Below are 72,089 nucleotides of genomic sequence, written 5' to 3'. Positions count from 1 at the left end.
TGAAGGGGCGGGCGGCTGCGATGGGCGGACGGAGGGGTAATTGCGGATCAGTGGCGGAGAAGTGATGAGGTCGTCGGGGATGTCGAGGTACGGATGGAAGGTTCAGGTACGGACGTATCAGATAGAAACGGGCAGACAGTCCACACTGGGAGGGAAAGGAGTTTGTTCACTGCATTCAGTGATGTAAATATGTCACGTTACAAAACAAGGTGATTGCTTGCTATGCGTGTGCTTTCTACAGGCTAGTATTCACGTGGCTACGTGGTCAGGTTCATCGTCAGCTCAGCTCCTCCTGTCAACTGACTTGCCGCTAACCACAAAAGCTACATTGTATATTTTTCCATGTGTCTGGGCCTCCTACACGATCTACTACCCTCACTCCTATGACGATTCCTCCACGGCCGTTGTCGCGCCAGAGGAATAGCCTCGATAAATCACAGTAGCGGTTGATGGATTATTCTCACCTGCCGTGCGATGGGACGGTCTGGTGCACTGTCACTGTGTGAGCATCGAAGCCCAATCTACAGCGACACCCGTGTCCCCTGATGTGGAAAAGCCTCGTTGCTGGGCTCTCCATGCATGAGGGAGCCTTCAGCCAAGCCCCCGGCAGGGAGGCTGTGTCCCCTGCACCCACAAACACATCTGCCCAAACCAAGTGCACCGGGAACCACTCCCAGAGACAACTCTCTTCTCTCCTATCTCCATGTGGTCTCCTGGGCTCCCCCAATCCACAGTCAACACTTTTGGGGAGGAGGCGAGGGGAGAGAGAGCCAGCCAGCGAAGGGGAGTTAAGAAAGGTAGGTAGGGACGGTACAGACGGTAGGTAAGGACGGTAGGGATGGTATGTAGGGACGGTAGGTAGGTTGGTAGGTAGGTAGGTAGGGATGGTAGGTAGGGACGGTAGGTAGGGACGGTAGGTAGGTAGGGACGGTAGGTAGGTAGGGGACGGTAGGGACGGTAGGTAGGTAGGGATGGTAGGTAGGGACGGTAAGGTAGGGACGGTAGGGATGGTAGGTAGGGACGGTAGGGACGGTAGGGATGGTAGGTAGGGACGGTAGGTAGGGAGGGACGGTAGGGACGGTAGGGACGGTAGGGATGGTAGGGACGGTAGGGACGGTAGGTAGGGACGGTAGGGATGGTAGGGACGGTAGGGACGGTAGGTAGGGATGGTAGGGACGGTAGGTAGGGATGGTAGGGACGGTAGGTAGGGACGGTAGGTAGGGACGGTAGGGATGGTAGGGACGGTAGGTAGGGACGGTAGGTAGGGACGGTAGGGATGGTAGGGACGGTAGGGACGGTAGGTAGGGACGGTAGGTAGGGACGGTCGGGGGACAGAACCCTCCTTCTCTTGCTACTGTGGCTCTGTTTCAATTGTAAATTGCTGGAGAGTGACTAACATGCAGCCCCATGGAGAAGGTCAAGGACTGGCAGCCATTAAACTCACTTGTCTGAGATATCGAGTGCTCTGCTTTTTGACCGTGTAGTGTTTGATGAGCCGCACTACAATATAATCACTTGCTCTCGGCACCAGTGGGGCTCGGCGGATGGGGCCCAGAACATTAGAGGTGTTATAAAACTCCAGATTTAAAAAAGCCTGTCAAAGAGAGATGGATAGGGCTCCATTAGAGAGGGAGAGGGAGAGGGGGAGGGGAAGAGTGTGAGAATGAAAGGGAGTGATGGAGAGGATGAGAGAAAGGCAGACAGGGAGATTGAAATCTAATTTTAGGCCTGTTGTCACATAAAAGCACTCTGTGCATTGGCACTTTAGCCTCCTATGGATCCGAGCAGAATTGACTCAGACTGAAATTATGTGAAGTTAAAAAAAAGTTTGTATTATGGTCGCTTGGTAGTAGAATGACTGATTGTTTAGTTAGTATCCATACGAGGAGGCTGGTGGGAGGAGCTATAGGAGGACGGGCTCATTGTAATGGCTGGTATGGAAGAAATGGAACGATATCAGACATATCAAACATATGGAAACCACGTTTGACTCCGTTCCATTGGTTCCATTCCAGCCAATTAGAAGCAGCCCATCCTCCTATAGCTCCGCCCACAAAATATACAGACTGCACTTGTACAGTACACATGCCGTTAGGGCCTGTTGTCATGTACACACTATGGATCTTCTCTGGGAAATGTTGAACGTTTCCAAACCTATGAGATCATTGACATTGTATTGGATTTATTGATGCTGTGGTGAAATAGTGTTGAGGTTGTGTGACCTGATAGTGATCATAACACTTTAAATCCAGGCATCAGTCATAAAGTTTATGTTTGTGTCATTTAGCCATGAGGTTGGAAGACACTTGGTCTCAATGACCCTTGAACTCAACAGCGTTTCCGTATTCCTCAGCACGGATCGTTCGGCTCCTAGTCAGTCCAGCCAATAATCACATTACCTTTCAGCTGAACAGAAGACATTTCTATAAATAAGCAATCAGCACGGGAGAGAATTTAATTTGCTGCTTCATAATTAACCTTGGGGGGGGAAACTCATTTAAGTCTATTAAATCATTAAATGAGCTCAGGTAAAACCCAACTTGATTATGCTCAGAAGAAAAAAATCAGTTCCGAGTCTTCAAGGGGTGAGGGAAATACAGCGGCATTTATGGGAGCTGAAGCAGTTCTCTATTTGAGCTGCTAAATTGGGGTGTGCACATCAATGCAATTAAACTTGTCGGAGGAATACTGACTTTCTGCTTGATTTCACAATGTTAATTAGTCTGTCGGGATTTTTAGAAATAAATTATTGCTCTGCTTTATCTGCGCTTTGGGTGAGCAACTCGTAGTCCTTCTATCTCTGGCGACGGGGTGGGGTGGACTCGCAAAATAATTCCAAGTAAGAGTGTGGCTAATGAGTTCCACAGAGCAGCATTCCACAGAGCACATAATATCTTGCTGTTTAAAATGCAAATTTCTGCATGTTTATACACATTCAAATTCCAACTTGCACAAGCCACCATATTGTTCCTCAACCTATGATCGGTCGCATAAAATAACTTCTAATAGTCTCACTTCGTCTAGTGTTAAAACAGGTTCCTAACCTTTTAGTTGTTATTGGGTGTTAAAACAGGTTCATAACCTTTTAGTTGTTATTGGGTGTTAAAACAGGTTCATAACCTTTAGTTGTTATTGGGTGTTAAAACAGGTTCATAACCTTTAGTTGTTATTGGGTGTTAAAACAGGTTCATAACCTTTTAGTTGTTATTGGGTGAGAAAACAGGTTCATAACCTTTAGTTGTTATTGGGTGTTAAAACAGGTTCATAACCTTTTAGTTGTTATTGGGTGTTAAAACAGGTTCATAACCTTTAGTTGTTATTGGGTGAGAAAACAAGTTCATAACCTTTTAGTTGTTATTGGGTGTTAAAACAGGTTCATAACCTTTTAGTTGTTATTGGGTGTTAAAACAGGTTCATAACCTTTTAGTTGTTATTGGGTGTTAAAACAGGTTCATAACCTTTAGTTGTTATTGGGTGTTAAAACAGGTTCATAACCTTTAGTTGTTATTGGGTGAGAAAACAAGTTCATAACCTTTTAGTTGTTATTGGGTGTTAAAACAGGTTCATAACCTTTAGTTGTTATTGGGTGTTAAAACAGGTTCATAACCTTTTAGTTGTTATTGGGTGAGAAAACAGGTTCATAACCTTTTAGTTGTTATTGGGTGTTAAAACAGGTTCATAACCTTTAGTTGTTATTGGGTGTTAAAACAGGTTCATAACCTTTAGTTGTGTCTATGAAGGATGATGTTATGACTGACTCTTTATGGTGTATGTAGGTTTGCCAACCATCGCAGTTTGGCCTGGAGTCTCCCAAAATCACCCTTTATCTGAAGGTGAGTAAACTGAGATGTTATTAAGAGATGTTATTTGAATGAAATTAATTACTGATGCACTATCAAGGTAATTTTTATTATTCAAAAACCATGTTTAAAATGTTTATCTAGTTAATCGTTTTACCATGATGAACAACTACGACAACACTGTAGCTCTCAGTATCTCCTGCAGGGGGAGTGCTGTCTGTGAAGGAGTAGCATGTCCAGGGCTCTCTTGGCATTGGCAATGTTCAGAAATACTGAGTTCTCTACAATCCAGTGGACCTCTGGTCACCCAGCCACCGTTTATGATGTCGCAGACTCTGAAAAACACAGGGGATAGTGGTGGGGAAAAGCCACCGTGCCTCCTTTAAGAGTAGCCGAGGTCACAGCAGTTCACTCGCCGATGCTGTGACCTTTGGAGCAGCCACAAGCAGCCGGCTATCATCTATCAGCATCTAAACTTTCCCCTGCTCGGTCAAACGTATGCGGGAGAGCAGTCGCTGACATTAAAACTCAATTAGCGGGGCCACTTTCTAAATAATACATTAGCAAAGTGCATTAGCCACAGCGCCTGGTGCCCAGAGAACAGTTCTTGCACTACATCTCAATATGTCAGGGCTGTGACCGCCTCGGAGCTAATGTGTCGGAACAGAAAGACATTGAAATGCAGATGAGCTTTGGCAATTAGACCATTGTCATTCACGGAGGGGATGTCTCCCCGTCACCGCAATATTCTGCTGGTGTCGTGAGGAGCTGCCTCTCTCTGTGCCCTCTCTCACCTCTCACACTCTTATTCCTCCATGCGTATTAATGTGATGAGAAAACAGGAGCGTGACAGTAAATATGAATCCAACAATCTGCTGCCTCTACTGTCCTGTTTAGAGGGTTGATTCTGTGTGTGTGTGTGTGTGTGTGTGTGTGTGTGTGTGTGTGTGTGTGTGTGTGTGTGTGTGTGTGTGTGTGTGTGTGTGTGTGTGTGTGTGTGTGTGTGTGTGTGTGTGTGTGTGTGTGTGTGTGTGTGTGTGTGTGCGCCCTCTGTACCTCTGTCTGTCCTCTGTGTTGGAAGTCTGTTACCTCAGAGGAAGGACCATTGTGACAACAAACAAGCTCATTAGCCATTTTCCACAAGCATGAATCAGAACCCCTTCAGCTCTAGCCATAATCCTTCCATTATCCTGTGTAGTCTGCTCTACATACCACCGGCTTGGTAACAATGCCAAATAGAGCCTGCTCTGGAATGGTGTTGGCCCCTGTGTGGCACAGAGCCTAGGGTATCCATATCCTCCATAGAACTCCACAGTGAACAATGCCACTCTACCACACTATACCGCCGAGTGGGTTAACACGGTCTGTCACAGCACAAACATTGTAACTACTGTAAATAGATTACAGTACGCCTAGGCCTGATCCTCACAAAGACTAGCTCTGTGTGCACACAGTGAGGAAACGTTGTTAATCCGGGCTTTTGTTTTTCGCCAGCGGTCCCCTCGTCATCTCAGCACCGTGCCGAGGACGAGCGCTCCGCTGGGCCCGTGAAACGCCTCATTGTAACGGGGCAGGTTGCCTGGCGTGCCGCCCGCCTCCCCCCATATTAGTGAGTAAACAGCGCAGGAAAGATGGGAGTCATTGTCTTAGTAGTTATCATGGCAGAGTCGCTCCTAATGGCTTCACGGTCCCCGGGTATGACAAAAGGCGCCCAGGCGAAAAGCGCAGGGCGATCATGAGCTATAAAAGATAAATACATTTGCAAGCGATTGTCGTTAAGCCGGTTCCTCGTCAACACCAGCGGGGCTGTTTTCTGAAAGGCGCCCGTCCCTGCCAAGAACAATGAATGCTCTGGGTTTTGGTTCCACAGAAAATATTGGAAGGCATTGTGGAGGGATAACAGTTGCAGCCAAAGTGGGTTGGATGTTTTCCTCGTGTTCCTGGCAAGCGCCCGGACTATCTGCAGCTGTCAGTGGTGTGGTTTGCTAGGCCTCGTGAATCCCGCTTCTCATTTTTTAACTGTCCGTGGTGTCTTTGTGTTGACAGAGTACTGGGATTGATCTCAGCCCACAACAGGCTCATTAGGAGCCAGGCATGGTCCTCTAAAGTCTTAAAGCCCAGTCTCCCTCTTCTCTTCTGGTCTGGCTGTAACTAACCTTATAACCCAGTCTCCCTCTTCTCTTCTGGTTGTAACTAACCTTAAAACCCAGTCTCCCTCTTCTCTTCTGGTTGGCTGTAACTAACCTTATAACCCAGTCTCCCTCTTCTCTTCTGGCTGTAACTAACCTTATAACCCAGTCTCCCTCTTCTCTTCTGGCTGTAACTAACCTTAAAACCCAGTCTCCCTCTTCTCATCTGGTCTGGCTGTAACTAACCTTAAAGTCCAGTCTCCCTCTTCTCCTCTGGTATGGCTGTAACTAACCTTATAACCCAGTCTCCCTCTTCTCTTCTGGTTGTAACTAACCTTATAACCCAGTCTCCCTCTTCTCTTCTGGCTGTAACTAACCTTAAAACCCAGTCTCCCTCTTCTCTTCTGGTCTGGCTGTAACTAACCTTAAAACCCAGTCTCCCTCTTCTCCTCTGGTCTGGCTGTAACTAACCTTAAAACCCAGTCTCCCTCTTCTCCTCTGGTATGGCTGTAACTAACCTTATAACCCAGTCTCCCTCTTCTCCTCTGGTCTGGCTGTAACTAACCTTATAACCCAGTCTCCCTCTTCTCCTCTGGTCTGGCTGTAACTAACCTTATAACCCAGTCTCCCTCTTCTCCTCTGGTCTGGCTGTAACTAACCTTATAACACAGTCTCCCTCTTCTCCTCTGGTCTGGCTGTAACTAACCTTAAAACCCAGTCTCCCTCTTCTCCTCTGGTATGGCTGTAACTAACCTTAAAGTCCAGTCTCCCTCCTCTCCTCTGGTATGGTTGTAACTAACCTTATAACCCAGTCTCTCTCTTCTCCTCTGGTCTGGCTGTAACTAACCTTAAAACCCAGTCTCCCTCTTCTCCTCTGGTATGGCTGTAACTAACCTTAAAACCCAGTCTCCCTCTTCTCCTCTGGTATGGCTGTAACTAACCTTATAACACAGTCTCCCTCTTCTCCTCTGGTCTGGCTGTAACTAACCTTAAAACCCAGTCTCCCTCTTCTCCTCTGGTCTATGGATGGATGCAGATACATCTTCAATGGTGTAGATACATCTTCAATGGTGTATCTCCTACCATTATCACTACAAATATCACCCATACCCACTACTATTCCTACCACTACTGCTGCAGCCAATTCTGCAGCAAAACTACAACTGTCACTACCACAACAATGACTACTACAGCTGGTACTCTGACTGTCACTACCACAACAACGACTACTACAACTGGTACTCTGACTGTCACTACCACAACAACGACTACTACAGCTGGTACTGCTGACTGTCACTACCACAACAACGACTACTACAGCTGGTACTGCTGACTGTCACTACCACAACAACGACTACTACAGCTGGTACTCTGACTGTCACTACCACAACAACGACTACTACAGCTGGTACTCTGACTGTCACTACCACAACAACGACTACTACAGCTGGTACTCTGACTGTCAGTACCACAACAACGACTACTACAGCTGGTACTCTGACTGTCACTACCACAACAACGACTACTACAGCTGGTACTCTGACTGTCACTACCACAACAATGACTACTACAGCTGGTACTGCTGACTGTCACTACCACAACAACGACTACTACAGCTGGTACTGCTGACTGTCACTACCACAACAACGACTACTACAGCTGGTACTCTGACTGTCACTACCACAACAACGACTACTACAGCTGGTACTCTGACTGTCACTACCACAACAACGACTACTACAGCTGGTACTCTGACTGTCAGTACCACAACAACGACTACTACAGCTGGTACTCTGACTGTCACTACCACAACAACGACTACTACAGCTGGTACTCTGACTGTCAGTACCACAACAACGACTACTACAGCTGGTACTCTGACTGTCACTACCACAACAACGACTACTACAGCTGGTACTCTGACTGTCAGTACCACAACAACGACTACTACAGCTGGTACTCTGACTGTCAGTACCACAACAACGACTACTACAGCTGGTACTCTGACTGTCACTACCACAACAACGACTACTACAACTGGTACTCTGACTGTCACTACCACAACAATGACTACTACAACTGGTACTGCTGACTGTCACTACCACAACAACAACTACTACAACTGGTACTCTGACTGTCACTGCCAAAAGTTCTGCATGATTCTTCCCACAATTTCCAGGTCTAACAGTCACAGTAAAAGCAGTGAGTATAATGCAAAGAAAGGATGGGAAACCCTTCCAGTCTCCCATCCAGGGGATTGTGTCATTTTAAAATGGGATTGAGAGGCCCGGGCCAAAGCAGCACTCTAGAACCGAGCTGCGGTTAAGAAACTCAACAAGCTTACAGCGTTGCACTGGCCCTTTTTGATGTCCAGAAAAACACTTCATGCGATTCCAAAGCCCTGGGCGCTTTGAAGCCCCCTCCAGCTGCCTCCATTCTAATTGGTCCGACAAGGGGAGAATCTGCTTAGCCTAGCCAAGCCACTGAAGCCTAGCCTAGCCACTGAAGCCTAGCCTAGCCAAGCCACTGAAGCCTAGCCTAGCCAAGCCACTGAAGCCTAGCCTAGCCAATCGTTACAGTAACTGCAGTCGACTGTGGTATTTTGGACGTAGTAATTTCAGAATAACTGCACTGTACTGCAGTTATACTGCACTCTAACTGCAGTTACACTCCAAAATTACTGCAGTATAAAAACGGTGTTATTTTGGTCACAGTATTTGCTGCATACTGCGGATATACTGCACTCTAACTGCAGTTATACTGCAGTGTACTTTGGTTAGACTGCACTCCGACTGCAATCTTTTTTCTCAATGGAAGCCACTGAAGCCTAGCCAAGCCACTGATGCCTAGCCTAGCCAAGCCACTGAAGCCTAGCCTAGCCTAGCCACTGAAGCCTAGCCACTGAAGTCTAGCCTAGCCTAGCCACTGAAGCCTAGCCTAGCCTAGCCACTGAAGCCTAGCCTAGCCAAACCACTGAAGTCTAGCCTAGCCTAGCCACTGAAGCCTAGCCTAGCTAAGCCACTGAAGCCTAACTTAGCCAAGCCACATTGACCTTCTCTACAGGTTTAACCATTTTCATATCTGCTCCTCTTTAGCTTAGCTTAGATGGCTAATATGACACAAACCAAATGTTCCCGCCTACAGTTCTCGCTGCCTCCATTCTATTTTTTCCGACAAGGGGTGAAGCTAGCCTAGCCACACTGACCCTTACAGCCATTTTCTTACCTGCCTCTGTAGCATAACCTAGTTTAGCTGGCGTATATAACACAAACAGAAAATGTAGCCTGCTATACAATAAAGTCTTCCAGGGCTCGCCTCATGCTCCTTTGATGTGAATGCTTGACCATTCAAAATTCCCCTCATTAGAAAATGCCAGAGTGCCAACGTCTCTTTAATCATGGAATAAGTCACCTATTTATCTCTTCAAAAAGGGAAAATCATCACAGTTGGCAATAAAAGCCTCACTGATATGCATTGGTTCATAGGAAGACTGCTTTATGGTTGATTTACAGCTTGATTGGGCTTGAGAGAGAGAGAGAGAGAGAGTCAAAGAAAGAGAGAGCTAGAGGGAGGAAAGGGGGGAGAGAACCGCTAGATAATCCTACATTAAGAGAAAGAAACAGGATTTATCTAAGCAAGCTTTGGCCCCACATATTCTTGACAGTGGAAGAGAGCATGTCAATGCTGTTTGATTGCTCTGTTGTGCTGTTGTCAACAGTGCCTTGGTTTGTATGGCTGAATGAGTCAGGGATTCTGAGTAGGAGGATATGGGGGTGAGGGCATGGCGGCTTCCTTGTGACAATCTGTTGATTACCTTATTTAATTGATAAACTATCTAGTTCTCATTTGTCTGTAAGGAGGTATGAAGAAAGTGGCTTTGTTCTGCAGTAATTTAGATATAATAGTTAACCGTTCTATAAGATAAAACATTGTAGCTTAAGAAGATTAACACACACACACACACACACACACACACACACACACACACACACACACACACACACACACACACACACACACACACACACACACACACGTTTGTTAGTGTTATCACTACATAACAGCAGTCATCTGATACTTCTCTGATCTGGGATTTTATGTACTGTGGTTATTATGTTGCCTGAATATTGGTCAACGACGTCTCTGTTAAATCCCTCCATGTCTTTCCCCCCTATCTGTCTCTTACTAGAGGCCTCAGCTCATCCTCTCAGCATGGGGTGGAATCTTAAGTCAGTGGCCAAGGTCTTAACACTCGCACTGCCAACAGGACAGGGCCCGGTGACAACCAGGCTTACATGACTGATATTCATCTTTAACTCACTTCTGGGGAACTACCACTCTGAGAAGCACTCTGCGTCTCGTCACCTATAAGCTGTCTAACATTAATGAGTAGGGTGGGTGTGTGTGTGTGTGTGTGTACAGCGAACGTTTGTTTATGGATGTGTGTACAGCGAACGTTTGTTTATGGATAATGTGTGTGTGGGTGGGTGTGTGTGTGTACAGCGAACGTTTGTTTATGGATAATGTGTGTGTGGGTGGGTGTGTGTGTGTGGGTGGGTGTGTGTGTGTGTGTGTGTGTGTGTGTGTGTGTGTGTGTGTGTGTGTGTGTGTGTGTGTGTGTGTGTGTGTGTGTGTGTGTGTGTGTGTGTGTGTACAGCGAACGTTTGTTTATGGATAATGTGTGTGTGTGTGGGTGTGTGTGTGTACAGCGAACGTTTGTTTATGGATAATGTGTGTGTGGGTGGGTGTGTGTGTGTACAGCGAACGTTTGTTTATGGATAATGTGTGTGTGGGTGGGTGTGTGTGTGTACAGCGAACGTTTGTTTATGGATAATGTGTGTGTGGGTGTGTGTGTGTGTGTACAGCGAACGTTTGTTTATGGATAATGTGTGTGTGGGTGGGTGTGTGTGTGTGGGTGGGTGTGTGTGTGTGTGTGTGTGTGTGTGTGTTTGTTTATGGATAATGTGTGTGTGGGTGGGTGTGTGTGGGTGGGTGGGTGTGTGTGTGTACAGCGAACGTTTGTTTATGGATAATGTGTGTGTGGGTGTGTGTGTGTGTGTACAGCGAACGTTTGTTTATGGATAATGTGTGTGTGGGTGGGTGTGTGTGTGTGGGTGTGTGTGTGTGTGTGTGTGTGTGTACAGCGAACGTTTGTGTATGGATAATGTGTGTGTGGGTGTGTGTGTGGGTGGGTGGGTGTGTGTGTGTGTGTGTGTGTGTGTGTGTGTGTGTGTACAGCGAACGTTTGTTTATGGATAATGTGTGTGTGTGTGGGTGTGTGTGTGTACAGCGAACGTTTGTTTATGGATAATGTGTGTGTGGGTGTGTGTGTGTGTGTACAGCGAACGTTTGTTTATGGATAATGTGTGCGTGTCCTTGCTTGAGGAATGTATGTGTCGATCCATATGTTGCCGTTTACTCAGCTGTGTAATAAATTGGTGGAGCTACAATCTGCAACCCTCCATCCATGTCGCAGTTCCATAGCCAACGCTCCTATCCATGTTGTGCTCCTATTACTGAATATGTCAATGGGTTGTAATATTGATTACACTATGAAGCTCCTTGCCAATTGTCATATAGTCTATTTTTTTGAAGCATCTCTCTTTCCTTCCCTGGGAGGTTGAGTTGTCAAGGCCTGTATTCTAAACGTTGTTATTATCATCGGAGACAGGTCACGTGGTGTGTTCTCCGCCAGGTGGATATCTAATATAAAATACCTTCCTAGTCACGTGGTGTGTTCTCCGTCAGGTGGATATCTAATATAAATACCTTCCCAGGTCACGTCAGGTGTGTTCTCCGTCAGGTGGATATCTAATATAAAATACCTTCCCAGGTCACGTGGTGTGTTCTCCATCAGGTGGATATCTAATATAAAATACCTTCCCAGGTCACATGGTGTGTTCTCCGTCAGGTGGATATCTAATATAAAATACCTTCCCAGGTCACGTGGTGTGTTCTCCATCAGGTGGATATCTAATATAAAATACCTTCCCAGTCACGTGGTGTGTTCTCCGTCAGGTGGATATCTAATATAAAATACCTTCCCAGTCACGTGGTGTGTTCTCCGTCAGGTGGATATCTAATATAAAATACCTTCCCAGGTCACGTGGTGTGTTCTCCGTCAGGTGGATATCTAATATAAAATACCTTCCCAGTCACGTGGTGTGTTCTCCGTCAGGTGGATATCTAATATAAAATACCTTCCCAGTCACGTGGTGTGTTCTCCGTCAGGTGCATATCTAATATAAAATACCTTCCCAGGTCACGTGGTGTGTTCTCCGTCAGGTGGATATCTAATATAAAATACCTTCCCAGGTCACGTGGTGTGTTCTCCGTCAGGTGGATATCTAATATAAAATACCTTCCCAGTCACATGGTGTGTTCTCCGTCAGGTGGATATCTAATATAAAATACCTTCCCAGTCACGTGGTGTGTTCTCCGTCAGGTGGATATCTAATATAAAATACCTTCCCAGGTCACGTGGTGTGTTCTCCGTCAGGTGGATATCTAATATAAAATACCTTCCCAGGTCACGTGGTGTGTTCTCCGTCAGGTGGATATCTAATATAAAATACCTTCCCAGTCACGTGGTGTGTTCTCCGTCAGGTGGATATCTAATATAAAATACCTTCCCAGGTCACATGGTGTGTTCTCCATCAGGTGGATATCTAATATAAAATACCTTCCCAGTCACGTGGTGTGTTCTCCATCAGGTGGATATCTAATATAAAATACCTTCCCAGTCACGTGGTGTGTTCTCCGTCAGGTGGATATCTAATATAAAATACCTTCCCAGTCACGTGGTGTGTTCTCCGTCAGGTGGATATCTAATATAAAATACCTTCCCAGGTCACATGGTGTGTTCTCCATCAGGTGGATATCTAATATAAAATACCTTCCCAGTCACGTGGTGTGTTCTCCATCAGGTGGATATCTAATATAAAATACCTTCCCAGTCACGTGGTGTGTTCTCCGTCAGGTGGATATCTAATATAAAATACCTTCCCAGGTCACGAGGTGTGTTCTCCGTCAGGTGGATATCTAATATAAAATACCTTCCCAGGTCACGTGGTGTGTTCTCCGTCAGGTGGATATCTAATATAAAATACCTTCCCAGGTCACGTGGTGTGTTCTCCGTCAGGTGGATATCTAATATAAAATACCTTCCCAGGTCACGTGGTGTGTTCTCCATCAGGTGGATTCTAATATAAAATACCTTCCCAGGTCACGTGGTGTGTTCTCCGTCAGGTGGATATCTAATATAAAATACCTTCCCAGTCACGTGGTGTGTTCTCCGTCAGGTGGATATCTAATATAAAATACCTTCCCAGGTCACGTGGTGTGTTCTCCGTCAGGTGGATATCTAATATAAAATACCTTCCCAGGTCACGTGGTGTGTTCTCCGTCAGGTGGATATCTAATATAAAATACCTTCCCAGGTCACATGGTGTGTTCTCCGTCAGGTGGATATCTAATATAAAATACCTTCCCAGGTCACGTGGTGTGTTCTCCGTCAGGTGGATATCTAATATAAAATACCTTCCCAGGTCACGTGGTGTGTTCTCCGTCAGGTGGATATCTAATATAAAATACCTTCCCAGTCACATGGTGTGTTCTCCGTCAGGTGGATATCTAATATAAAATACCTTCCCAGGTCACGTGGTGTGTTCTCCGTCAGGTGGATATCTAATATAAAATACCTTCCCAGGTAACTTGGTGTGTTCTCCGTCAGGTGGATATCTAATATAAAATACCTTCCCAGTTCACGTGGTGTGTTCTCCGTCAGGTGGATATCTAATATAAAATACCTTCCCAGTCACGTGGTGTGTTCTCCATCAGGTGGATATCTAATATAAAATACCTTCCCAGGTCATGTGGTGTGTTCTCCGTCAGGTGGATATCTAATATAAAATACCTTCCCAGGTAACTTGGTGTGTTCTCCGTCAGGTGGATATCTAATATAAAATAACTTCCCAGGTCACGTGGTGTGTTCTCCGTCAGGTGGATATCTAATATAAAATACCTTCCCAGGTCACGTGGTGTGTTCTCCATCAGGTGGATATCTAATATAAAATACCTTCCCAGTCACGTGGTGTGTTCTCCGTCAGGTGGATATCTAATATAAAATACCTTCCCAGGTCACATGGTGTGTTCTCCGTCAGGTGGATATCTAATATAAAATACCTTCCCAGGTCACGTGGTGTGTTCTCCGTCAGGTGAATATCTAATATAAAATACCTTCCCAGGTCACATGGTGTGTTCTCCGTCAGGTGGATATCTAATATAAAATACCTTCCCAGGTCACGTGGTGTGTTCTCCGTCAGGTGGATATCTAATATAAAATACCTTCCCAGTCACGTGGTGTGTTCTCCATCAGGTGGATATCTAATATAAAATACCTTCCCAGGTCACATGGTGTGTTCTCCGTCAGGTGGATATCTAATATAAAATACCTTCCCAGGTCACGTGGTGTGTTCTCCGTCAGGTGGATATCTAATATAAAATACCTTCCCAGGTCACGTGGTGTGTTCTCCGTCAGGTGGATATCTAATATAAAATACCTTCCCAGGTCACGTGGTGTGTTCTCCGTCAGGTGGATATCTAATATAAAATACCTTCCCAGGTCACGTGGTGTGTTCTCCGTCAGGTGGATATCTAATATAAAATACCTTCCCAGGTCACATGGTGTGTTCTCCGTCAGGTGGATATCTAATATAAAATACCTTCCTAGTCACGTGGTGTGTTCTCCGTCAGGTGGATATCTAATATAAAATACCTTCCCAGTCACGTGGTGTGTTCTCCGTCAGGTGGATATCTAATATAAAATACCTTCCCAGGTCACATGGTGTGTTCTCCGTCAGGTGGATATCTAATATAAAATACCTTCCCAGGTCACGTGGTGTGTTCTCCGTCAGGTGAATATCTAATATAAAATACCTTCCCAGGTCACGTGGTGTGTTCTCCGTCAGGTGGATATCTAATATAAAATACCTTCCCAGGTCACATGGTGTGTTCTCCGTCAGGTGGATATCTAATATAAAATACCTTCCCAGGTCACGTGGTGTGTTCTCCGTCAGGTGGATATCTAATATAAAATACCTTCCCAGGTCACGTGGTGTGTTCTCCGTCAGGTGGATATCTAATATAAAATACCTTCCCAGGTCACGTGGTGTGTTCTCCGTCAGGTGGATATCTAATATAAAATACCTTCCCAGGTCACGTGGTGTGTTCTCCGTCAGGTGGATATCTAATATAAAATACCTTCCCAGGTCACGTGGTGTGTTCTCCGTCAGGTGGATATCTAATATAAAATACCTTCCCAGGTCACGTGGTGTGTTCTCCGTCAGGTGGATATCTAATATAAAATACCTTCCCAGGTCACGTGGTGTGTTCTCCGTCAGGTGGATATCTAATATAAAATACCTTCCCAGGTCACGTGGTGTGTTCTCCGTCAGGTGGATATCTAATATAAAATACCTTCCCAGGTCACGTGGTGTGTTCTCCGTCAGGTGGATATCTAATATAAAATACCTTCCCAGGTCACGTGGTGTGTTCTCCATCAGGTGGATATCTAATATAAAATACCTTCCCAGTCACGTGGTGTGTTCTCCGTCAGGTGCATATCTAATATAAAATACCTTCTCAGGTCACGTGGTGTGTTCTCCGTCAGGTGGATATCTAATATAAAATACCTTCCCAGTCACGTGGTGTGTTCTCCGTCAGGTGCATATCTAATATAAAATACCTTCTCAGGTCACGTGGTGTGTTCTCCGTCAGGTGGATATCTAATATAAAATACCTTCCCAGGTCACGTGGTGTGTTCTCCGTCAGGTGGATATCTAATATAAAATACCTTCCCAGGTCACGTGGTGTGTTCTCCGTCAGGTGGATATCTAATATAAAATACCTTCCCAGTCACGTGGTGTGTTCTCCGTCAGGTGGATATCTAATATAAAATACCTTCCCAGGTCACGTGGTGTGTTCTCCGTCAGGTGGATATCTAATATAAAATACCTTCCCAGTCACGTGGTGTGTTCTCCGTCAGGTGGATATCTAATATAAAATACCTTCCCAGGTAACTTGGTGTGTTCTCCGTCAGGTGGATATCTAATATAAAATACCTTCCCAGGTCACGTGGTGTGTTCTCCGTCAGGTGGATATCTAATATAAAATACCTTCCCAGGTCACGTGGTGTGTTCTCCGTCAGGTGGATATCTAATATAAAATACCTTCCCAGTCACGTGGTGTGTTCTCCATCAGGTGGATATCTAATATAAAATACCTTCCCAGGTCATGTGGTGTGTTCTCCGTCAGGTGGATATCTAATATAAAATACCTTCCCAGGTAACTTGGTGTGTTCTCCGTCAGGTGGATATCTAATATAAAATAACTTCCCAGGTCACGTGGTGTGTTCTCCGTCAGGTGGATATCTAATATAAAATACCTTCCCAGGTCACGTGGTGTGTTCTCCATCAGGTGGATATCTAATATAAAATACCTTCCCAGTCACGTGGTGTGTTCTCCGTCAGGTGGATATCTAATATAAAATACCTTCCCAGGTCACATGGTGTGTTCTCCGTCAGGTGGATATCTAATATAAAATACCTTCCCAGGTCACGTGGTGTGTTCTCCGTCAGGTGAATATCTAATATAAAATACCTTCCCAGGTCACATGGTGTGTTCTCCGTCAGGTGGATATCTAATATAAAATACCTTCCCAGGTCACGTGGTGTGTTCTCCGTCAGGTGGATATCTAATATAAAATACCTTCCCAGGTCACGTGGTGTGTTCTCCGTCCGGTGGATATCTAATATAAAATACCTTCCCAGGTCACGTGGTGTGTTCTCCGTCAGGTGGATATCTAATATAAAATACCTTCCCAGGTCACGTGGTGTGTTCTCCATCAGGTGGATATCTAATATAAAATACCTTCCCAGGTCACGTGGTGTGTTCTCCGTCAGGTGGATATCTAATATAAAATACCTTCCCAGGTCACGTGGTGTGTTCTCCGTCAGGTGGATATCTAATATAAAATACCTTCCCAGTCACATGGTGTGTTCTCCGTCAGGTGGATATCTAATATAAAATACCTTCCCAGGTCACGTGGTGTGTTCTCCGTCAGGTGGATATCTAATATAAAATACCTTCCCAGTCACGTGGTGTGTTCTCCGTCAGGTGGATATCTAATATAAAATACCTTCCCAGGTAACTTGGTGTGTTCTCCGTCAGGTGGATATCTAATATAAAATACCTTTCCAGGTCACGTGGTGTGTTCTCCGTCAGGTGGATATCTAATATAAAATACCTTCCCAGGTCACGTGGTGCGTTCTCCGTCAGGTGGATATCTAATATAAAATACCTTCCCAGTCACGTGGTGTGTTCTCCATCAGGTGGATATCTAATATAAAATACCTTCCCAGGTCATGTGGTGTGTTCTCCGTCAGGTGGATATCTAATATAAAATACCTTCCCAGGTAACTTGGTGTGTTCTCCATCAGGTGGATATCTAATATAAAATACCTTCCCAGGTCACGTGGTGTGTTCTCCGTCAGGTGGATATCTAATATAAAATACCTTCCTAGTCACGTGGTGTGTTCTCCGTCAGGTGGATATCTAATATAAAATACCTTCCCAGGTCACGTGGTGTGTTCTCCGTCAGGTGGATATCTAATATAAAATACCTTCCCAGGTCACGTGGTGTGTTCTCCGTCAGGTGGATATCTAATATAAAATACCTTCCCAGGTCACGTGGTGTGTTCTCCGTCAGGTGGATATCTAATATAAAATACCTTCCCAGGTCACGTGGTGTGTTCTCCGTCAGGTGGATATCTAATATAAAATACCTTCCTAGTCACGTGGTGTGTTCTCCGTCAGGTGGATATCTAATATAAAATACCTTCCCAGGTCACGTGGTGTGTTCTCCGTCAGGTGGATATCTAATATAAAATACCTTCCCAGGTCACATGGTGTGTTCTCCGTCAGGTGGATATCTAATATAAAATACCTTCCCAGGTCACGTGGTGTGTTCTCCGTCAGGTGAATATCTAATATAAAATACCTTCCCAGGTCACGTGGTGTGTTCTCCGTCAGGTGGATATCTAATATAAAATACCTTCCCAGGTCACATGGTGTGTTCTCCGTCAGGTGGATATCTAATATAAAATACCTTCCCAGGTCACGTGGTGTGTTCTCCGTCAGGTGGATATCTAATATAAAATACCTTCCCAGGTCACGTGGTGTGTTCTCCGTCAGGTGGATATCTAATATAAAATACCTTCCCAGGTCACGTGGTGTGTTCTCCGTCAGGTGGATATCTAATATAAAATACCTTCCCAGGTCACGTGGTGTGTTCTCCGTCAGGTGGATATCTAATATAAAATACCTTCCCAGGTCACGTGGTGTGTTCTCCGTCAGGTGGATATCTATTATAAAATACCTTCCCAGGTCACGTGGTGTGTTCTCCGTCAGGTGGATATCTAATATAAAATACCTTCCCAGGTCACGTGGTGTGTTCTCCGTCAGGTGGATATCTAATATAAAATACCTTCCCAGGTCACGTGGTGTGTTCTCCGTCAGGTGGATATCTAATATAAAATACCTTCCCAGGTCACGTGGTGTGTTCTCCGTCAGGTGGATATCTAATATAAAATACCTTCCCAGGTCACGTGGTGTGTTCTCCGTCAGGTGGATATCTAATATAAAATACCTTCCCAGTCACGTGGTGTGTTCTCCGTCAGGTGCATATCTAATATAAAATACCTTCTCAGGTCACGTGGTGTGTTCTCCGTCAGGTGCATATCTAATATAAAATACCTTCTCAGGTCACGTGGTGTGTTCTCCGTCAGGTGGATATCTAATATAAAATACCTTCCCAGTCACGTGGTGTGTTCTCCGTCAGGTGCATATCTAATATAAAATACCTTCTCAGGTCACGTGGTGTGTTCTCCGTCAGGTGGATATCTAATATAAAATACCTTCCCAGGTCACGTGGTGTGTTCTCCGTCAGGTGGATATCTAATATAAAATACCTTCCCAGGTCACGTGGTGTGTTCTCCGTCAGGTGGATATCTAATATAAAATACCTTCCCAGTCACGTGGTGTGTTCTCCGTCAGGTGGATATCTAATATAAAATACCTTCCCAGGTCACGTGGTGTGTTCTCCGTCAGGTGGATATCTAATATAAAATACCTTCCCAGTCACGTGGTGTGTTCTCCGTCAGGTGGATATCTAATATAAAATACCTTCCCAGGTAACTTGGTGTGTTCTCCGTCAGGTGGATATCTAATATAAAATACCTTCCCAGGTCACATGGTGTGTTCTCCGTCAGGTGGATATCTAATATAAAATACCTTCCCAGGTCACGTGGTGTGTTCTCCGTCAGGTGGATATCTAATATAAAATACCTTCCCAGGTCACGTGGTGTGTTCTCCGTCAGGTGGATATCTAATATAAAATACCTTCCCAGGTCACATGGTGTGTTCTCCGTCAGGTGGATATCTAATATAAAATACCTTCCCAGGTCACGTGGTGTGTTCTCCGTCAGGTGAATATCTAATATAAAATACCTTCCCAGGTCACGTGGTGTGTTCTCCGTCAGGTGGATATCTAATATAAAATACCTTCCCAGGTCACATGGTGTGTTCTCCGTCAGGTGGATATCTAATATAAAATACCTTCCCAGGTCACGTGGTGTGTTCTCCGTCAGGTGGATATCTAATATAAAATACCTTCCCAGGTCACGTGGTGTGTTCTCCGTCAGGTGGATATCTAATATAAAATACCTTCCCAGGTCACGTGGTGTGTTCTCCGTCAGGTGGATATCTAATATAAAATACCTTCCCAGGTCACGTGGTGTGTTCTCCGTCAGGTGGATATCTAATATAAAATACCTTCCCAGGTCACGTGGTGTGTTCTCCGTCAGGTGGATATCTATTATAAAATACCTTCCCAGGTCACGTGGTGTGTTCTCCGTCAGGTGGATATCTAATATAAAATACCTTCCCAGGTCACGTGGTGTGTTCTCCGTCAGGTGGATATCTAATATAAAATACCTTCCCAGGTCACGTGGTGTGTTCTCCGTCAGGTGGATATCTAATATAAAATACCTTCCCAGGTCACGTGGTGTGTTCTCCGTCAGGTGGATATCTAATATAAAATACCTTCCCAGGTCACGTGGTGTGTTCTCCGTCAGGTGGATATCTAATATAAAATACCTTCCCAGTCACGTGGTGTGTTCTCCGTCAGGTGCATATCTAATATAAAATACCTTCTCAGGTCACGTGGTGTGTTCTCCGTCAGGTGCATATCTAATATAAAATACCTTCTCAGGTCACGTGGTGTGTTCTCCGTCAGGTGGATATCTAATATAAAATACCTTCCCAGTCACGTGGTGTGTTCTCCGTCAGGTGCATATCTAATATAAAATACCTTCTCAGGTCACGTGGTGTGTTCTCCGTCAGGTGGATATCTAATATAAAATACCTTCCCAGGTCACGTGGTGTGTTCTCCGTCAGGTGGATATCTAATATAAAATACCTTCCCAGGTCACGTGGTGTGTTCTCCGTCAGGTGGATATCTAATATAAAATACCTTCCCAGTCACGTGGTGTGTTCTCCGTCAGGTGGATATCTAATATAAAATACCTTCCCAGGTCACGTGGTGTGTTCTCCGTCAGGTGGATATCTAATATAAAATACCTTCCCAGTCACGTGGTGTGTTCTCCGTCAGGTGGATATCTAATATAAAATACCTTCCCAGGTAACTTGGTGTGTTCTCCGTCAGGTGGATATCTAATATAAAATACCTTCCCAGGTCACGTGGTGTGTTCTCCGTCAGGTGGATATCTAATATAAAATACCTTCCCAGGTCACGTGGTGTGTTCTCCGTCAGGTGGATTTCTAATATAAAATACCTTCCCAGTCACGTGGTGTGTTCTCCGTCAGGTGGATATCTAATATAAAATACCTTCCCAGGTCACGTCAGGTGTGTTCTCCGTCAGGTGGATATCTAATATAAAATACCTTCCCAGGTAACTTGGTGTGTTCTCCGTCAGGTGGATATCTAATATAAAATACCTTCCCATGTCACGTGGTGTGTTCTCCGTCAGGTGGATATCTAATATAAAATACCTTCCCAGTCACATGGTGTGTTCTCCGTCAGGTGGATATCTAATATAAAATACCTTCCCAGGTAACTTGGTGTGTTCTCCGTCAGGTGGATATCTAATATAAAATACCTTCCCAGGTCACATGGTGTGTTCTCCGTCAGGTGGATATCTAATATAAAATACCTTCCCAGGTCACGTGGTGTGTTCTCCGTCAGGTGGATTTCTAATATAAAATACCTTCCCAGTCACGTGGTGTGTTCTCCGTCAGGTGGATATCTAATATAAAATACCTTCCCAGGTCACGTCAGGTGTGTTCTCCGTCAGGTGGATATCTAATATAAAATACCTTCCCAGGTAACTTGGTGTGTTCTCCGTCAGGTGGATATCTAATATAAAATACCTTCCCATGTCACGTGGTGTGTTCTCCGTCAGGTGGATATCTAATATAAAATACCTTCCCAGTCACATGGTGTGTTCTCCGTCAGGTGGATATCTAATATAAAATACCTTCCCAGGTCACGTGGTGTGTTCTCCGTCAGGTGGATATCTAATATAAAATACCTTCCCAGGTCACGTCAGGTGTGTTCTCCGTCAGGTGGATATCTAATATAAAATACCTTCCCAGTCACGTGGTGTGTTCTCCGTCAGGTGGATATCTAATATAAAATACCTTCCCAGGTCACATGGTGTGTTCTCCGTCAGGTGGATATCTAATATAAAATACCTTCCCAGGTAACTTGGTGTGTTCTCCGTCAGGTGGATATCTAATATAAAATACCTTCCCAGTCACGTGGTGTGTTCTCCGTCAGGTGGATATCTAATATAAAATACCTTCCCAGGTCACGTCAGGTGTGTTCTCCGTCAGGTGGATATCTAATATAAAATACCTTCCCAGGTAACTTGGTGTGTTCTCCGTCAGGTGGATATCTAATATAAAATACCTTCCCATGTCACGTGGTGTGTTCTCCGTCAGGTGGATATCTAATATAAAATACCTTCCCAGTCACATGGTGTGTTCTCCGTCAGGTGGATATCTAATATAAAATACCTTCCCAGGTCACGTGGTGTGTTCTCCGTCAGGTGGATATCTAATATAAAATACCTTCCCAGGTCACGTCAGGTGTGTTCTCCGTCAGGTGGATATCTAATATAAAATACCTTCCCAGTCACGTGGTGTGTTCTCCGTCAGGTGGATATCTAATATAAAATACCTTCCCAGGTCACATGGTGTGTTCTCCGTCAGGTGGATATCTAATATAAAATACCTTCCCAGGTAACTTGGTGTGTTCTCCGTCAGGTGGATTTCTAATATAAAATACCTTCCCAGTCACGTGGTGTGTTCTCCGTCAGGTGGATATCTAATATAAAATACCTTCCCAGGTCACGTGGTGTGTTCTCCGTCAGGTGGATATCTAATATAAAATACCTTCCCAGGTCACGTGGTGTGTTCTCCGTCAGGTGGATATCTAATATAAAATACCTTCCCAGGTCACGTGGTGTGTTCTCTGTCAGGTGGATATCTAATATAAAATACCTTCCCAGTCATGGCTTCTTCTCTCACAACACTTCACCCAGCTCCCTGTGCATGTCATCTATTCTATTCTGGGCCCGTTTTCAACCAGAACCAACGGACAATTTCAGGTCCCCAGCTGTTATCACATGAGGTTATTAAGAGCTGATCTGTGTTCAGATTGAGAAGGTAAGAGTGACTAGAGGAGCGGGCGGGAGACATAATTGACACTACAAGCAGGAATTAGAGGGATAGAGATCACAGTGCTACTCAGAGGCTATCATATGACTAGTGCCTTTCAAAAGACAGCGTGATTGGTTTCCTTCAAGCAACCTTACAGTTCTGTTATGACGGCAATGGCATTACATGTCACTATCTTGTCTTATGTATGTCTTCTTAGCTTTGAATCCTATAGCTTCAAACCCAACTGGCATAACTTGGGATTTTCGAGTACACTACCATTGATGCCTATGGAATATGCAGATGTATCGTTGGAAGTATGGCAGTCGTGTTAGATAAGTGTTGCCGAGAGAGATGAGGGGAAAAACTACAAAGGGGGTAAAGAAGAAGAGAAATGATTAGATACTTGGGTTAGCCAGGTTTCAAATATACTCCCCATGCCATTTTTGTGTTATTTATGCCCCCTAATAATACCATGCTTTGATGTAATACATAAACGTTGTTTGCCAGGCCTGAGGTCTGTCTTTAGGCGCCCAGACAGCTTGGAGAGCTCTTAGTGCTTGGGCCTTTCTTCTCCTCTAATACTGAATCCATTGAGATAGAGAGGGCCTTTGTCTCTGAGCTCTGATTATTCTCAAATGAAAGTAGCAACTTACCTCTGTCATGCCAGCGTTCTAAGAGAGTTGAAGCAGAGGAGGGTTTGTGTGTGTGTGTGTGTTCATGCCTACGACATTTGCATTTTCGATATGGATATTTGTCTTGGACAACCACGTCACAGAATGATTTTAGGAACTCCTATAGGTAGATTCCCTGGGAAGAGGCTTCCCATTTTCTCTGTGTGTGTGCAATATGTAAACAGACATTGAGTAAACATTGATATGGTGGGTTCCATTTAATACCAGGCTACGTCTAGTTATTATGCTTTGGGAATATAATGTAGTGTATAATTATAAACATTTATGATAATGTTCATATTTAAATATATCATGTTTCGTGTTGCTTAAATTGTGTTCTGTAATTATAATATTGTGTTTCTGATAGATTTCGTTCCTCAAACACACGATCAGTTGTGCTACACCACACTTTGGCAAAATGACAGCATGCCAACATTAGAGTGTGTGTGCAACATATGTGGTATGTGTGTATACACGTGTGTTTATGTTTATGTGTGCATGACATGTAGGGTGGGCAGGGGACAGTCTGACTTTGATCACAAGCTGAACCAGCTGCCAAGGGAGGTTGTGACACACACACATTGGCTCCCCAGCAGGCTACATCCTCGTCTCGACCCACCTCCTGTGCCCCTGTGAATCCCTCTGGAGCCCCCACTAACCCCCCCCCCCCCCACCCCACTGTGTCTCGCCACTCTCAGCCTCAATCGATACCCACATCAAAGGTTATGTGGAGGTAGCTAGTGAGTCAAATTCTTTGAAGCTGTTTGCGCAGAACCCACGTTTGCTAAGCTAACACTGCCGAGGAACCTCCTCCAATCGCCTTGTTTGCCAAGCATTACCTCTGTTTGCTGAAACACCTAGTGGATTGTAATAGAGAACAGACTTTGCTCCCTTCCCTTCTGTACCCTCCTCTTCCTTTTTTCCACACAGCAGTTGAATCCATAAACCAATCAATGCGGCCAATGACTTTCACTGATCTGATAGGCCGAGGCGTGTCCTGCCAAAGCTAATATTTATCTAACACTTTATTGGCTGGGGCTTGTTGGAAACCGTAAGGAGGAAGGTGGAGGCAACGTCGGGGGAAAAAACTACGTGGAAGAGGACAATAATAAAGGCTGTTGCACGGTGCCAAGTTCAAGAGAATGGGATAATTAAATGGGATAATTGCGGCAGGAGATGTAGGGGAGCGATAGCAAACAATGTCATTATTGTTGCTGGCTGGCGTTTCTATGGCGCTGTCATTCACACAGGTCCACTCGGTGGATTTGAATATGGCCCAGGGCCAACGCTTGATGTAGAAGGTCCGTTGATGAGATTTTGTCCCACAGAGATGACATTGGACCGGGTTGACATTTAGCCTCGCTACATCCAAGGCTATGCGATGCAGTGGGGGGGGGGGGTTTGGGGGTGGTCAGGGAGGAAGTGGTTGACCATGCAAAATGGACAGGAAGTTCCTACATTTTTTGATGACGTGGCCACTGAAAGGGCATGTGAACACACAAAGAAGAAAGGTCATACTCTAATCCCCAAGCACAAACATTCCTACTTCACAGTTTTAGATTACATTTCAAAAAGTAATTCATTGGCTTTCTCTGAATAAGCAGGAAAAAGTCTCTGCACACCTCCAGTCAGATGCAAAAGGATTTTAATAGTAGCTGAGCTTTCCATCATTCGACCTTCATCAGAGCAGTAAAATAAATACGCTGGATATTCAAGCAAACGTCAATTACAGGTAGTCTCTTTCCAAGTATCCATGTAGTCCAAAACTCAAAGCAAACACTATGGGAGCAACACGGCACCAGAGAGTAGATGGGTCCTTTTGTTATTCAAATTCAGCCAAGAGTCATATACAAACAGCAGTCACATAATCCTGTACTCCCTGTGTCTCGTGTGCAGATGCATAGATTTATGTCAATATTAGTATTTTTTGTATTTGTATCTATTATGGATCCCCATTCTTCCTGGGGTCCAGCTAAATGAAGGCAGTTCTAAACCATTAAAAACACGACATTACATTTCACAACAGATTTCACAACACATTAAGTGTGTGTCCTCAGGCCACTACTCTACTACCACATATCTACAACACAAAATCAATATGTTTGTGTGTGTATAGTGCATATGTTATTGTGTGTTTGTGCCTGTACCTGTGCGTGTCTCTCTTCAATAGGACAAGGAGGGGTCATGGTGTGTTCCACAGCAGATGTTAGACCCCTGCAATGTTGTCATTAAGTTGCTGTAAACCCTGGGATTTACATTCAGTCTGACCACTCAAGCTGAAACAACAGTCAACATGCTTTACATACTGTAAACCAATCAGGATAAAGAGGGCAAGCACACATGACCAGGAGATGGCAGTATTGTCTATCACAGATGGTCTGTGTCTGTCTGTGTCTGTCTGTCTCTGTCTCTGTCTCTGTCTCGCTCCCTCTCTCTCTCTCTCTGTCTCGCTCTCTGTCTCTCTCTCTCTCTCTGTCTCTCTCTCTCTCTCTCTCTCTCTCTCTCGCTCTCTCGCTCTCTCGCTCTCTCGCTCTCTCTCTCTCTCTCTCTCTCTCTCTCGCTCTCTCGCTCTCTCACTCTCTCACAGACACACAGTATAGCTTCGTGGCATAATCAGGGGCTATTGACAAATGAACCGATTATTTTAGAGCTTACTCAGCATTAGTGACCCCCCCCCCACACACACACACTACTGAGAACCAGCTGTCTTAGTCAGCACTCCCTAGTACCACACCAGATACTGATGAACCTGTTGGTCCACTGTGATGACAGACCTACGGACAGCAGCCCCCACCTTGTGCCTATCGCTGATCGCAAACACTTATCTGAGCAAACACAAATTCAGGCTAATGTTTTACAGCCACACAGCTATTCCTGTTACAGCAAGGCTTTTCACGATAAAAACTCCCAGGAGTAAACACGATAGAGCCAAAATGGTGATAAGAGAGAGAAAAGTAAATTACTTATTAGCTTATCGAGTTGCTGTGTATTAGGTAGCAATAACATGAAAGGTGGACGTTAGCCACTTTGCTATTGTATACCACTTGAAATGCGAACACAGAGAAACTGGAGACCGCAGTGCCCCAACCTGACACCTGCTCAGTGTGACACAGTGTGAGAGGATGCCATCATCACTTCCTTTAACCCTATAACGCACACACACTGACACATGCACACACACACACACAAACACCCCCCTATTGGGTCATAACCTGAGGGGAACTAGTCCTATAGGTCCATCCAAGGCTGTGTTATTTCACTGTTGTTGTAATGCTGGTCAAACATCATTTAGAATGGCCAAACTCAATAGTGGCAGTGTTAGGCTGCAGTGTCAATATTATCATAGCACACAGAGCGGGGGGGGGGGGGGGGGGGTTGCTATGTGTGTAGCCGTGTGCTAAGTGTACTCTGTCAACTCTGGCCACACAGAGTAGTGGGGGGGGGGGGTAGAGCAGTAACAACAATAAAGTTGGTGGAAGAAAAAAAGAACAAAGAGGGATTCAGTCTCGCTGCGGCTTCAGGCGCTTCCTTGTTTGACAAAGAAATACATTCCTCTCTTCATTACCAGCCCTTTTTATGTTATGCAGAAAATTCTTACCATTATCTCTCTGTTATGTCTACACTGGCTGACTTGTTGAGGCAAACTATCCCAGCTGTGGAGGATTTTGTCCCTACGAATACCAGCTAATATTTTTCTTCTATGTTGTTGTGGTAGAGATAAACCTGGAAAGGATTCTGATTCAGAGCCCATGCTAAAGAATTATAGATGAATGTAATGGCAAAGTGAAAATATCATTCTGACTGTGGCAAAGTTTGACCTGTTCTGCTAAACAATTCTTCCTGGAAATTGTCTAACCAAGGCTGTGTCTCCAATGGCACCCTATTCCCTAAGCAGTGCACTACCCTATGTGGCTCTGGCTAAAAGTAGTGCTATATTGGAATATGATGTAATTCGGCCCAAGTGTATTTGACCCTGACGTTTGTTGTTCTGCCCGCGTACAACCTCACGGAATGAATGTGGACTGTTCTCCACTGAGCTTCCATGCATCTGTCGAGGTTTTGTGGAAAGGTTCAGTGACCATGAAGTGGACGGCCAAGTCAAGGACACCCTTTGTCAATACAGATAGCGCAGATCAATGATTACTGGCTATGCCACCACAAAAGGGGAAGTGCCTCTGTTTACATGTCTTCGTGGGGAGAAGTTGGGTTAGTGGAAAGAGTCAAATAACAGCTATTCAAACAAATGACTGAGTTGGGGGGGTTGGTTGGTAGTCATTTCCATGTAAAAGGACCCATGAGCACCAACGTGACGTTGATGGGAGCGTGTCAAATTGGGTGTCAAATGAAAGCAAAGACAATTTAAATTTGTATTATTTAGGCATATACAGTGAGCTCCGGAAGTATTGGGACAGTGACACGTTTTGTTGTTTAGGCTCTGTACTCTAGGACTTTGTAAGTTAGCAGTGACTGTACGGCTAACTTACAGTCATGTCAAACAGTGTAGACAGAATAACAACACTGGCTGCATTGCTTTATGCTGTTTTCTAGTGACATTTATTTGGATACAACCATAACAATGAGCTAATGAGGCACAATTTCCCCTGGCATTGAAAATGTGTTCTCTCATCAGGACACTGTTGTTCAGAGGAGCCAGCCAACAACACAGCTAACACAATCACTTCCGTCTGAAGCTGGAAAGACAAACTAACTGCACTTTGTTTCGTTTGACCTTTTTTCAACCGCTGTTGAAAACAAAATATATGTGAGATGCTTTTTATAGTGGTGATCAAGTTTTTAACTTCCCTGCCTGGGCTGATGAGACAGTGGATTGCGCAGTCAGATGGAACAGAGTAAATAGGCATTTTAATGTCATAGATTTATCCGGTGGTAGTTACTGGAATAGACACCGGCTGGAATGTGCATTCAGGATTAGACCCACCCGTTGTATAATCTACTGTACTGAACTCTATTCTAATGTACTGAACTCTACTGTTCTGTACTGTACTGCACTTTACTGTTCTGTGCTGTTCTGTATTCTACTCTACTGTTCTGTACTGTACTGTAGTGTTCTGTACTCTGCTGTTCTGTATTCTACTCTACTGTTCTGTACTGTAGTGTTCTGTACTCTGCTGTTCTGTATTCTACTCTACTGTTCTGTACTGTAGTGTTCTGTACTCTGCTGTTCTGTATTCTACTGTTCTGTACTGTACTGTGGTGTTCTGTACTGTACTGTAGTGTTCTGTACTCTGCTGTTCTGTATTCTACTCTACTGTTCTGTTCTGTAGTGTTCTGTACTCTGCTGTTCTGTATTCTACTCCACTGTTCTGTTCTGCACTGTAGTGTTCTGTACTCTGCTGTTCTGTATTCTACTGTTCTGTTCTGTACTGTAGTGTTCTGTACTCTGCTGTTCTGTATTCTACTCTACTGGTCTGTTCTGTACTGTAGTGTTCTGTACTCTGCTGTTCTGTATTCTACTCTACTGTTCTGTTCTGTACTGTAGTGTTCTGTACTCTGCTGTTCTGTATTCTACTGTTCTGTGCTGTTCTGTATTCTACTCTACTGTTCTGTACTGTAGTGTTCTGTACTCTGCTGTTCTGTATTCTACTCTACTGTTCTGTACTGTACTGTAGTGTTCTGTACTCTGCTGTTCTGTATTCTACTCTACTGTTCTGTAGTAGTGTTCTGTACTCTGCTGTTCTGTATTCTACTCTTCTGTTCTGTAGTGTTCTGTACTCTGCTGTTCTGTATTCTACTCTACTGTACTGTACTGTACTGCACTGTTCTGTGCTGTTCTGTATTCTACTGTTCTGTACTGTACTGCACTTTACTGTTCTGTGCTGTTCTGTATTCTACTGTTCTGTACTGTACTGCACTTTACTGTTCTGTATTCTACTCTACTGTAGTGTACTGTAGTGTTCTGTACTCTGCTGTTCTGTATTCTACTCTACTGTTCTGTACTGTAGTGTCCGGTTCTGTACTCTAATGTACTGTACTGAGCTCTACTGTTCCATTCTGTTCTGTACTGTAGTGTTCTGTACTCTACCGTACTCTACCGTACTGTACTCTGCTCTACTGAGCTTTGCTGTGCTGTACTTTGAGGTGCAAACTTGTGAAACATAGACTTCTATGATTGGTTCAGATTTGGTCTGATCCGATCATCCAAATTTGGTCTTGTTTTGGGGCAGAGCTCATTAAAATAATAGATCATGTGTAGAAAAATACCCCCAAATTGTTTGCATATTTCTACCTTTGTGTACCTATTCAGGATACATCACCATGAAGAGAATGATATTCATAACTCTGCATTTTCTGTATAGTACAGATCAGAGACCCCATGATGGGGTACCCTTAATGCAGTTCTGTTACCGGGTGTAAATCCACTTCACTTACTGTAGTTCAATAACCAAAAGAGATTTGTGTCAGTGTGTCATGTCATAGCTGACACTCCATTCTTTCTGCAGACATCGTTGAACATTCAGAGCAGATATTTAAGAGAGTTTTAGAAAAAACGTTAGAAAACTTTGCATCTGCACAGTTCTTCCAGTAAATGTGTTTTTGTAAAAATGTTCAGTGTAAATTATTAAATGTAGTCCTTGTGCATAGAGTTGTAGGGTTTGTTACAATTTGAAATCAAAGATTTTTGTTTGGCATACGTTTTAAGTGAAAAATGTGAGTCTCAGTGCAATTCTGTAAAGTGTACAAATGGGCAGAAGTCAAATGAGCAGCTGGGAAAATGTTTACGGAGACTTTTACCTCACCAGTGGGGAGGAAAGACAAGCAAACACTTAACTGTTCCAGTGACACCCCTCTGTCTCACTGTTTGTTCTGGGCCATAGACAGACAATGTAACTGATAGGCTGGACAAGCAAACAAACTGGTGCATTAGGGGACTGTTGTTTTTAGGGTTCCAAGCCTAAGAAATGTGAGGAATCGCTTATATACTGTTTTGTTATTTCTATAAACTCCCCTTCCTACTGCTGTATATTCTAATGGCTATAAACTCCCCTTCCTACTGCTGTATATTCTAATGGCTATAAACTCCCCTTCCTACTGCTGTATATTCTAATGGCTATAAACTCCCCTTCCTACTGCTGTATATTCTAATGGCTATAAACTCCACTTCCTACTGCTGTATATTCTAATGGCTATAAACTCCCCTTCCTACTGCTGTATATTCTAATGGCTATCAACTCCCCTTCCTACTGCTGTATATTCTAATGGCTATCAACTCCCCTTCCTACTGCTGTATATTCTAATGGCTATCAACTCCCCTTCCTACTGCTGTATATTATAATGGCTATCAACTCCCCTTCCTACTGCTGTATATTCTAATGGCTATAAACTCCCCTTCCCACTGCTGTATATTCTAATGGCTATCAACTCCCCTTCCTACTGCTGTATATTCTAATGGCTATAAACTCCCCTTCCTACTGCTGTATATTCTAATGACTATAAACTCCCCTTCCTACTGCTGTATATTCTAATGGCTATAAACTCCCCTTCCTACTGCTGTATATTCTAATGGCTATAAACTCCCCTTCCTACTGCTGTATATTCTAATGGCTATAAACTCCCCTTCCTACTGCTGTATATTCTAATGGCTATAAACTCCCCTTCCTACTGCTGTATATTCTAATGGCTATAAACTCCCCTTCCTACTGCTGTATATATACTAATGGCTATAAACTCCCCTTTCTACTGCTGTATATTAAAAACAAAAAACAATGTTTTAATAACCTGTTTGGGATAGGGGGCAGTATTTTCACGTTCGGATGGAAAGTGTGCCCAGAGTAAACTGCCTGCTACTCAGGCCCAGTTACTAATATATGCATATTATTAGTAGATTTGGATAGAAAACACTCTGAAGTTTCTAGAACTGTTTGAATGATGTCTGTGAGTACAACAGAACTCACATGGCAGGCGAAAACCTGAGAAAAATCCAACCAGAAAGTGGGAAATCTGAGGTTTGTAGTTTCTCAAGTCAATGCCTATCCAATATACAGTGTAAATTCATATTGCACTTCCTAAGGCTTCCACTAGATGTCAACAGTCTTTACAATGTTGTTTCAGGCTTCTACTGTGAAGGGGGAGCGAATGAGAACAGTTTGAACCAGGGGTCTGGCAGAAAGCCATTAGTTTAGTCACGCACGCGGCTGTGAGCACGAGCTCCGTTCCTTTTCATTTCTAAAGACAAAGGAATTGTCCGGTTGGAATATTATTGAAGATTTATGATAAAAACATCCTAAAGATTGATTATATACATCGTTTGACATGTTTCTACGAACTGTAATGGAACTTTTTGACTTTTCGTCTGGACCTAGTGCCTGCGCCTTGTGCATTTTGGATTACTGGACTAAACGCGCGAACAAAAAGGAGGTATTTGGACATAAATGATGGACTTTATCAAACATTTATTGTGGAACTGGGATTCCTGGGAGTGCATTCTGATGAAGATCATCAAAGGTAAGTGAATATTTATAACGCTATTTCTAACTTTTACTTACTCCACAACATGGCGGGTATCTGTATGGCTTGTTTTAGTGGCTGAGCGCTGTACTCAGATTATTGCATGGTGTGCTTTTTTGGTAAGGCTTTTTGGAAATCTGACACAGCGGTTGCATTAAGGAGAAGTATATCTTTAATTATATGCATAACACTTGTATCTTTTATCAAAGTTTATGATGAGTATTTCTGTAAATTGATGTGGCTCTCTGCAAATTCGCCGGATGTTTTCGAGGCACAACATTACTGAGCATAACGCGCCAATGTAAACTGAGATTTTGGGATATAAATATGAACTTTATGAGTGCCATCTGATGAAGATCATCAAAGGTTAGTGATACATTTTATCTCTATTTCTGCTTTTTGTGACTCCTCTCTTTGGCTGGAAAATGGCTGTATGTTTTTTTTGTGACTAGGCGCTGACCTTACATAATCGTATGGTGTGCTTTTGCTGTAAAGCCTTTTTGAAATCGGACAGGATGGCTAGATTAACAAGAAGTTAACTGTATTGCACTTGTGAATATATGAAAGTAAAACATTTCAAAAAAATATTTTTGAATTTCGCGCTCTGCCATTTCAGCGGATGTTGTCGAGCGGAACCCCTAGCCTTAAGACGTTTAAGTGAAATGTAGGCGTTGGTCTGAAGCCGAAAAAGAAAAGAAATTCACATGAGCACAACAATGCCTATTCCACCAATGCTTTTTTGGTTTTCCAGCACACAGCTTTGACCTACTACAGAAGCTATTTGGTATTGTACTTCAAACTATGTGTAGGCAGGTTGCTTTGGATTCAAACCTTCTCAAACAGCCTAATTCATACTCTTCAGAGGGTTAATGGACTTTACAGTACCCTGCTATTAAAATTATACATACACACATATATACATTGCATTCGGTAAGTATTCAGACCCCTGAATTTTTTAACATATTGTTATGTTACAGCCATGGATGGATCAACCTAAAAAAAATCCTCATCAATCTATACACAATACTCCATAATGACAAAGCGAAAACAAGGTTTTTAGGAAATGTTGCTAATTTATTAAAACGAAGAAAGTATTCAGACCCTTTGCTATTGAGACTTGAAATTGTGCTCCTGCATCCTGTTTCCATTGACCATCCTTGAGATTTTTCTACAACTTGATTGTAGTCCACCTGTAGTAAATTCAATTGATTGGACATGATTTGGAAAGGCACACACCTGTCTATATAAGGTCCAAGAGTTGACAGTGCATGTCAGAGCAAAAACCAAGCCATGAGGTCGAAGGAATTGTCCGTAGAGCGCCGAGACAGGGTTGTGTCGAGGCACAGATCTGGGGAAGGGTACCAAAAAAATGTATGCAGCACTGAAGGTCCCCAAGAACACAGTGGCCTCCATCATTCTTAAATGGAAGAAGACTCTTCCTAGAGCTGGAAGCCCGGCCAAACTGAGCAATAGGGGGAGAAGGACCTTGATCAGGGAGGTGAACAAGTACCCGGTGGTCACTCTGACAGAGCTCTAGAGTTCCACTGTGGTGGTAGGAGAACCTTCCAGAAGGCCAACCATCTCTGCAGCACTCCACCAATCAGGCCAGATGGAAGCCACTCCTCAGTAAAATGCATAAAGACTCTCAGACCATGAGAAACAAGATTCTCTGGTCTGATGAAACCAAGATTGAACTCTTTTCCCTGAATGCCAAGCGTCACGTCTGGAGGAAACATGGCACCATCCCTACGGTGACGCATGGTGGTGGCAGAATCATGCTGTGGGGATGTTTTTCAGAGGCAGGGACTGGGAGACTAGTCGGTATCCTGGCAAAGATGAACGGAGCAAAGTACAGAGAGATCCTTGATGAAAACCTGGTCCAGAGCTCTCAGGACCTCAGACTGGGGCGAAGGTTCACCTTCTAAAAGGACAACAACCCTAAGCACACAGCCAAGACAACGCAGAAGTGGCTTCGGGACAAGTCTCTGAATGTCCTTGACTTGCCAGCCAGAGCCCGGACTTAAACCTGATCGAACATCTCTGGAGAGACCTGAAAATAGCTGTGCAATAACGCTCACCATCCAACCTGATAGAGCTTGAGAGGATCTGCAGAGAAGAATGGGAGAAACTCCCTAAATACAGGTGTGCCAAGCTTGTAGCGTCATACCCAAGAAGACTCAAGGCTGTAATCGCTGCTAAAGGTGCTTCAACAAAGTACTTAGTAAAGTGTCTGAATACTTACAGTGGGGAGAACAAGTATTTGATACACTGCTGATTTTGCAGGTTTTCCTACTTACAAAGCATGTAGAGGTCTGTAATTTTTATCATAGGTACACTTCAACTGTGAGAGACGGAATCTAAAACAAAAATCCAGAAAATCACATTGTATGATTTTTAAGTAATTAATTTGCATTTTATTGCATGACATAAGTATTTGATACATCAGAAAAGCAGAACTTAATATTTGGTACAGAAACCTTTGTTTGCAATTACAGAGATCATACGTTTCCTGTAGTTCTTGACCAGGTTAGCACACACTGCAGCATTGATTTTGGCCCACTCCTCCATACAGACCTTCTCCAGATCCTTCAGGTTTCGGGGCTGTCGCTGGGCAATACGGACTTTCAGCTCCCTCCAAAGATTTTCTATTGGGTTCAGGTCTGGAGACTGGCTAGGCCACTCCAGGACCTTGAGATGCTTCTTACGAAGCCACTCCTTAGTTGCTCTGGCTGTGTGTTTCAGGTCGTTGACATGCTGGAAGACCCAGCCACGACCCATCTTCAATGCTCTTACTGAGGGAAAGAGGTTGTTGGCCAAGATCTCGCGATACATGGCCCCATCCATCCTCCCCTCAATACGGTGCAGTAGTCCTGTCCCCGTTGCAGAAAAGCATCCCCAAAGAATGATGTTTCCACCTCCATGCTTCACGGTTGGGATGGTGTTCTTGGGGTTGTACTCATCCTTCTTCTTCCTCCAAACACGGCGAGTGGAGTTTAGACCAAAAAGCTCTATTTTTGTCTCATCAGACCACATGACCTTCTTCCATTCCTCCTCTGGATCATCCAGATGGTCATTGACAAACTTCAGACGGGCCTGGACATGCGCTGGCTTGAGCAGGGGGACCTTGCGTGCTCTGCAGGATTTTAATCCATGACGGCGTAGTGTGTTACTAATGGTTTTCTTTGAGACTGTGGTCCCAGCTCTCTTCAGGTCATTGACCAGGTCCTGCCGTGTAGTTCTGGGCTGATCCCTCACCTTCCTCATGATCATTGATGCCCCACGAGGTGAGATCTTGCATGGAGCCCCAGACCAAGGGTGATTGACCGTCATCTTGAACTTCTTCCATTTTCTAATATCTGCGCCAACAGTTGTTGCCTTCTCACCAAGCTGCTTGCCTATTGTCCTGTAGCCCATCCCAGCCTTGTGCAGGTCTACAATTTTATCCCTGATGTCCTTACACAGCTCTCTGGTCTTGGCCATTGTGGAGAGGTTGGAGTCTGTTTGATTGAGTGTGTGGACAGGTGTCTTTTATACAGGTAACGAGTTCAAACAGGTGCAGTTAATACAGGTAATGAGTGGAGAACAGGAGGACTTCTTAAAGAAAAACTAACAGGTCTGTGAGAGCTGGAATTCTTACTGGTTGGTAGGTGATCAAATACTTATGTCATGCAATAAAATGCAAATTAATTACTTAAAAATCATACACTGTGATTTTCTGGATTTTTGTTTTAGATTCCGTCTCTCACAGTTGAAGTGTACCTATGATAAAAATTACAGACCTGTACATGCTTTGTAAGTAGGAAAACCTGCAAAATCGGCAGTGTATCAAATACTTGTTCTCCCCACTGTATGTAAATGTAATATTTAAGTTTTACATTTTTTATAAATTAGCAAAACATTTAAAAACACTGTTTTTCTTTGTCATTATGGGGTATTGTGGGTAGATTGATGAGCGGGGAAAAACTATTTAATCAATTTTAGAATAAGGCTGTAACTTAACAATGTGGAAAAAGTTGAGGGGTCTGAATACTTTCTGAAGGTTCTGTAGAAGGATCACTGTGCTTTCACATGTTGGCCTTTCTGGGGGGCAGGAGAAATAACGAGGAGGCAACTTGATTTAATGCTGATTTTGCTTTTATTAGAATGCCTACAGTTCGAACAGTGAAACAATTAATACATCATGCCGCGAGAGGTACCGGATCCGGGCAAATAGCTGCCGGAACAAACAAAGTCAAATCTGAGAGGTGCCAGATCCTGTTCCGTCAGGGTGTGGCTCAAATTAAGCACTTTCCTTGCATAGGTTCAGAAACTTTGCTTTCTACGGTATCTAAAAAATTGGATGCACATTTATCATATCATGAGATAAATATTTACAGAACTGATCAAGAGTATTTCATTTAAGTATGAAAATCATAGTTTACGAAAAGTTTGTGAGAAAGAAGGAACCAGGCAGGAATATTACTATTCTTCTTAAAAGGTCATCAGTTTCAGTTTCATTTTCCTGAAACACATTCACCTGATAAAGAGGTGTGGTTGAGTTTTTCTATAGTCTGTGGACACTTCCTCAAGCAAGCTGGTGCCGATATCACGATGACAAAATGTAAGTAATCTTAACTATCATTTACATGAATAATGCTCATTAGAAGATCATACTCTTCACGTTAGACTATCATAGTCTAAATAGCCGACAGAGTTTAATTTACTTCAACACAGTCACCTAATCAGCTGGTTGTTGTTTAGCTTCAGTAGACACTTCCTCAAGTATGCTGGTGCCATTATCACGATGAGGAAATGGAAGTAACCTTTCTTAACTATCATTTACATTTCTAATGCGAAATATGATATCATATTAACTCTTCTTGTTAGATGATTCTGTCATTTCATTAGAAGGTAAGTATTGCTCATCAAAGTCACAGTATAGAGAGCGTAATTGCCATAAAACACATTATTATCAAACGATATTGCGACCTAGAACAAATCAAATATTTTAGGATGTTGTGTATTGTATGTTTGGTCAAAAACCTCTCCTGATATTGTGTCAGGAGTGTCTAGAATTTATTTGAAGAATAAGATGTAATAATTTCACCGGTATATTGAGAGGCTAAATTGAACAATAATCTCAAATGACTTATACGAACATCCACAATTTATATTTGAAAGTAAATGTCTCCACATTAAGTTGTATGTGTTGAGCTTTTATTTTAATGTCATGTTGAAATTAGCAATGGTATTTCGGTCATAAGGAGTGGCCTACTTCAGCACCTAGAAGGAGTGGCAAAACAAGACACAACACGTAGACATTGGAAAGTAGTGCCTTTTAAATAGTTTAACAGGGAAAAAATTTAAAAGTCTCCCCTCACTTTTATTTTATTTTAATAGTAGCTAAGCAATACATTTTCATCTGACTGGTAGTGTGCAGAGATTTTTTTTCTTCTGATTTTCAAGTTTAACATTTTGCCTCCAGCATCTTCACTAATAGGTTGTGGGTGTGTGGTAGATTCTGCCTTTAAAATAGTTTATAACAAACATTCAGCTTTTTTTTTTTACTAAAACAATAAACAAAACAATGTTTATTTGCTGCTCATTAGTTTGTTCTCAGCCATACTTGATTTTCATTCCTGCTGCGACTTCACACCTGATAAAGAAGTGCATTAAGTAAGCATGTAATTAAATAAAATGTTTCCCATGCGATTTTACCAGACATAATGTATACAGTCTATATTTGTCAACCTACTAAATTATTTACAAAAGCATTTGCAAAATCACAGCCTATTGTGCCTTATTGCTTAATTCTATGACTGTACCTGACTTAACATTTTAACAGAGGTAATAATAGAGATGTCATCCCACAGATCTACTGGACCTGTAGAAGCAGATGTTTGAAGAATGAATATCGTCCCAGGTCAAATCCAGTTCCAAATTGTACAGACGGTGCATGGGGTTCAAAGGAAAACGGATCCAATTATAAAATGCATTATTGACAAAAAGTTGGCGAAACTAAAGAAATTGATTAGAGGCGGCAAGGACTTGAATAGACTCTACCCTTGTGCTGAGTGGAATGATGATGTTACCCCTTTAATTGCTGCTGTTGCATTTAGAAATGACAATATTTGTTCATTTCTTCTGAAAGAAGGTGCTAACCCCAACATCCAATCAACAAATGGTTGGGTTCCTTTGCATTATGCCACATTGTCAAAAGTTCGTGTCAGTTTAGTGAGTAGATTAATCGCTGCAGAAGCAGATCCAGAAGGGACACAAATCCAGATCTTTACTCCACTTCAATTGGCGGCAAACAATGACAGAGAAGACATTGTGAAAGAGTTGATGATGTCTGGAGCATGTGCTGAAAGAAATCTCAAAGCATATCCCGCTACTGACCAAAAGATAGCAAGCATGATTCAGAAATTCTCTTCAGAGAGTGAGAATTTTGTCAAATTGAAGATTTTTTATGATTTTTCTTGTGAAATAGGACTCAAATCAGTGGAGGATGTTTTCAATGAATATGGCAAACACATGCTGGTGGTGAACCCTGTGAATCATCTTACACTATATGACTTGTCCTTTAACGCCATTGGACCAAATGCAGATCAGTATCGTCAAGCATCCATAAAGTGGCTGAGAGAATCTCAGAAAATGGATCTCTACATTGAAGAGGCAACCAATCGTTTGCCTAAAATGCCCAAACACTTACAAGATATGGTAGTGAATTGCTTGACAGCTGTTTTTAACATTATGAAAGAAATATCTCTTGAACTATCACTGGTAGTAATACCCACTCTTCTGAAATACCTCATAGTTGAATCCAAAATTACCCCTCAAGGACTAAATCGCAACATTTCAGTTGTCAGACTACTGTATGTGATTACCCAGAAAGCTCAAAATCACAAACATGGCTGGACCCTCCCTTTTGTTGAGGAGTTATGTAAGGGGATCATCTCATTCACTGATCAAGCATATCTCTCCAATCCTCAGACCTCAAACTTAGGTGTTTTAACTTTTGGTCTGCTTGCAGATCTGTACACCTTCGATTGTGTACCTGCGATTATCACATCACGAGGGATAATCTCTGTGCCGGAGAAAATACTTGTTACTGCCGAAATGCAGATGGATGAAGATCTGAAAGAAAAGCTAAGGAAATTAGATATGTCCCTACAAAGTCCAGTCCCACCAATGGATGCAACTGAACAATTGCAGGGAATGAATCTATCAAAGAAGAAGAAGAAGAAGAAGAAGAAGACAATTCAGGAAGAGTTGTCGGTAGAGAAAAGTACACCTGACATGACTGAGAAGCCAGATCTTGATACTTCATCAATTCCAGTTGAAGAATCCGGTGTACAAGGTGAAAATTCCAGTGTTAAACCATTTCCCTCCACCACCGATGAATTGAAACCCCGGAAATGGCACAAAGTTAGTGAGCGGTGGAGGCCTCAGTTGGAGGAACTCAGCAACATAGACCCAGCCAAGGTTTACAGATTGGGGAATCTCAATCTTGTAGTCCATCCGGATTTCCAAATAGCCAAAGGAAGTGATGGAACCGAAGTCTTTCTGGGCTTGAAGGATGATGGTACTGAGGTAGCTGTGAAGAGAATGCTCAAGTCAAACTACCAAGATCTGAAGAGAGAAGAGGGGTTTTTACGACTACCTCAGCTGGATAGTCCCTGCATTGTGAGATATGTGGACTTTGCAGAGGACGAGCACTTTGGTTACCTTGTTCTTCAGCTCTGTGAATACACCCTTGATGAATACATCAAAGACCACCTACCAGAGGACAAAACCTCTGTCCTGAAGAAAATAGTGCACGATGTGCTCTGCAGTCTAAGCGTTCTGCATAGTCTAAACACAAAAATTCTGCACCGGGATATCAAACCCCAGAATGTTTTAATAGGTAAGACCAGACCATGTAGTAATTCAACAAAAATCTGGGCAAAATAAATATTAATTTGATGTGCTATTTATTAACCTATGTTTCAATGGTACACTTTATATAATTTTCTGAACAGATGTTACAGGCAGAGCGAGATTAGCCGATTTCGGTATAAGTCGACAATTGAAGATGGGACAAACAACTCTACACACAATCAGTGCAGGAACAAAATGTTGGAAGGCCAGAGAAACTTTAGATGAAGACAGTGGGATCGGATATAAGAGGAGCACAGATATTCAGGTTAGTTTTCAATTTTAAATAAGTCTGCATACTTGGTTAGAATGCATACTATACTATATTGTGAAGGAGGAGAAGTCCAGTGGCGACATGACACAGGCTGGTTCCCAGAGTAGCCCTCTACAAGATCGACACCAGACACTTCATCAACCATCTCCCTGACCACCACAGGCTGGTTCCCAGAGTAGCCCTCGACAAGATCGACACCAGACACTTCATCAACCATCTCCCAGACCACCACAGGCTGGTTTCCAGAGTAGCCCTCGACAAGATCGACACCAGACACTTCATCAACCATCTCCCAGACCACCACAGGCTGGTTCCCAGAGTAGCCCTCGACAAGATCGACACCAGACACTTCATCAACCATCTCCCAGACCACCACAGGCTGGTTCCCAGAGTAGCCCTCGACAAGATCGACACCAGACACTTCATCAACCATCTCCCAGACCACCACAGGCTGGTTCCCAGAGTAGCCCTCGACAAGATCGACACCAGACACTTCATCAACCATCTCCCAGACCACCACAGGCTGGTTCCCAGAGTAGCCCTCTACAAGATCGACACCAGACACTTCATCAACCATCTCCCTGACCACCACCTTCTGATCAAGCCATGAACTGTCCCTCTCTATCTTTGGAGGATGCATGCGCTCAAAGACTCGCCCTCTATTGGTTGACCTAGCTAACTATAGCTAGGCTACTCATGATGATGTATTGGTTGACCTAGCTAACTATAGCTAGGCTACTCATGATGATGTATTGGTTGACCTAGCTAACTATAGCTAGGCTACTCATGATGATGTATTGGTTGACCTAGCTAACTATAGCTAGGCTACTCTTGATGATGTATTGGTTGACCTAGCTAACTATAGCTAGGCTACTCATGATGATGTATTGGTTGACCTAGCTAACTATAGCTAGGCTACTCATGATGATGTATTGGTTGACCTAGCTAACTATAGCTAGGCTACTCATGATGATGTATTGGTTGACCTAACTAACTATAGCTAGGCTACTCATGATGATGTATTGGTTGACCTAGCTAACTATAGCTAGGCTACTCTTGATGATGTATTGGTTGACCTAGCTAACTATAGCTAGGCTACTCTTGATGATGTATTGGTTGACCTAGCTAACTATAGCTAGGCTACTCTTGATGATGTATTGGTTGACCTAGCTAACTATAGCTAGGCTACTCATGATGATGTATTGCTTGTTTGTTTTTTGCTATTGAAGCGCTTTGAGATTGTTATGAAAAGCGCTATAGAAATGTAATACATTATAAATTATTATGTACTTTTTAGGTGGCTGGGATGTTAATGTATTACATCATCTCTGGTGGACATCATCCATTTGGCAAAGGCATCCATTGTGAATTTAACATTTTTCAAGGGAAATACACACTGGAACATGTTGAGGATGACGTGGCCAAGGACCTCATTGAGTGAATGATCAATGAAGACCCAGAGAAGAGACCTACAGTGGAGGACACACTGGCCCACCCATACTTCTGGCCAGAGGAGAGGTGAGAAGCAGTGCTAACACTTGTCAATCAGAAGGTTAGTTAAGATGAGTGATTTACTTATAGCCATCACTTTTTACAATGGACATTTACCTTTTTTAACGGGTTCAGGTTTTAACCATTGAAGTTCAGAAATGTTGGTTTGGTCCCGGAGCAATGAGGACAAAGCGTGACATTGTCGAATGGGTTGCAATGCTCAATTCTAACGACGATTTGTCCCATTGCAAATGTGAACACCGTTTGACACTGACCCAGTTGAATGCATTTAAAGGTACACTGTTGTTTTTCAGGAGAGTGGAGTACTTACGAAAAATTGGTAACGAGAAGGAAGCAGAGAACTGTCGCAAAGCAGACCCAAGACTTCATGCTTTGGACCAGTGTGCTGAGGGGAGGTCCTTCACAAATTGGAAGTCCAAAGTGAGCAAGACGCCATTTTATCCATTTTATTTACCTGTACATTCGTCTAGTCTAGTAGTAGTGACACTTCCTGTTATTTATTTGTGTACACAGATGCCGCCTGAGTTGATGGACAAGTTGGATGGTAAAAAGAAGGCCTACCCAGACAACACATTGGGTTTGTTGCGCTTCATACGCAACCTTCATGAGCACTAGTAAGACATATTAATAGTTTAGTCTAAAAACATGTACATTCACTTTATTTTCTCTCTTACCATTGAAGGGGGTTAAATATTGTGTCTCTCTCTCTCTCTGAAGCACTGAGGACGCGGATTCTGTTGACACGATGACAATGTTCCCTGATCTCTTTGGATGCGTCTACAAGTTTGCGAAGAAAATGGAGTGGAATTCAAGGAATAGTCTGAAGAAAATGTTTCACAGAGAAGATGTAAGATAATGATTCTGACATTTGGAAGATTAACACTGACTAACTTCTGAAATCTTGGTTTGACTTTTCTGTTGCCATTTAAATGACTCACTGGTGTAAGTGTTAGATGATTGATAAACTGTAAACTGAATGTTCTTTCAAGGAAATCAAGAGGCTATGCAGCACTTTGCCTCTGTTTGCCTACTTGGTGTTTTGGCCATTTTCTTACATCATTATAACAGTACTTATCTTATAAGCTTACATGAAATATATAACATATTTTTATTACAATATGAAATGTAACAATACTTCGTAATATTATTCAATTTGCCTCAGTTTATTCATGGTTTGTTTACTGTATGTATAATAGCAGTGACACATACTGTACATACATAGACCTTCTCTGTTGAAAAGTCTTGAAACGAGCTGAATCTATTAATAAAGTGTAACATCTGAATCATATAGCCTACAGTACATGCCTCTTTCTTCACTCTATACAACAACCGTCTTAGTTCATGGAAACCCCAAAACATCAAAGATTTAGAACATATACTGTTGAAGTCGGAAGTTTACATACACCTTAGCCAAATACATTTAAACTCAGTTTTTCCACAATTCCTGACATTTAATCCAAGTAAAAATCCCCTGTCTTAGGTCAGTTACGATCACCACTTTATTTTAAGAATGTGAAATGTCAGAATAATAGTAGAGAGAATGATTTATTTCAGCTTTAATTTCTTTCATCACATTCCCAGTGGGTCAGAAGTTTACATGCACTCAATTAGTATTTGGTAGCATTGCCTTTAAATTGTTTAACTTGGGTCAAACATTTCGGGTAGCCTTCCACAAGCATCCCATAATAAGTTGGGTGAATTTTGGCCCATTCCTCCTGACAGAGCTGGTGTAACTGAGTCAGGTGTGTAGGCCTCCTTGCTAGCACACACTTTTTCAGTTCTGCCCACAAATTTTCTTTTGAGGTCAGGGCTTTGTGATGGCTACTCCAATACCTTGACTTTCTTGTCTTTAATCCATTTTGACACAACTTTGGAAGTATGCTTGGGGTCATTGTCCATTTGGAAGACCCATTTGCAACCAAGCTTTAACTTCCTGACTGATTTTTTGAGATGTTGCTTCAATATATCCACATCATTTTCCTTCTTTATGGTGCCATCTATTTTGTGCTGCCACTCCTGTGCTTCACGGTTGGGATGGTGTACTTCGGCTTGCAAACGACCCCCTTTTTCCTCCAAACATAACGATGGTCATTATGGCCAAACAGTTCTATTTTTGTTTCATCAGACCAGAGAACATTTCTCCAAAAAGTATGATCTTTGTCCCCATGTGCAGTTGCAAACCGTAGTCTGGCTTTTTTTATGGCGGTTTTGGAGCAGTGGCTTCTTCCTTGCTGAGCGGCCTTTCAGGTTATGTCGATATAGGACTCGTTTTACTGTGGATATAGATACTTTTGTACCCGTTTCCTCCAGCATCTTCACAAGGTCATTTGCTGTTGTTCTGGGATTGATTTGCACTTTTCGCACCAAAGTACGTTCATCTCTAGGAGACAGAACGCATCTCCTTCCTGAGTGGTATGACGGCTGCGTGGTCCCATGGTGTTTATACTTGCGTACTATTTTTGTATAGACAAACGTGGTACCTTCAGGCGTTTGTAAATTGCTCCCAAGGATGAACCAGACTTGTGGAGGTCTACAATTCTTGGTTGATTTCTCTTGATTTTCCCATGATGTCAAGCAAAGAGGCACTGCGTTTGAAGGTAGGCCTTGAAACACATTCACAGGTACACCTCCAATTGACTCAAATTATGTCAATTAGCCTATCAGAGGCTTCTAAAGCCATGACATAATTTTCTGGAATTTTCCAGGTTGTTTAAAGGCACAGTCAACTTAGTGTATGTAAACTTCTGACCCACTGGAATTGTGATACAATGAATTTTAAGTGAAATAATATGTCTGTAAACAATTGTTGGAAAAATTACTTGTGTCATGCACAAAGTAGATGTCCTAACCGACTTGCCAAAACTATAGTTTGTTAACAAGAAATTTGTGGAGTGGTTGAAAAACGAGTTTTAATGACTCCAACCTAAGTGTATGTAAACTTCCGACTTCAACTGTAGCATGAACATCAACAGGTCCATGTTTGTCCTCGTCTGAAATGTTGTCATCAATTCACAGCAACGCACTGATTTTAACACAACACCGTGACAACCAACTCCTGTGGAAACCAGCCCTGCCATCCCATACACAAAGCTATAGGACATTTCTCAGATTCAGATCCACTAGCAACTAAGCTACTAAACAGTAACTGTTTGAAATTAATATCCAATCTGTATTCTTAATGAGTGCTAATTACATACTTTCCTCTATGTTAATTGCCTTTTCTAATGGTCTTTATTAGGCCTGTGTTCCCTTAGACTGAGTACTCATGCTACTCAAGTAAAAAAATAATTTAAAAAGCCAGCTGGTTTGCCACAAGCTAATAGCTAACCACTGCTAATATCAATGCAACAAACATTCCATGTCGATGGACTAAACTGTGCTTCCAGCAGTACATTATTAGCACTGAGCTGATCTAACGCTCACCCAAGTCAATTTGCATTCGCATTACCCCCAGGCCTCTGTGGAAACATGTACCCGGTGCTGCCGTTAGCCTCAGGGCCTCACCTGTCACACTGTATCCAGACAGCGTCAGGAAGCCCCAGCAGCTCCAACTCTAGCCCCAGGCTGCTCCCCCGGCCTGTACTGACAAGCTGCTTTCTCACCTCTCTGATGGCACATCAAGTAAGTCGTGTGGAAGGAATTGCATTATTATATTTGTGTGATTCCTGCTCACACCTTTTCCTGTGTGTTTGTGTGTGTGTGTGTGTGTGTGTATGTTTGCACACTTGCATGTTTGTAATGTGTACAGAATGTACGTATGTGTGTGTATGTATAGGTTATTTGTGGGTGTGTGTGTACGCGTTCACACATTTGTGTCTGTGTTTATGAGTTCATACATTTGTGTGTGTACATGTAAGTGTGTGTGTGTTTGTCTTTGTGTGTGTGGTCTGAATTTCAGAGTGAGTGTGCCAGATAAAGCTGATGCAGAGCCACAGAGCTCAGACTGGGAGGTGAGACTGGGAGGTGAGCCACAGTGCAGAGCTGAGACTGGGAGATATTTACTGTTGCCAGGATCCAGAGACCTGTCTGTCTGTCTGTCTGTCTGTCTGTCTGCAGCTAAGACTAACAAGTGGGTCTGACTGAATGCAGTCATCCTTTCTCTCTCATGGTCAAGAACAGTGATACATCCTATTAGCTCTGTGGACACACAAACCCCTTAGAAATAGCATTTGACCTTGAGGGGACTAACAAAATGTTCCCAGTTGATCAATTCTTTGTCTACTATTGTTGTGTCTGGTCCCCACAAGTATAGTTAAACACACACACACACACCCACAGATAGAGAGGAACCTTTATGGTGTGTGGGGAAGAAAGAGGATGTCACATCACTGTCAGTTACTGACGTGGTACAGTGTGTGGCATGAGAAGAAGCATATACTTTGTTACACTCTACCATAAATGATGTCGTTCATTACTCCAGCCCCTGGATCATGCAGGACAGACACAGTGAATAAGCTAATACTTGATCACTACTATCAATGATATCGAGGTGATATCATTCCAAAGTAATAACAAATACAGTGGGGAGAACAAGTATTTGATACACTGACAATTTTGCAGGTTTTCCTACTTACAAAGCATGTAGAGGTCTGTAATTTTTATCATAGGTACACTTCAACTGTGAGAGAAGGAATCTAAAACAAAAATCCAGAAAATCACATTGTATGATATTTAATTAATTAATTTGCATTTTATTGCATGACATAAGTATTTGATACATCAGAAAAGCAGAACTGAATATTTGGTACAGAAACCTTAGTTTGCAATTACAGAGATCATACGTTTCCTGTAGTTCTTGACCAGGTTTGCACACACTGCAGCAGGGATTTTGGCCCACTCCTCCATACAGACCTTCTCCAGATCCTTCAGGTTTCGGGGCTGTCGCTGGGCAATACGGACTTTCGGCTCCCTCCAAAGATTTTCTATTGGGTTCAGGTCTGGAGACTGGCTAGGCCACTCCAGGACCTTGAGATGCTTCTTACGGAGCCACTCCTTAGTTGCCCTGGCTGTGTGTTTCGGGTCGTTGTCATGCTGGAAGACCCAGCCACGACCCATCTTCAATGCTCTTACTGAGGGAAGGAGGTTGTTGGTCAAGATCTCGCGATACATGGCCCCATCCATCCTCCCCTCAATACGGTGCAGTCGTCCTGTCCCCTTTGCAGAAAAGCATCCCCAAAGAATGATGTTTCCACCTCCATGCTTCACGGTTGGGATGGTGTTCTTGGGGTTGTACTCATCCTTCTATTCCTCCAAACACGGCGAGTGGAGTTTAGAGCAAAAAGCTCTATTTTTGTCTCATCAGACCACATGACCTTCTCCCATTCCTCCTCTGGATCATCCAGATAGTCATTGGCAAACTTCAGACGGGCCTGGACATGCGCTGGCTTGAGCAGGGGGACCTTGCGTGCGCTGCAGGATTTTTAATCCATGACGGCGTAGTGTGTTACTAATGGTTTTCTTTGAGACTGTGGTCCCAGCTCTCTTCAGGTCATTGACCAGGTCCTGCCGTGTAGTTCTGGGCTGATCCCTCACATTCCTCATGATCATTGATGCCCCACGAGGTGAGATCTTGCATGGAGCCCCAGACCGAGGGTGATTGACCGTCATCTTGAACTTCTTCCATTTTCTAATAATTGTGCCAACAGTTGTTGCCTTCTCACCAAGCTGCTTGGCTATTGTCCTGTAGCCCATCCCAGCCTTGTGCAGGTCTACAATTTTATCCCTGATGTCCTTACACAGCTCTCTGGTCTTGGCCATTGTGGAGAGGTTGGAGTCTGTTTGATTGAGTGTGTGGACACGTGTCTTTTATACAGGTAACGAGTTCAAACAGGTGCAGTTAATACAGGTAATGAGTGGAGAACAGGAGGGCTTCTTAAAGAAAAACTAACAGGTCTGTGAGAGCCGGAATTCTTACTGGTTGGTAGGTGATCAAATACTTATGTCATGCAATAAAATGCAAATTAATTACTTAAAAATCATACAATGTGATTTTCTGGATTTTTGTTTTAGATTCCGTCTCTCACAGTTGAAGTGTACCTATGATAAAAATGACAGACCTCTACATGCTTTGTAAGTAGGAAAACCTGCAAAATCGGCAGTGTATCAAATACTTGTTCTCCCCACTGTATATGTTTTTAATATGCAGGTTTTAATGAGTTAGAATTCCACAGTAAGAATCAGATTAAGTTAGTAATAGGACCCATCTGGTGTGTGTGTGTGTGTGTGTGTGTGTGTTCACATGTTGTGTCTGCTGCATTGCTCCCAGTAGGTTACAACCTGTTCTAGTCACTGGGCTGTATTTCAGGGCTCCGACTGGTGCATCCACAGGGTTTGGATCCCTGATTTATTTCAGGGCTCCGACTGGTGCTTCCACAGGGTGTGGATCCCTAATGAAGGGGAAATTTGTGCTTGGTAAGCATGGCAGGATTTACGACCCTGGTCTGAAGTGACAAGGGATATAAATAAGCACTCTGGAGGGACCGCTTCACATGGGGAATTATGGCCCTCCCAACATGACTGTGTGTGTGTGTGTGTGTGTGTGTGTGTGTGTGTGTGTGTGTGTGTGTGTGTGTGTGTGTGTGTGTGTGTGTGTGTGTGTGTGTGTGTGTGTGTGTGTGTGTGTGTGTGTGTGTGTGTTCGTGTGTGTGTGTGTAGGGTCCGAAATGAACAAGCGCCAAATGCGGGTAGATTTTCCGTTTGGCGAGTAAATCTCAGAGCTATCCGCCACATTGGCGAGTAAATGTTTGTACCAAAATAGTAATGTATTAAAATATCTGGCATGATGGCTCAGAGGAAATGACTCATGTTTGCCAGCCACAGACCGTCTCTAGTGCTCCTAGTTTCACGGCACTGTTTACCATACGGGACATCAGCTACCCGACATTGCTAACTTGCCACGGGTCTGCTGCTAGCTACCGTTCATTAAATAGCTGTTATGTGGCAACATTTACCTGGAGTGAGCCAACCTTTGAAACGAAAACCCACCTACGAAAAGGTGGACGAATCACATAAAAAAATAAAGTTTTGTGAGAAATGGAGGTTTGGAGATAAAGGAGTTTCAAGAGGCTGGCTACAGTATAAGGCTGAGGCTGTGGTGATGAGTTGTTCTGTGTGTCGCCAGAATGCTAAAGATAAAAACAGAAACAACTCATTTGTCATCGGAAATAAAACAATGAAGCTGGAGGACATTCGTGACCTTGAACACAGCAAGTGTCACATTGCCTGCGAGTCTGTGTCCCGTACTCAATCGGAGCCTCTCCTCTGTGATGGCGCTAATGGCAATGTCAGAGCAGACCAGCATGAAGATGAAGATACTGTTTAGGACTGTACATGCCATTGGCAAGAAGGAGAGACCACTTTCTGACTTGGAGTGGATGTGTGAGTAAGTGAAAATGTTGTTACTCTTGTAGCTTGACTAGTACTTTTGTAGCCAGTTTTTACAAGTCTATTTAACAGACGTGGTCCAGTACTGGAGGTTATTTCTCACCTTTTGATAAGTTTCAGTTCACCTCAGAATAGTGTATAAATATTATTGAATTCATTTGATGTTTATTTTTGCAGTTTGGATGAAAAAAAAAGGAATCGCTGTGGGCTCAACATATAGAAATGAGAAGCAGGCCAAAGAGTTTATGCACCATATTGCAGATGTGGAGAGAAACAACATCAGAGAGAATCTGAAAAACACAACATTTCTCTCCATCATGTCAGATGGTTCCACAGACAGTTCTGTGAAAGAGGAAGAGTTAGTTTATGTCAGATTCTGTCACAAGGGCAAGATCGAGTCGAAGTTTGTTGGCATCAAGTCGGTGGAGAAGGCAGACGTGGCACACATAAGCAACGCCATCAGTGCCATCATGGAGGGAGTGTGTGATGAGTGTGGGAGCAAGTTGGTCGCTCTGGGAACAGATGGAGCTGCTGTGGTGATCGGAGCCAAGAATGGTGTGGTCAGCCGGCTGAAGGGGGACAGGGCATACAGACAGGGCCTACAGACAGGGCCTACAGACAGGGCATACATCATCAGTATCCACTGTATGGCACACCGCCTTGAACTGACCTTTTCTGATGCCATCCGGTCCAACGTGATGTTTCAGAAAGTAGAAGACCTCCTCAGTGGGCTCTACACCTTCTACCACACCAGTCCACTGAACAGGGTAAACCTGGTAAACAGCTTCCATCTACCACACCAGTCCACTGAACAGGGTAAACCTGGTAAACAGCTTCCATCTACCACACCAGTCCACTGAACAGGGTAAACCTGGTAAACAGCTTCCATCTACCACACCAGTCCACTGAACAGGGCAAACCTGGTAAACAGCTTCCATCTACCACACCAGTCCACTGAACAGGGCAAACCTGGTAAACAGCTTCCATCTACCACACCAGTCCACTGAACAGGGTAAACCTGGTAAACAGCTTCCATCTACCACACCAGTCCACTGAACAGGGTAAACCTGGTAAACAGCTTCCATCTACCACACCAGTCCACTGAACAGGGCAAACCTGGTAAACAGCTTCCATCTACCACACCAGTCCACTGAACAGGGTAAACCTGGTAAACAGCTTCCATCTACCACACCAGTCCACTGAACAGGGTAAACCTGGTAAACAGCTTCCATCTACCACACCAGTCCACTGAACAGGGCAAACCTGGTAAACAGCTTCCAGGCTCTTGGGCACACACCACTGGTGCCCACCAGAATTGGCAGGACCCGATGGGTAGGACACCTATTGCCTGAACTGGACCACTTCCTGCGAGGATACCAGGGGCGTGTCCAGCACTTGGAACAGGTAGTGACTGTAGATTGCTATGCTAAGTCTCCAGAAGTCATCATCAATATGTAATGTCCAGTAAAAAACTACACATTTACAATGGTAACATCATGTTTCAATGCTTTATGCACTGATAAAATGTGTCATATCTAATATAGTGTTTTTTAGACAGCAATTAATTGTCTATTTGTATGTCTTTGTTCTTTATGTATTTCAGATTCAATCTGCTGATGTCCATAATGTCTGAGGTGTCCAGCAGGCCAAGGCCAGGAAATACTACAGTGCTACGAGGGAGGCTGTTGTTATCGGCTTCTGTGGCTTCCTGCATGACACACTAACACACCTGAGCACCCTGTCTGCCTGTCTGCAGAGGTCCACCATCACCATAGCAGAAGCCCACAGCTCCTTGTGCTCAACACAGGCAGTACTTAAGAAGTACAAAACCAGGTATGTTTATTTAAGCTGCAATAAGAAATACTTACCTTAAGAGAATTAAGAGAAAGGATTACGTCAATAAGGGAGTGAGAGTGTGTTGTAATGGAAAATTCTGAAAGGATGGTAAAACTATCTTTTTATCATCAGAGAAGGGCCCATGATGAAGGCCATAATGGCCAACAGATATGAGGGAATTTCGCTGACCAGAGGTGACAGCAAGACCCTCGTCACCTCACAGGACAAAATGCTTGACAGGCTAGTGGAGAGTATGACTGACAGGTTCCAGGACACCAGTGTAGGAGTCCTGTGTGCCACCAAGCTGGTCAGCTTCACCAACTGGCCAGAGTCAGGAGATGCAGCAGCAGGTTACTTTATGTTTTGTATTACAGGGCAGTCAGGTTGGGTTCAGGTTCATGATCATATTTATAGTTTGAGAATTAAAACGGCATGATGCTTGTTGTAATGTAATGTATACAAGTATTCTAGATTTTGGTGACACTGAACTGGAAACCCTGGTGGACCACGCCTGTCCAGGAGACCTCTGGCATCCATGTTGAAAGGATCCCTGACCAGTGGACTGTCCTGGAGACCTCTGGCATCATGTTGAAAGGATCCCTGACCAGTGGACTGTCCAGGAGACCTCTGGCATCATGTTGAAAGGATCCCTGACCAGTGGACTGTCCAGGAGACCTCTGGCATCATGTTGAAAGGATCCCTGACCAGCGGACTGTCCAGGAGACCTCTGGCATCATGTTGAAAGGATCCCTGACCAGTGGACTGTCCTGAAGGTGCTGATGTACCAAGAGCCCCAGTCGCTGCAGAATATGTCCTGGTTCCGTGTCAAGAGGAGCCATCAGCATTCCTGCCCTGACTTGCTGGCATTGGCTGACCTGTGTGTGTGTGTGTGTGTGTGTGCGTGCGTGTGACACACACCTCTGGCATGTTGTAGAGAGCGAGGACACATCTTATGGCGTGCCACAGCAGGCCTCATGTCTACACTAGAGTCAGTCAATAGTGCCATTTTTCAGATGGTGGTTTCTATAGAATCAGGAATTAGAATAGTCATTTAATAGGATCTTTATTGAGTAAATGGAATGGCATCATAAACATGGGTTTGATATTATTCCATTCACGCCATTCCATCCCTTACAGTCCATTCCATCCCTTACAGTCCATTCCATCCCTTACAGTCCATTCCATCCCTTACAGTCCATTCCATCCCTTACAGTCCATTCCATCCCTTACAGTCCATTCCATCCCTTACAGTCCATTCCATCCCTTACAGTCCATTCCATCCCTTACAGTCCATTCCATCCCTTACAGTCCATTCCATCACTTACACGCCGTTCCATCCCTTACAGTCCATTCCATCCCTTACACTCCATTCCATCCCATACAGTCCATTCCATCCCTTACACTCCATTCCATCCCTTACAGTCCATTCCATCCCTTACAGTCCATTCCATCCCTTACAGTCCATTCCATCACTTACATGCCGTTCCATCCATTCAACTCCATTCCATTCATTTTCCATCAATTCCACTCCATTCCACTCCATTCCATCCATTATACTCCATTCCATTCATTATACTCCTTTCCATTCCTTACACTCCATTCCATCCCTTACACTCCATTCCATCCCTCACACTCCATTCCACTCCATTCCATCCATTACACTCCATTCCATCCCTTATACTCCATTCCATTCCATTCCTTACACTCCATTCTACTCCATTCCATTCATTATACTCCCTTCCATTCCTTATACTCCATTCCATCAATTCCACTCCATTCCATCCATTATACTCCATTCCATTCATTATACTCCCTTCCATTCCTTACACTCCATTCCATCCCTTACACTCCATTCCATCCCTCACACTCCATTCCACTCCATTCCATCCATTACACTCCATTCCATCCATTCAACTCTATTCCACTCCATTCCATCCATTACACTCCATTCAACTCCATTCCATCCCTTACACTCCATTCCATCCCTCACACTCCATTCCACTCCATTCCATCCATTACACTCCATTCCATCCATTCAACTCCATTCCATCCCTTATACTCCATTCCATTCCTTACACTCCATTCCATCCATTCAACTCCATTCCATCCATCAAACTCCATTCCATCCATTCAACTCCATTCCATCCCTTACACTCCATTCCATCCATTACACTCCATTCCATGCCCTGACTTGCTGGCATTGGCTGACCTGTGTGTGTGTGTGTGTGTGTGTGCGTGCGTGTGACACACACCTCTGGCGTGTTGTAGAGAGCGAGGACACATCTTATGGCGTGCCACAGCAGGCCTCATGTCTACACTAGAGTCAGTCAATAGTGCCACTTTTCAGATGGTGGTTTCTATAGAATCAGGAATTAGAATAGTCATTTAATAGGATCTTTATTGAGTAAATGGAATGGCATCATAAACATGGGTTTGATATAATTCCATTCACGCCATTCCATCCCTTACAGTCCATTCCATCCCTTACAGTCCATTCCATCCCTTACAGTCCATTCCATCCCTTACAGTCCATTCCATCCATTACAGTCCATTCCATCCCTTACAGTCCATTCCATCCCTTACAGTCCATTCCATCCCTTACAGTCCATTCCATCCCTTACAGTCCATTCCATCCCTTACAGTCCATTCCATCCCTTACACTCCATTCCATCCCTTACAGTCCATTCCATCCCTTACACTCCATTATACTCCATTCCATCCATTCAACTCCATTCCATCCATTATACTCCATTCCATCCATTCAACTCCATTCCATCCATTATACTCCATTCCATTCATTATACTCCCTTCCATTCCTTACACTCCATTCCATCCATTATACTCCATTCCATCCATTGTACTCCATTCCACTGTACTCCATTCCACATTCCACTGGTTGATTCCCATTGATGTGTTCCATAGGCTACATAAACTGTGTGTTAATGTTGACTTTTCTAGTTGACATGAACAGCTATGCAAGCACAATTCAGCTGAAGTGGGTGCATGGTGGCAATTCAAATCAAAGTGTATTGGTTTTGCAGTACACAGTTTTGTAGCTGTTATCTCAGGTGCAGCAAAATGCTTATGTTTCTAGCTCCAACAATGCAGTAATATCTAGCAATACAATAACAATGCAGTAATATCTAGCAATACAATAACAATGCACACACAGTCAAACATTTTTTTTTTAAATAACAAGAAATGAAGACATGATGAGCATGAATGAATGAGCAATGTTAGAGTCTGTAATATATATATATATATATACACTACAGTTCAAAAGTTTGGGGTCACTTAGAAATGTTTTTGAAAGAAAAGGAAAAATTTGGTCCATTAAAATAACATCAAATTGATCAGAAATACAATGTAGACATTGTTAATGTTGTAAATTACTATTGTAGCTGGAAACGGCTGATTTTGAATGGAATATCTACATAGGCGTACAGAGGCCCATAATCAGCAACTATCACTCCTGTGTTCCAATGGCACGTTGTGTTAGTGAATACAAGTTTATCATTTTAACCTGTTATGGCTGCAGGGGGCGTATTGGAAAAACTGGAAAATATGTGCCAATTTTCAAACGGCCTCTTAATCAATTTTTGCTCTTACAATATGCATATTATTATTAATATTGGATAGAAAACAATCTCTAGTTTCTAAAACCGTTCTAATTTTTTCTCTGAGTGGTACAGAAGTCATTTGGCAGCACTTTCCCTGACCAAGAAGTAGAATGTCAGAAATCTATGCTCGCTTCAACGTTATGCCTATACATGGTCATTATACGTAAGACCCTACGTACACTCCATACGCCTTGCTCTGGGTGTCAAGAGGGTGTGAGAGAAGACATTTTGTGATCATCTTGTTCAGAGGTTGAATAAGAGCTATTTCTTTGACGTGACCGACCACTTCCGGAAGTCTGAAGCGCGCGACTTGGGAGTGATATTGCGTTCTGTTTTGCTGCGGTTTTGGACGGGAACAATCTCCGGCTGGGTTTTTATTTGATAAATGAGACCATATCATCGTAATGTATGTTTTTTCAATATAGTTTAATCAGATTATTTGAATTTTTTTCGGGAGTTTTGCCGTGTTCCGTTCTCTGACTTTTTTTACGTTGGACAAATCCGTGCCAGTCGACCAGTGCCAATGCTAAGTGAGAAGGGAAAGTTGCCATTCTGACTCCAAACAACGACTCATCTGGACAAAGGACACCCTGATCAACATTCTGATGAAAGATCAGCCAAAGTAAGACCCAATTTATAATGTTATTTCATATATCTGTCGTGCATGTCAACTGGTCGCAGGCGCCCAAGTGTGTCTGGCTATTGTGGCTATGCTAACATAGCGCTACATTTTGTTTTCGCTGTAAAACATTTAATAAATCGGAAATATTGTCTGGAATCACAAGAATCCTGTCTTTCAATTGCTGCACAGTATGTATTTCTCAGATATGTTTTATGATGAGTAATTAGTTATTTGACGTTGGTGTCTGTAAATGTTATGGCTGCTTTCGGTGCAATTTCTGATTGTAGCTGAAATGTAATTTATGATTTATACCATAAATATGCACATTTTTCAAAAAAAACATATGCTATACAATAAATATGTTATCAGACTGTCATCTTATGAAGTTGTTTCTTGGTTAGTGGCTATATATATCTTTATTTGGTCGAATTAGTGATAGCTAGTGACGGAGTAAAAAACTGATGCAGTTAGAAAAGTGCTGTCTTTTGCTGACGTGGTTAGCTAATAGATTTACATATTTTGTCTTCCCTGTAAAACATTTTAAAAATCGGACATGTTGGCTTGATTCACAAGATGTCTACCTTTCATATGCTGTATTGGACTTGTTAATGTGTGAAAGTTAAATATTTTAACAAAATAGATTTTGAATTTCGCGCCCTGCACTTGAGCTGGATGTTGTCATAAGTGTACCTGTGTCGGGATTGCAGCCCAAATTAAAAGGCTAATTGATCATTAGAAAACCCTTTTGCAATTATGTTAGCATAGCTGAAAACTATTGTTCTGATAACACAATCAGTTGTGTTGTGACAAGGTACGGGTGGTATACAGAAGATAGCCCTATTTGGTAAATGACCAAGTCCATATTATGGTAAGAACAGCTCAAATAAGCAAAGAGAAATGACAGTCCATCATTACTTTAAGAGATGAAGGTCAGTCAATGCGGAAAATTTCAAGAACTTTGAAAGCTATGATGAAACTGGCTCTCATGAGGACCGCCACCGGAAAGGAAAACCCAGAGTTACCTCTGCTGCAAAGGATAAGTTCATTAGAGTTAACTGCACCTCAGATTCCAGCCCAAATAAATGCTTCACAGAGTTCAAGTAACAGACACATCTCAACATTAACTGTTCAGAGGAGAGTGTGTGAATCAGGCCTTCATGGTCAAATTGCTGCAAAGAAACTACTACTAAAGGACACCAATAATAATAAGAGACTTGCTTGGGCCAAGAAACGCGAGCAATGGACATTAGACCGGTGGAAATCTGTCCTTTGGTCTTTGAGATTTTTGGTTCCAACCGCCGTGTCTTTCTGTGACACGGAGTAGGTGAACGGATGATCTCTGCATGTGTGGTTCCCACTGTGAAGCATGTAGGAGGAGGTTGATGGTGTGGTGGTGCTTTGCTGGTGACACTGTCAGTGATTTATTTAGAAATCAGGGCACACTTAACCAGCATGGCTACTGTATCACAGCATTCTGCAGTGATATGCCATCCCATCTGATTTGCGCTTAGTTGAACTTTAATTTGTTTTTCAACAGGACAATGACCCAAAACACACCTCCAGGCTGTGTAAGGGCTTTTTGACCAAGGATAGTGATAGAGCGCTGCATCAGATGACCTGGCCTCCACAATCACCCGACCTCAACCCAATTGAGATGGTTTGGGATGAGTTGGACCGCAGAGTGAGGAAAAGCAGCCAACAAGTGCTCAGCATATGTGGGAACTCCTTCAAGACTGTTGGGAAAGCATTCCTCATGAAGCTGGTTGAGAGAATGCCAAGAGTGTGCAAAGCTGTCATCAAGGCAAAGGGTGGCTACTTTGAAGAATCTAAAATCTAAAATATATTTAGATTTTTTAAAACACTTTTTTGGTTACTACGTGATTTCATGTGTTATTTCATAGTTTTGATGTCTTCACTATTATTCTACAATGTAGAAAATACTAAAAATAAAGAAAACCCTTGAATGAGTAGGTGTGTCCAAACTGTTGACTGGTACTGTGTATACAGTGGGGAGAACAAGTATTTGATACACTGCCGATTTTGCAGGTTTTCCTACTTACAAAGCATGTAGAGGTCTGTAATTTTTATCATAGGTACACTTCAACTGTGAGAGACGGAATCTAAAACAAAAATCCAGAAAATCACATTGTATGATTTTTAAGTAATTCATTTGCATTTTATTGCATGACATAAGTATTTGATCACCTACCAACCAGTAAGAATTCCAGCTCTCACAGACCTGTTAGTTTTTCTTTAAGAAGCCCTCCTGTTCTCCACTCATTACCTGTATTAACTGCACCTGTCTGAACTCGTTACCTGTATAAAAGACACCTGTCCACACACTCAATCAAACAGACTCCAACCTCTCCACAATGGCCAAGACCAGAGAGCTGTGTAAGGACATCAGGGATAAAATTGTAGACCTGCACAAGGCTGGGATGGGCTACAGGACAATAGGCAAGCAGCTTGGTGAGAAGGCAACAACTGTTGGCGCAATTATTAGAAAATAGAAGAAAATAGAAGAAGTTCAAGATGATGGTCAATCACCCTCGGTCTGGGGCTCCATGCAAGATCTCACCTCGTGGGGCATCAATGATCATGAGGAAGGTGAGGGATCAGCCCAGAACTACACGGCAGGACCTGGTCAATGACCTGAAGAGAGCTGGGACCACAGTCTCAAAGAAAACCATTAGTAACACACTACGCCGTCATGGATTAAAATCCTGCAGCGCACACAAGGTCCCCCTGCTCAAGCAGGCGCATGTCCAGGCCCGTCTGAAGTTTGCCAATGACCATCTGGATGATCCAGAGGAGGAATGGGAGAAGGTCATGTGGTCTGATGATTCAAAAATAGAGCTTTTTGGTCTAAACTCCACTCGCCGTGTTTGGAGGAAGAAGAAGGATGAGTACAACCCCAAGAACACCATCCCAACCGTGAAGCATGGAGGTGGAAACATCATTCTTTGGGGATGCTTTTCTGCAAAGGGGACAGGACGACTGCACCGTATTGAGGGGAGGATGGATGGGGCCATGTATTGCGAGATCTTAGCCAACAACCTCCTTCCCTCAGTAAGAGCATTGATGATGGGTCGTGGCTGGGTCTTCCAGCATGACAACGACCCGAAACACACAGCCAGGGCAACTAAGGAGTGGCTCCGTAAGAAGTATCTCAAGGTCCTGGAGTGGCCTAGCCAGTCTCCAGACCTGAACCCAATAGAAAATCTTTGGAGGGAGCTGAAAGTCCGTATTGCCCAGCGACAGCCCCGAAACCTGAAGGATCTGGAGAAGGTCTGTATGGAGGAGTGGGCCAAAATCCCTGCTGCAGTGTGTGCAAACCTGGTCAAGAACTACAGGAAACGTATGATCTCTGTAATTGCAAACAAAGGATTCTGTTCCAAATATTAAGTTCTGCTTTTCTGATGTATCAAATACTTATGTCATGCAATAAAATGCTAATTAATTACTTAAAAATCATACAATGTGATTTTCGGGATTTTTGTTTTAGATTCCGTCTCTCACAGTTGAAGTGTACCTATGATAAAAATTACAGACCTCTACATGCTTTTTAAGTAGGAAAATCTGCAAAATCGGCAGTGTATCAAATACTTGTTCTCCCCACTGTATATATATATATGGAGGACCCTTCTTTGTCTAAACCCAGTCAACATCATTCACACCCTCTTAAGCCTTATCCCCACCAATCTCTGTAAGGATTCACATGTGAGGCCATGTGCTAAACAGAGTGAGTAGTGAAGTAAACAACCGCAGATTTCAAGTTTTGACCCTTTCCACTGAGGCCCTATCGATGTGATGGGGGTGTGCTCTCTCTGCTGTCTCCCTTAGTCCACGATCATCTCCTTCATTTTGTTGATGTTGAGGGAGAGGTTATTTTCCTGACACCACTCCGCCAGGGCTCTCACCTCTTACCCTGTAGGCTGTCTCGTCGTTGTTGGTAATCAGGCCTATCACTGTTGTGTTGTCAGCAAACTTGATGATTGAGTTGGAGACGTGCGTGGCCACACAGCAATGGGTGAACAGGGAGTACAGGAGAGGGCTGAGCATGCACCCCTGTGTTGATGATCAGAGGCCCAGCGTCTTGGATCTTATTGGAGGTTAAAACAGGAAGTTATTGAGTTATTGTGTGTTTTTATTCCTGTGTCCCTTCTGTAATCAGGCACCTCATTCTGTATGAACTTATTCTCTGCGTCACACTGAAACGTTTCATCCATGGTGTTACTCTCCCCAGGCCGGCACACTTATCCTCCTGTTTACTTTGGACCTGTAGTCTGGGGTGTAACAACAGCACTCCATATTTCCTCCAGCTGTGAAGAGGGGAAGTCATGAACATGTCAGTGGTTCCACTTAATTAACCGTGTACTGTTTTCGTTCGCTACGCCACATGACGCAGAGTGCCTTCAGAAAGTATTCACACCCCTTGATTTATTACACATTTTCTTGTTCCAGCCTGAATTCAAAATGGATTGAATAGTTTTTTTCCTCCTCACCCATCTACACACAATACCACATAGTGACAAAGTAAAAACATTGTTGTTTTTTTCTTCTTAAAAATGAAATACAGAAATATCTCATTAACATAAGTATTCACACCTCTGAATCAATACATGTTAGAATCACCATTGGCAGTGATTACAACTGTGAGTATTTCTGGGTAAGTCTCTAAGAGCTTTCCACACCTGAATTGTACAATATTTGCCCATTATTCCTTTCAAAATACTTCAAGCTCTGGCAAATTGGTTGTTGATCATTGCTAGACAACCATTTTCAGGTCTTGCGATAGATTTTCAAGCAGATCTAAGTCAAAACTGTCCACTCAGGAACATTCACTGTCTTATTGGTAAGCAACTCCAGTGTAGATTTGGCCTTGTGTTTTAGGTTATTGTCCTGCTGAAAGGTGAATTCATCTACCAGTTTCTGATGGAAAGCAGACTGAACCAGGTTTTCCTCCAGGATTTTGCTTGTGCTTAGCTCTGTTTATTTTTTATCCTCAAAAACTCCCCAGAATTAGCAATTACAAATGTACCCATAACATAATGCAGTCACCAATATGCTTGAAAATATGGAGAGTGGTGCTCAGTAATATGTTGTATTGGATCTGCCCCAAACATAACACCTTGTATTCAGGACAAAGTGAATTGCTTTGCCATATGTTTTGCAGTATTACTTTAGTGCCTTGTTGCAAACAGGATGCATGTTTTGGAAAATGTTTTTTCTGTATAAGCTTCCTTCTTTTCACTCTGTCAATTAGGTTAGTATTGTGGAGTAACTACAATGTTGTTGATCCAATCTCAGTTTTCTCCCATAACAGCCATTAAGCTCTGTAACTGTTTTAAAGTCACCATTGGCTTCATGGTGAAATCCCTGTGCAGTAACCGAGTTAGGAAGGACGCCTGTATCTCTGTAGTGACTGGGTGTATTGATACACCATCCAAAGGGAAATAAATAACTTCACCATGCTCTAAGGGATATTCAATGTCTACCAATCAGTGCCCTTCTTTGTGAGGTATTGGAAAACCTCCTTGGTCTTTGTGGTTGAATCTGTGTTTGAAATTCACTGCTCAACTGAGCGACCTTACAGATAATTGTATGTGTGGCACACAGAGATGAGGTAGTCATTCAAAAATCATGTTAAACACTAGTATTGCACAGAGAGTGAGTCCATGCAACTTATTATGTGACTTGTTAAGCACATTTTTACTCCTGAACATATTTAGGCCATAACAAAGGGGTTTAATACTTATTGACTCAAGACATTTCAGCTTTCGATTATTTAGTACAAATTTCAAAAAACAAAATTCCACTTTGACATTATGGGGCATTATGTTAAGGCCAATGACAAAAAAATCTAAATGTATTCAATTTTAAGTTCAGGATGTTACAGAACAAAATGTGTAAAAAGTCAAGGGGTTGTGAATACTTTCTGAAGGCTCAGTATTTAATATTAAACAGGATACAACCTGATCCAAGAACCTTTTCCCCCCTCTTCCCTCGCCCTCCCACGGGTTGAGAGAGAAAGAGCAAGAGCAATGTGTGGTGGAAAGACATATCATGTAAGTTCCCAAAAGTTTCAAAACATTTATATATTCCACCAGTCTTCTAGCATCGGGGAATAGATCTAATTTTCGGAGAGGAAATTGATGCTCCGACCATGAAATTAACCTCTCATTAATCATGGACTAGATTTGGAAGTTCGCAAATTGATTTTTGTTGAGTCCACACAGACATCGCTGCCTAAACCAACCTCTCAGTAAACGTTTCCGTGTTCTCTTAATTCCATTTGGCCCAGTTTGTGGCTCGGCACACGGCCGTCTCAATTGAGAGCATGGGCATTAGTCTTCCCCCTCGGAGAGTGACTTCATCAGATTGGTTCCCTCATGACATTCTGTTCCCTTGCAGATTCCTAGACAGCCACCTGTTCCACTCAGAATCATTACCAAACCATTAACATCCAAAACAGCTACACAGCTCCATTCAGTATCATTCAGTATTTTCCCTCATATTTCATAAATCCACATTTCAGGGCCAATTCATACTGGTTCATGCATGGCTGAATGAGGGATTTTTCCACAGGCCAGGGCCAGAAGACATAGCTGTTAAGAGTGTATTGTCAGGGCCCGAGGTGGATTAAGTTTTCTGTCTCTTTCTGACAGGGAAGATTTGTTCTCCTGCGGGGAGAAGGGCTCCAGTCTACTGTTCTATTGTCCCTCAGCTGACAGCCCTCCTAACAGCCTGCTTGCATCCAGCCCCAAACCTGAGCCAAAGACAGCTCACTGTCTGTCAGCAATACAGCTCGGAACTGTCCAGAACAATTATGACCCTACCGCGTAACACATTATAACCCCAATCTATTACGGTACTGTCAATATAAATAACACATTATAACCCCAATCTATTACGGTACTGACAATATAAATAACACATTATAACCCCAATCTATTACGGTACCTACAATATAAATAACACATTATAGTGTGTGTGTTTGTAATGAACCAAAATATCTTCTTTATCTGTCTAACAAGTGCCCAATAACAGGCTCTTATTTCCAGCAATGGCCCTGGACTAAGAGGCGAAGCGATCCGGCCAGTCTGATTACAATGTCGTTGCCATGCTAATCTTCATTAGGACAGCTAATTGGTTGGCTGCTGAGTCCCAGCCACTCGGCACCATGGGAGCCCAGAGCACTGTGGGACAGGGACTGCAGGCGTCCAGATGACTCTGAGGATTATGGGTAAATCCCTCTCATAAAACCACTGACAGGGACTGTTTGGACGGAGACAAAAAGGCAAGTGGAAGAAATTGATTTGTCACTGTAATGTTATCCGTCTCCTGGCGGCCAGTGTGGTGTGGTGGAGAAGCTGCTGGATAAATGTGAGGGCCAAAGAGCAGCCTTCATTTGAAGAAGTGTGAATGCAGAGGGGAGGGAAGGAGAGAGAGGGACACTGCAGAGAGACCAGGAAGAGAAAGGAGGTGTATGCTCACCCAGGAACATATCAGTGTGCATCCACACATACTGTTCAATGTGTGCAACAGTAACATATCTCAGGAAGGACATTCACCTATCTGGTAACACTGTGTGTGTGGGTGTGTGTGTGTGTGTGTCCCATATCTATCCCTGAATACTCAGTATGTGTATAAATCCTGACCACCAGTGGTGCAGTCGTCTAAAACACTGCATCTCAGTGCAAGAGGCGTCACTGCAGTCCCTGGTTCAAATCCAGGCTGCATCACATCCAGCTGTGACTGGGAGTCCCACAATGCGGTGCACAATTGGCCCAGTGTTGTCTGGGCTAGGCCGTCATTGTAAATAAGAATTTGTTCTTAATTTAAAACTGACTTTCCTAGTTAAATAAAGGTTAAATGACCACCACAGCATGTAAATGTCTCATTCATAGCCAGCAAAAACCAGCACGCTCAGTCACAGGAAGAAAGACCCAGACAGACATTTATTACACCCATTCCAGAAGGACAACACTGTGGTCGAGCCCCAACAACCATCTTGTCCTCTCTGCCAACATTTAGGAGAGATAACAGGAGGAGAGATAACAGGAGGAGAGATAAAGGAAAAACAGTTTGATGACACAGACAGCATTAATTATGTAGCGCTGGCAACCAATGAAAGCTGGTTCTGCTGAACCCCTGACAAGCTCTGGATAAAAGAGTGATGACGATTAGTTAAATCACGGAGGAACCGGGACAATGCATAAGAGATGAGTGTTCTGGTTGGCCTTGTGGAGGAGGCGGGGCCAGCTGCCATACACTTCAACCCACCAATCATTCCTCCACTCTCCAGCCCCGTGGAGATGACCGCTGCCACAGACATACATTATTCTGCTGTCTGCTGCATCAACTGATACTATAATGAATTTCTATTGACCTTATTATCACTAGCTGTCTGCTCCGGCCAGAGGCAGCCAGACATACTTTCTACAAATTAAACACGACAGTGTGTGATTCCTGAAATCTGGGAGGGGAGACAGAGTGTGAAAAGGAGGGGTGTGGGGGGTGCTGGTGTGGTTTTTGGGGATGAAGGATCTGTGTGTGTACGGAGTGGAGGTGCAAAGGGGTGTGTGTGTGTGTTTGTGAGGTGAAGAGCAGGTAGGGTTAGTCTGATGAAATGTGAGATACTGTACCTCATACCATGAGGTGGTTCTGTTCTGTCATGTCGACATGGTGCAAACCACAGGTTACACAAGTCTGGAGGGCCCCACACCCTTCCCTCTCTCCTCCTCCTCCCTTCTTCCAGTCCTCCTCCCCTCCCCGAAGGTACGACCTGCCAGGACTTTCTTACTGTTGGCCTTGTAATGTCATCTCAGCTGTGCACAAACAGCCCCAAACCAAACCTGACTTGTATCTGTCTGTGTGTGTCTCACCATGAATGTCAGTGTGAGTGAGTGAGTGAGTGAGTGTGTGAGTGAGTGAGTGAGTGAGTGAGTGAGTGAGTGAGTGAGTGAGTGAGTGAGTGAGTGAGTGAGTGAGTGAGTGAGTGAGTGAGTGTGTGAGGGTGAGTGAGAATTAAACCACACCCACCTGTTCTTCCTCTCCACTCAGCTGACTAGCAGAGGGAGGTAAAGCTGAAGTGACTAGACATTATTATTAGTCACACAGTCAAATACGCTGACTGACGACAACAAACTGAAACACCTGTTAAACGTTACCGTTGGTCAGTCACAGGAACAGCTCTCCAGAGAGGGCCATTGAAACTCTTGTTTCCCCTTTTGTAATTCACAACACATTAAGGAATTGGCAAAACCTCACCTGTAAATCAATCAAATGCTGGCTCACAGCACTGACAGAGCCTTCTGGCATACATTTGAGTTTTACATTGATTCATTCAAGGTGAGTGTGTTTAATGTGTACATACTATATGTTCAATCATGTATATGCATAATACCCACAGTACAGCGTGTGGTCTGGAAGGCCTTGGCTATGGTACTTGGTAAGGTATTATGGTAAGGCCTAACAGTTATTGTTTGAGGTACAATCTCCGAGTGTAATTGGATTAATGATGGGTTAACAACATTAGCTTAATGTTGTACATCAGAGGAAAGCCATTCACCATAAATAGACCTCCTTCTCTCTAACCTTCCCCTTACCTGTCCTCCCTGCAGTCTAACCTTCCCCTTACCTGTCCTCCCTGCAGTCTAACCTTCCCCTTACCTGTCCTCCCTGCAGTCTAACCTTCCCCTTACCTGTCCTCCCTGCAGTCTAACCTTCCCCTTACCTGTCTGCCCTGCAGTCTAACCTTCCCCTTACCTGTCCTCCCTGCAGTCTAACCTTCCCCTTACCTGTCCTCCCTGCAGTCTAACCTTCCCCTTACCTGTCCTCCCTGCAGTCTAACCGTCCCCTTACCTGTCCTCCCTGCAGTCTAACCTTCCCCTTACCTGTCCTCCCTGCAGTCTAACTTTCCCCTTACCTGTCCTCCCTGCAGTCTAACCTTCCCCTTACCTGTCCTCCCTGCAGCCTAACCTTCCCCTTACCTGTCCTCCCTGCAGCCTAACCTTCCCCTTACCTGTCCTCCCTGCAGCCTAACCTTCCCCTTACCTGTCCTCCCTGCAGTCTAACCTTCCCCTTACCTGTCCTCCCTGCAGTCTAACCTTCCCCTTACCTGTCCTCCCTGCAGTCTAACCTTCCCCTTACCTGTCCTCCCTGCAGTCTAACCGTCCCCTTACCTGTCCTCCCTGCAGCCTAACCTTCCCCTTACCTGTCTTCCCTGCAGTCTAACCTTCCCCTTACCTGTCCTCCCTGCAGTCTAACCTTCCCCTTACCTGTCCTCCCTGCAGTCTAACCTTCCCCTTACCTGTCCTCCCTGCAGTCTAACCTTCCCCTTACCTGTCCTCCCTGCAGTCTAACCTTCCCCTTACCTGTCTTCCCTGCAGTCTAACCTTCCCCTTACCTGTCCTCCCTGCAGTCTAACCTTCCCCTTACCTGTCTGCCCTGCAGTCTAACCTTCCCCTTACCTGTCCTCCCTGCAGTCTAACCTTCCCCTTACCTGTCTGCCATGCAGTCTAACCTTCCCCTTACCTGTCTGCCCTGCAGTCTAACCTTCCCCCTACCTGTCCTCCCTGCAGTATAACATCCCCCTTACCTGTCCTCCCTGCAGTATAACATCCCCCTTACCTGTCCTCCCTGCAGTCTAACCTTCCCCTTACCTGTCTGCCCTGCAGTCTAACCTTCCCCTTTGCCTGTCTGCCCTGCAGTCTAACCTTCCCCTTACCTGTCTGCCCTGCAGTCTAACCTTCCCCTTACCTGTCCTCCCTGCAGTCTAACCTTCCCCTTACCTGTCTGCCCTGCAGTCTAACCTTCCCCTTACCTGTCCTCCCTGCAGTCTAACCTTCCCCTTACCTGTCCTCCCTGCAGTCTAACCTTCCCCTTACCTGTCCTCCCTGCAGTCTAACCTTCCCCTTACCTGTCCTCCCTGCAGTCTAATCTTCCCCTTACCTGTCCTCCCTGCAGTCTAACTTTCCCCTTACCTGTCCTCCCTGCAGTCTAACCTTCCCCTTACCTGTCCTCCCTGCAGTCTAACCTTCCCCTTACCTGTCCTCCCTGCTCTCTCCACCTACACTAGTTTCCTTCCCAGAGGACCTGTCCAGACTTGCCCTCCTGCTGGCTCTTTCTGAGTATGTTCTCTCTCCACACAACTCTCCCATTAGCCTGCTGCTTGACCTCTGAGTGACCCTGACCTCTGAGTGGCCCTGGGCCTACGGGGAAGAATGTCTCTTTTTTCAATGTAGTCAGAAAATGGTTGTTGAAAAATGGAGTGATTGAGGTGTCAGAGAGTTGAGTGAGTTGTTGTGATTTTCACAACATGGCTGAAGGGAAAGACACCATAGCTGTTTTGTGTTTAGAACAGGAGTTGATTCCCAGTACATGTGTGCGCGTTCACACACACTCACACCCTTCTTGGCCTCTCCCATGCAGGTGACGAGCAATGGTCACACACCACTTCCTGGCCCGCGTCAGCTGAGGTCACCAACGCCCCTGAAGAAGATCACACTGCTCTGTCTGCTGTGAGTCACACACACACACACACACACACACACACACACACACACACACACACACACACACACACACACACACACACACACACACACACACACACACACACACACACACACACACACACACACACACACACACACACACACCGGCCACGCACCACTGCCGCTCACACAAACACACACACCCAAAACCGCTGATAAACACAAACGCTAGGAAGAACGTTGGAATGCGCCCCGGTTGTTGACTGATGCCGGTTCAGATCTCACTGAACCGCGGCGAGTCGCCTCTAGAGGAGGGTTTGCTATTGCACCCACACAGATTATCATCAGCCCCCGCTCCCTCCTTCCCCCTCTCTCGTCTTGTTTTCTATTATTAAATGAGCGTTTGTTTGGCTGCTGGTAGGCGGCGGTTGCCAAAACAGCGCCTTGCTCTATCTAATGACTGATTACTTGGCAGTGGGAGGAGCGGCCCACACAGACCGACCGCTCCACTGCAGGTTAACAGACAAAGAAATACAACAATTACAATGAATGGAAGTGACTTCTTGGATTGAACAATTTAACAGAAAGTCACTCAAAAGTGTGATGGATGTTAATTTGTAGGTTTAAACCTATAAGGAAGGGTTTAAACCTACGATAAGGCCTTTATTACTGTGCTTAATACAATGCTTAATTGTGTAATGTAACCTTTTCTGTGGGGTAATCAATGGTAACAAGCCTAATTGTAGGTTGTGATAATCCATCGACAGATCAGTGAACAAATGCATACCGTATAATCAGCACCTTCATTCTGGATACTCAACCTAAAAAACATTTTGAAACCAAGTATTTACACAAAGGATTAAACCCTTTTCATTAAAGATGTCTGTGGCGGCAGGTAGCCTAGTGGTCAGAGCGTTGGGCCAGTAACTGAAAGGTTGCTGGATCGAATCCCTGAGCTGACAAGGTAAAATTCTGTTGTTCTGAACAAGGCAGTTAACCCACTGTTCCTAGGACGTCATTGTAAATAAGGATTTGTTCTTAACTGCCTATTAAATAAAGGTTAAATAAAAAATTGAGTCTATTTCTATGGAGATTTTTGTAGAAATGTTTGTATCCTATCACCACTCACAAGCTGACTACAAGGATCTCTGATTGCTAGACTCTATCTCGTATGCACCACATCCACCACAATCACCCTACGTGCCCCTATGGGCAGTCAGCATTAACACATTCCCCACAAACAATCACCCTACGTGATCAGTCAGCATTAACTTCTCACGAGTCACCAACCCTGATCCGGTAGCACCCCCCCCCCCCCCCCCCCCCCCACTCCCCCCCCCCCACTGAGTAGCATAGCTAGCATAGCGTCACAAGTAACTTGTAGCATCTAAATATCATTAAATCACAAGTCCAAGACACCAGATGAAAGATACAGGTCTTGTGAATAAAGCCACCATTTCAGATTTTTAAAATGTTTTACAGGGAAGACACAATATGTAAATCTATTAGCCAACCACGTTAGCAAAGGACACGATTTTTTTACTCCCAATAGTTTTTTCCTGCGTCAGTAGCTATCACTAATTCGACTAAATAAAAATATATATAGCCACTAACCAAGAAACAACTTCATAAGATGACAGTCTGATAACATATTTATGGTATAGCATAGTTTTTTTTGGGAAAAATGTGCATTTTTCAGGTATAAATCACAGTTCTACATTGCAGCTGCAATCTGAAATAGTGCTGACCCAGCCAGAACAATTACAGAGACCAACGTCATATAACGAATTACTCATCTTAAAACATTTCAGAAAAATACACAGCGTACAGATATTGAAAGCCCAACATCTGGTGAATCCAAACAATATTTCAGATTTATTAAATGTTTTATAACGAAAACAAAATGTAGCGCTAAATTAGCATAGCTATACCAGGCAGATTCGGCTAGGCGCCCACGGCCAGTTCACATGCACAACAGATATGATATAACATCGTAAATTGGGTCTTACTATGGCTGATCTTTCATCAGAATGTTGATCAAAGTGTCCTTTGTCAAGATGAGTCGTTGGTTCCGTTCAGAATTGTTCCTTTCCCACTCCATTTAGCACAGGTACTGGTCGAGTGGCACGGATCTCTCAAACGTAAATAAAATCAGACGACGGAACACCACAAAACTCCCCAAAAAATTCAAATAATCTGATTAAACTATATTGAAAAAACATACATTACGATGATCTGGTCACATGTATCAAACAAACTTCGAGACGGAGATAGTTTTCATCCATAATGGCCGCACAACAGAAGACAATCGCAGCTACAAGTTGCACGATTTAGAGAACCGGAAGTTGTCGGTCACGCCAAAGAATTAGCTCTCATTTCACGTCAGTCCCAGATAAACAAGATATTTTTCCTCTGACGTCCTCTTGACACCCAGAGGAAGGCCAATGAGGTGTGTTTCGGGTCATAGGGGGCACGACCATATATAGGCAGAGCGTTGAAGCTGGCATACACATCTTGCTTTTTTCTTGGTCATGGAAAGTGCTGTCAAATGACTTCTGTATCACTCAGAGACAAAATTGAAACGGTTTTAGAAACTAGAGATTGTTTTCTTTCCAATGGTATTATTTATATGCATATAGTAAGAGCAATAATTGAATAAGAGGCAGTTTAATCTGTAGAGCAAATTATGCTAATGGGAAAATAGCACCCCCTGTATTCTCAAGAAGTTAACACATTCCCCACAAACAATCACCCTACATGCCCCTATGGGCAGTCAGCATTAACACATTCCCCACAAACAATCACCCTACGTGGTCAGTCACCATTAACACATTCCCCACAAACAATCACCCTACGTGATCAGTCAGCATTAACACATTCCCCACAAACAATCACCTTATGTGCCCCTATGGGCAGTCAGCATTAACACATTCCCCACAAACAATCACCCTACGTGGTCAGTCAGCATTAACACATTCCCCACAAACAATCACCCTACGTGGTCAGTCAGCATTAACACATTCCCCACAAACAATCACCCTACGTGGTCAGTCAGCATTAACACATTGCCCACAAACAATCACCCTACGTGGTCAGTCAGCATTAGAACACATTACCCACAAACATACAGTCTGTCAGCGTTAGAACACATTCCTCACAAACATACGGTCTGTCAGCATTATAACAGATTCTCCAGACAGACACTAAACCCTATTGTCTGTCAGCAGTAGAACAGATTCTCCAGACAGACACTAAACCCTATTGTCTGTCAGCATTAGAACAGATTCTCCAGACAGACACTAAACCCTATTGTCTGTCAGCAGTAGAACACATTCTCCAGACAGACACTAAACCCTATTGTCTGTCAGCATTAGAACAGATTCTCCAGACAGACACTAAACCCTATTGTCTGTCAGCAGTAGAACACATTCTCCAGACAGACACTAAACCCTATTGTCTGTCAGCAGTAGAACACATTCTCCAGACAGACACTAAACCCTATTGTCTGTCAGCAGTAGAACACATTCTCCAGACAGACACTAAACCCTAGTGTCTGTCAGCAGTAGAACACATTCTCCAGACAGACACTAAACCCTAGTGTCTGTCAGCAGTAGAACACATTCTCCAGACAGACACTAAACCCTATTGTCTGTCAGCAGTAGAACACATTCTCCAGACAGACACTAAACCCTATTGTCTGTCAGCAGTAGAACACATTCTCCAGACAGACACTAAACCCTATTGTCTGTCAGCAGTAGAACACATTCTCCAGACAGACACTAAACCCTATTGTCTGTCAGCAGTAGAACACATTCTCCAGACAGACACTAAACCCTATTGTCTGTCAGCAGTAGAACACATTCTCCAGACAGACACTAAACCCTATTGTCTGTCAGCAGTAGAACACATTCTCCAGACAGACACTAAACCCTATTGTCTGTCAGCAGTAGAACACATTCTCCAGACAGACACTAAACCCTATTGTCTGTCAGCAGTAGAACACATTCTCCAGACAGACCTGTTTGTTTCTCTTTCCTCTTATTTTACCAGCCAGTGTTTTCAGTGTCCTTAACCCCACGTAGATAAAGTACCAGTATTGATGTTTGGTAGGCATAGCGTTGATGTGGGTGAACTCTAGTTCTGCTCTATTGAAACTCATTACAAAACATTCGGCTAGAGGAAAGGAGAAAACTGAGTACAATAGTATGAGGAAGCTAGAGTGGAATTTAAATGATAAAAGACTTCCTAAAAATGTAAACATCGTTATCTAACGAGCCTTTGTACTAAACAGGACTGCGATTATTTTTAAGTTTCCACCGCAAATGAGCAATCCACATGCCTAAATACTATAATGCATTGCAATACCTGAATGTGTTTATGTCAACTTCAGTTGACGTATACAGTACCAGTCAAAAGTTTGGACACACCTACTCATTCAAGAGTTCTTCTTTATTTTTTAGTATTTTCTACATTGTAGATGTCATGCCCCTGACCTTAGAGAGCTTTTTATGTCTCTATTTTGGTTTGGTCAGGGTGTGATTTGGGTGGGCATTCTATGTTAATTTTTCTATGTTTTGGTATTTCTTTGTTTTGGCCGGGTGTGGTTCTCAATCAGGGACAGCTGTCTATCGTTGTCTCTGATTGGGAACCATACTTAGGCAGCATTTTTCCCACCTGTGTTTTGTGGGTAGTTATTTTCTGTTTAGTGTTTTCTGCACCTGACAGGACTGTTTCGGTTCCGTTTTGCACTTTGTTATTTTGTTCTAGTGTTCAGTTTAATAAAAGTCATGAACACTTACCACGCTGCGCTTTGGTCCGATTCTTCCTCTTCAGAATGACGACACCCGTTACAGTAGAATAATAGTGAATAATAAGATATCAAAACTATGAAATAACACATATGGAATCGTGTAGTAACCAAAAAAGTGTTAAACAAATCAAAATATATTTTATATTTGTCTTCACCATTATTCTACAATGTAGAAAATGTTAAAAATAAAGAAAAACCCTTGAATGAGTACATGTGTCCAAACTTTTGACTGGTACTGTATGTATAATCAGATTAGTAGAAGTCAATTACACAGCCCTCTATACCTGTAGGGCAGGGGTATTCAAATCTCACCCTACGAGGTCCCGGGTACTGCTGGTCTTCTGTTCTACTTGATAGTTAATGGCACCCACCTGGTGTGCCACGTCTAAATCAGTCCCTGATTAGAGGGGAAGAATGAACAAAAGCAGTGGAACTGACTTTGACGTGCAGATTTGAATTTGAGGCCTGTAGGGGATTAAACTACCCTGTGACACGTTTTCAAGGGCATGGCGTTATGTATAATTTACAACTCATTTCAGCTCTCCGAAAAGCTACGTCTTGATTCAGGAAATGGACAGGAAGTGTTTTGTGCTACATAGTTGAATGTACCAATCAGGATACATTTAATTAACAGTGTCTCATGGGATAGTCCATGATTGTCAAGTGTATGGAATTCTGAAAACATTAGTGTCATAGTATTGTGATAATGCAGAATGATAAATCCAGATCATTGTGGGGGTTTTAGAAACTACATTGTGAGTGAGTAACA

The 72,089-nt window shown here is 43.5% G+C and overlaps 1 protein-coding gene across 4 annotated transcripts; it reads left to right on the top strand.

Moving 5' to 3' along the window:
• The first annotated feature begins 36,386 nt into the window (after positions 1–36,386).
• Positions 36,387–42,836, top strand: LOC139575591 (2-5A-dependent ribonuclease-like). Of its 4 annotated transcripts, XM_071400710.1 has the most exons (8): positions 36,412–36,466; positions 37,089–37,173; positions 37,719–39,751; positions 39,867–40,030; positions 41,334–41,554; positions 41,842–41,968; positions 42,062–42,162; positions 42,266–42,836. In XM_071400710.1, the coding sequence occupies exons 5-8, from the start codon at positions 41,478–41,480 to the stop codon at positions 42,402–42,404; spliced, it is 444 nt and encodes a 147-aa protein (XP_071256811.1). In that variant the 5' UTR covers positions 36,412–36,466; positions 37,089–37,173; positions 37,719–39,751; positions 39,867–40,030; positions 41,334–41,477; the 3' UTR covers positions 42,405–42,836. The 4 variants fall into 4 exon arrangements, 2 of the variants coding, with proteins under 2 accessions (XP_071256811.1, XP_071256812.1); XR_011674978.1 differs by lacking the exon at positions 37,089–37,173 and having other exon boundaries at positions 36,387–36,466; XM_071400711.1 differs by lacking the exon at positions 37,089–37,173 and having other exon boundaries at positions 36,414–36,466; positions 41,422–41,554.
• The last annotated feature ends 29,253 nt before the right edge of the window (positions 42,837–72,089 follow it).

This window comes from Salvelinus alpinus, chromosome 5 (assembly GCF_045679555.1).
Source record: "Salvelinus alpinus chromosome 5, SLU_Salpinus.1, whole genome shotgun sequence".
NCBI lineage: Eukaryota > Metazoa > Chordata > Actinopteri > Salmoniformes > Salmonidae > Salvelinus > Salvelinus alpinus.
The sequence above is the reverse complement of the archived record's forward strand: the minus strand, read 5'-3'. Positions and strand labels throughout refer to the sequence as shown.

Excerpts from the sequence above, each read along its gene's own strand:
- LOC139575591 (XM_071400710.1), top strand. The coding sequence starts at position 41,478 with ATGATCAATGAAGACCCAGAGAAGAGACCTACAGTGGAGGACACACTG. Across the intron at positions 41,969-42,061 it reads TCACAAATTGGAAGTCCAAA|ATGCCGCCTGAGTTGATGGA; the intron begins GTGAGCAAGACG and ends TTGTGTACACAG. Across the intron at positions 42,163-42,265 it reads CGCAACCTTCATGAGCACTA|CACTGAGGACGCGGATTCTG; the intron begins GTAAGACATATT and ends CTCTCTCTGAAG.